Source organism: Anomaloglossus baeobatrachus, chromosome 6 (genome assembly GCF_048569485.1).
Source record: "Anomaloglossus baeobatrachus isolate aAnoBae1 chromosome 6, aAnoBae1.hap1, whole genome shotgun sequence".
NCBI classification, from domain to species: Eukaryota; Metazoa; Chordata; class Amphibia; order Anura; family Aromobatidae; genus Anomaloglossus; species Anomaloglossus baeobatrachus.
Window position 1 is genome coordinate 566,599,094 of NC_134358.1, and position 72,089 is coordinate 566,671,182.

Consider the following 72,089-nt stretch of genomic DNA (forward strand, 5'->3'; position numbering starts at 1 on the left):
TCAGCATCTAACATGTTCTACACCTGGAAATTTACAAGAAGACCAAACTCTTTCCATAATAAACAACAAAGTTTTAGATGGCCAAAATAGACTTTTCCGGTTCCCTTCATCAGAGGTTGAATCAATCAGATATGTTAAATTCGGAAAACACAGCTAGTCCCCTCATCAAAGGACGCTTTTCTGCTTTGACCGCAATCAAGCCTTCGAAAAATGCAGGAGACAGAGAGCGGGAAACAAACAATCCGCAGATATCCTGTGTGTTATTGTAAATATTTGTCACAATGACTTTGGAATAATGCCGAACCAGGGTTCCAAAGCTGTCCCTCAAGCTTGGGGACCTCATGCTATCCCTAACCGTAGGTGTACTCCTAATGGTCGAGAGGCCTGAGTCTTCTTCCTTACCAGTCCTGATCTAATTCCTTCTCCCCCTAGGGAGGGACGGGACAGCAGTGTGTTGAAGTCACAGATAAAGACAGAAAAGGGAAAGCAACAAAACTCTGACACACAGGATAAGACAATATGAGGTTCAGGAGGAAAACAAGAGTAGGAAGGAAATACAAAACATTAGGGGTAAACTCCACCACCACGCCAAGCAAAAAGCACAACTTTCAACAGAGAGAGTCTAGGACATCTCACAGACCAACACAGATTAAACTATAGCTGGCATGGGTAGAAGGATTCCAACACCACAAATAGAAAGGGAGCAGACGTGATAGGTCTCCCCACAACATGCGACCAAAAGAGCAAGCAGACCAACAGCGACTAACCCCCGCTAGCCTGCCTATGAATCAGCACACAGCATGTTAACTTATCAACATAGAATAAACTATAGCTGGCATGGGTAGAAGGGTTCCAACAGCACAAATAGGAGGGGAGCAGACGTGATAGGTCTCCCCACAACATGCGACCAAAAGAGCAAGCAGACCAGCAGCGACTAACCCCCGCTAGCCTGCCTATGAATCAGCACACAGCATATTAACTTATCAACATAGAATAAACTATAGCTGGCATGGGTAGAAGGGTTCCAACAGCACAAATAGGAGGGGAGCAGACGTGATAGGTCTCCCCACAACATGCAACCAAAAGAGCAAGCAGACCAGCAGCGACTAACCCCCGCTAGCCTGCCTATGAATCAGCACACAGCATATTAACTTATCAACATAGAATAAACTATAGCTGGCATGGGTAGAAGGGTTCCAACTGCACAAATAGGAGGGGAGCAGATGTGATAGGTCTCCCCACAACATGCGACCAAAAGAGGAAGCAGACCATCTGAGACTAACCCCCGCTAGCTTGCCTATGAATCAGCACACAGCAGGTCGACTGATCAACACAGAATAAACTATAGCTGGCACGAGAAGAAAATTTCTAACAGTATAAATAGGAGGGGAGCAGATGTGATAGGTCTCCCGACAACATGTGATTAAAGGAGGAAGCAGACTAGTAGAGATTAACACTTGCTAGCCTGCTTATGAATCAGCACACAGCAGGTCAACACCTGAGTCTGCCTGTGTTGATCCCGGATACCACAGAAACCATAGAGCAGAGTGTCAAAATCTGCAATCTGAACAGCATCCAATGTCGCCATGACCATCATGGAAGTTTGTGCAAAACTCCTTGTGATAGTATATGGCAGCGATTCCATTCATGATCGGACTTTTGCTCATTCGGTTTTACAATCATCAATTTGTCTGATACTATAATTTCTTCTATTCAAAAAGTTATAGAAGTTAGTTCCAGAAAGTTTTGAGTAACAGGATGAAGTGAAGATTCTGATATTTCTACACCTCCTTTGACTGAACCTTCTTTTTTCAGATAAATATATCCCTCTCTCAAATGGCTGCCATTACTCTTATGGATTTGAGGAGTGAATCCCACAGTTTTGCAATCCCCTGTTGTTTCCGCTATATATTGTACTTAACTAACCACTAACATGACGTATAATATGTCACAAAAAACAATCTCAGGCCATGTGCGCACTAGAAAGTGACTTTTTTTTTTAAGGAAAATCCGGACCCTCTTAAAGAATCCCGCAGTAAGAAACCGCTGCGAAATCCGCATGCGGTTTTACCGTGGAATTTCCGCAGGTTTGTCCCTGCGGATTTTTACCATATCTACGGCAAAAACCGCACGTACCTACGGAAAAGAAGTGACATGCTCATTAATTCCGCAGCGGAAAATCCGCGGGTATAAAAAAAGGAGTGTGCGCACAGCAGTTTTTAAAACCCATAGGATTTGCTGGGGAATGACTGCAGCAATGTAAGGCTGCTTTCACACATTCGGTTTTAGCAGTGCGGCTAAATCCGGCTCTAAAACCTATACAACGGATGCGGCGAAAAAAACGCAAGTGTAAGTTTTTACATGCGGCCCGTCCGGTTTTTGCTAGTTGCGGCACGCTACTGAGCATGCGCAGTGCAAAAAAACGCATTGGGCGGCCGGATGCGGTTTTTGCCACATCGCGCCGCATCCGGCATCCATAGGCATGCATTGGAAAAAGCACTGCATCGGCCGGATGCGGCGCGATGCGTTTTTTTTTTGCCGAACAAAAAAACGTGCCAGGCAACGATCCATCCGGCCGCCGCATGGGCTAAATCTGCTGCATCCGGCAAAAACCGGACCGAACGCAAGGCCATGCGGCACAATCCGGCACTAATGAAAGTCTATGCGGAAAAAACGCAACCGGCGGCAAAAAAAAAACGGTTGCGTTTTTTCTGCAAAGAGCCAGATTGTGCCGCACAGCAAAAACCGGATGTGTGAAAGCAGCCTTAGGCGGGCTTTGCACGTTGCGACATCGCAAGCCGATGCTGCGATGTCGCACGCGATAGTCCCTGCCCCCGTTGCAGGTACAATATCGTGTGATAGCTGGCGTAGCCAAAATTATCGCTACGCCAGCTTCACATGCACTCACCTGCCCTGCGACCGTCGCTCTGGCCGGCGATCTGCCTCCTTCCTAAGGGGGTGGGTCGTGCGGCGTCATAGCGACGTCACACGGCAGGCGGCCAATATCGGCGGAGGGGCGGAGATGAGCAGGATGTAAACATCCCGCCCACCTCCGTCCTTCCGCATAGGCGGCGGCAGGTAAGATGTTCCTCGCTCCTGCGGCTTCATACACAGCGATGTGTGCTGCCGCAGGAACGAGGAACAACATCGGACCTGTAGCGGCACCGGCATTATGGAAATGTCGGTGAATGCAACGATGATACGATAACGACGTTTTTGCATTCGTTCATCGTATCATATAGCATTTACACAGTACGATGTCGAAAGTGACGCCGGATGTGCGTCACTTTTGATTTGACCCCACCGACATCGCGCGTGCGATGTCGCAACGTGCAAAGCCGCCCTTAGACACATTTTCTGCAACAAATCCACAGCAAATCCGCTGGTAAATCCGCAGCGTGCGCACATAGCCTCAGAATCACTGAAGCTTTCTAGAATTATTTCCACATAAAGTGACACTGGTCAGAATTGAAAAAATTACGGTAGCTTGGTCAGAAATATGAAAACAGGCTGGGGGTGAAGAGGTTAAATCACAACTCTTCACTGGATGATTCATTGTCCTTCACAATTGTACACTCCAGATAGCAGGCGCTAATCTTTCAGAATGTTACATTTTCATTTTGCATTAGACACAGTTCACCATCGCATTGTGTTGCGTCCGATCTTATGCCTGCTTTACACGAGAGGACCGATAATTTGATAATATCCTTCACTCCCTCCAAAACCGCTGTAGAGCCGGGAATGTCCAAAAAATATGTAAGAAGTCTCCCTCACCCACTCCACATCTCCAACATTTAAGATCTACAGCAGGATACATCCTGTGGAGTTTAGAGGGAACCGTGTACTACCAGGATAGGCATTTGTGACTTGTTCTTAAAGCTTCGATCCTCATACTTCTAATGGATTGTTTGGACAAGAAAGTGAACATTGGCCCAGGACACCTCTGAAAAAACCCCATGGATGCAACTAACTGAAAACTACAATGATATTTAGGATATATAAGTGCAAGAGAACATCTTATTGAGGATGCACATTGCGCACACATCTAATCTTCCCTTTATCATTCCCAAGAATTTTTCCTCAGCTAAAGAGCAGTGGACGATCTTCTCTTCTATCATATATGATCAGGCTCCAATCTCCAAACTCGTCCTCCACACAAGGGCATTGAGGGCTCGTGAAAGTGACCATATTTTTATTCTAAATTTTTGAATGACCAATGTTATTTAATGAGGCAGTGCAAATGTTTAAATGTTTCCTCAGACCATGATTTGCCACCAAGAATCAGACCACACGCCCTAATGACATCCGAGTGCAGTACGATTTTCATGGACTGACGAGTGAAGAAGGTGGAGAAACCTTATTTTTTCTCTCCACTTTTGAGAAAAACTGATCCACTTTGCTCAAACTCTGATCAGCATAATGAAACCATTTTTCTCTGATGGAGAACACATGGCATGAACCCAAACTAGTTGTCATTTGGATCACTGCTTTTTCCAATTCTTCCTTTTGTTTTTTTTTTAATGACTCTTATTATAGTTGCCGCCTGCACGCAGGATTTTCTTTGCCGATCCTTCCTTGAGATCCTACTCTCAGAAAATTTTGGAATCAAGAGTTGGGAATCGCGATGCCTTTTTCAGATAGAAAAAAAAACATTCAATATCATCGACAAGTCAATGCTGAGCAGGTGGTAGCGATTCCCAACACAACATGCACAACTCACTCATCAGAAATATCTTGGTGTGGTGCAACAGAGAGGAGAAAAATTCTGCTGGTGAGGATGCGATAAATCTAGTATGAAGTCTTCCCCAAATATGAAGAATTACTGGATCATCTATTCCCCAATAGTGTTACTATTGATACGCTAGGATACTTATATCTTATAGAATTTGTCTGACCATCCGCTGCTGTACAACCCCCACATCTCCCTTATCTTATCGGCAGCAGATGAGGTCCTACTTGACCTACGGCCAACACAAAATTGTGTGTCAGGAGGAGATGACAGTAAAGGCCCAGTCACACACAACGACTTACCAGCGATCCCGAAAACGATGCGACCTGATAGGGATCGCAGGTAAGTCGCTGGGAGGTCGCAGGTGAGATGTCACACAGTCAGACCTTACCAGCGATGCAGGAACGATACAGGTCGCAGTAGTGACCTGTATAACGATCTCAGCAGTCACTGTGACCCTGTCACACAGTGTCAAACACAGCGATGTGTCCTGCCCAGCAGGATATCGCCTTTGAAGAAAATGACCTGGACCATTCGGCAACGACTAGCGACCTCACAGCAGGGGCCTGATCGCTGGTAAGTGTCACACATAACGAGATCGCTAACGGGATCGCTACTGCGTCACGGAAACCGTGACTCAGCTGCGATCTCGCTAGCGATCTCGTTATGTGTGACAGTACCTTAACAGATGAAGCTGGACGGCAGCTCAACACATCTTGAACCCTTTAATTTAATTTTAGTTAGAGAACCTCAAGGTTTCCCATAATGAGGTGAATTGTGTGATCCCATGTACACTGGAGATCAAAATTAGAGAACAACACGCAATTTCCTAAATGTTGCGGTCATTGTGTCGTCCTATGTGATTATATCATAACTTGAGGAAACTCACAGGATTTTCCACTTATTTCATAAATTGATATTTTTCAAAAGCACAAAATAAAAATGTAAATGAGATAAATGTAAAAGACACTGATCAAAATTAGAGAACACTGTCAGATCTCTGCAAGTTATTGGTGTCAATCTGCACCTGGTGCTAATTTCCTTCATTATCTGACAAACCTTATGTAACCGGCAGCCTAACGTTCTAATTTGCATTGACTTTGCCGTTCCAAAGTAACTGAAACCCTCCGGAAGCAGGTTGTCCAGATGAAGGCCAAAGGGGTTATCCTATCAGCCATAGCAAGAGAAGATGGTTGTTCCAAGTCTGTAATTTTGAGAATATTGCATCTTTACAATATCACAAACTCTTTCAAGTCCCCCAAGAAGGCTGGTCGCCCTCAAAAGACAAATGCAAAAGAGGACAGGAGAATCTCCATGTGTAATCGTTTCAACACTGCAGCTGGAATTGCTCCGCAGTTCAGCACTGAACAGGGTAAGGATCTGTCTCGTCATACTGCGTCACGACGTGTAAGAGCATTTGGACTTAAAGCCCACTCTGCAGTGACCAAACCTCTCATTAGCAGGAAGAATCACAAGCCTAGACTCACTTTTTGTGAAGAGCATGTTGTGTGGACAGAGGTGGTGTCCACAGTTTATTATGATGATGAAAGCAAGTTTAATTTATTTGGGTCTGATGGGAAATATTGTTTGTCGGCAAACTAAGAAAAGACTGAACCCAAAGTGTGTTAAAAAGTCAGTGAGCAGTGGTGGAAGTGTCATGGTTTGGGGAATGTTTTCTGCGCAGGAGTTGGACCTCTCATACAGCTACATGGCAGAGTGAATACAAGTGTGGATCAGAACCTTCTTCACAACACGTGGTTCTTTACTTGCGTTCATCACTCAATCAGCAGCAATTTTCATGCAGGACAATGCCCCCTGTCACACAGCAAAACTGGGAAAACAGCTGTTGGAAACAATGAAATTGCCACAGCCCAGAGTTCTGATTTAAATCCAATAGAAACCTCTGGAAAATCCTTGATGACAAAGTTATGGCCAAGAAACCCACAACAGTAAAAGAACTGTGGAAGAGACTGGAAGAAGAGTGGACCAAAATCCCCCCAGTGTGAGAGACCAGTCATGTCTTGTGGCCGCAGATGTGCTGAAGTCATTCCCAGTGATGGCCGGTGCACGTCCTACTGATTGGTGACTGTTGTTACCTGCAGAGAATTTCGTTATCTCTCTGTGGAGTTTTGTGTGTCTTCTCTGTTAGGCTTTACTTTTCTCCCTTTAGGACCCTGCAGAGATCTTTTCCTTTCACCTGCTTAATGACGCACCCCAGGGCTTTGCGGTACTCGGTCCCAGGCTGTATATTACTGGGATAGTTCACTGGGTGGCCGTTGCCCAGTTCCGTAACCCTGGGGGCAGTTTAGGTGTGATGGCTCTCCACAAGTAGAGATAGGCCCCAGGGGAGGATGATAGTGGTTGTGGTCGCTGGTAAATAATGGAAACGAGGCAAGAGCTCTGGTTCAGGTGTTTTACTCACTGTTTAGGAGATTGCCCGAGAGCGTACTGGCTCACTGCTGGTAAGTCTCTGGTTATCCGGTGCAAGATCCAGGTGGTTACCGGTGTCAGTGTAAAATGTCCTGTTTGTCCTCGCTGTCCAGCGATCAGCAGAAGGAACCCTGGGCTGAGCTCCAGCTCACAAGCCCCAGACTCCACAACGGCAAGATGAGCTGTGTATCGTTCCACCAACACTGGTGCTCTCCTGCAACCAGTCTGGTCTCATGGGACGTCTCTCCAGAAAGCTCCCTATGTGTCATGGCTACTAGGGATGGGCGAACCCGAACTGTAAAGTTCGGTGTCCATACCGAACACATGGTGTTCATGCACACGAACATGAGCACGAGCTTTCTGGGACATTCGTCTTACAGTTCGAGTCCAGGAGCTGTTAAAAAAAAGCACGTTATTAAAAAAACATTCTGATCATACTTACAGGTCCCGCGACGCATCCTACAGGCTTCTGCCTCCCAGCGCTTCTGCTAACGCGTCCGTCCGATCATTGCTGTTCCCCCCGGTAAGCAACTCTGGCTAAAAGGACCTGCCATGACCGTGACGTCATACCCATGTAACCAGTCACATGTGAATGTTGTATTACCTCGTTGGCTACAAACTGGTCATGTGAGTATGACGTCATCACAGGTCCTGGCGCGCCGTGATGCGAGTGTCATCGCATCACGGCGCACAATCTCCCGAGCAGTGGGTCAGCTGCATGTATTTCCACAGCGGAGGCGCTGCTGTCGGGAGAGTGGGGTGATGCACTGCGAGACGCAAGTGCAATCATCCCGTCACTGTCAGCCTGCTGCATCCTCTGTCCAGAAGGATGCAGCAGACCTGACATGGCTCTCTGTGCTTCTCAATGTGTATAGACTGTCTGTGCAGTGATGTAGGAGAGTTGACTTTATACACAGTGAGAAGCACAGAGCAAAGTCAACTCTACTTCATCTTGTGCACAGACAGTCTATACACAGTGAGAAGCAAAGCGCAATGTCAACTCTGCTTCATCTTGTGCACAAACAGTCTATACACAGTGAGAAGCACAAGGCAAAGTCCACTCTGCTTCATCGTGTGCACAAACAATCTATACACAGTGAGAAGCACAGAGCAGATTGTTTGTGCACAAGATGAAGCAGAGTGGACTTTGCCTTGTGCTTCTCACTGTGTATAGACTGTTTGTGCACAAGATGAAGTAGAGTTGACTTTGCTCTTCGCTTCTCACTGTGTATAGACTGTGTCTGTGCAGTGATGAAGCTGACTTTGCTGTCCCTGTGGATTACGTCGGACTAAGGATTTTTTTATAATAAAAGGTGGAGTCTCTAAATGTTTTTTGTTTTATTTCTAATAAAAAAAAAATCTGTGTTGTGTTTTTTTTACTGTTTCCTAGAAATTCATGGTGGCCATGTCTATTTTGGCGTGACACCATGAATTTCGGGCTTAGTACCATCTGAGAATACAAATCTGGTATTAACCCCTTTATTACCCAGCAAACCACTGCCATCACGGTCATTGGACAAGCCGGGTAAAGCGCCTGGAAATGGCACTAAGAAACCATGCGCCATTTCCAGGGGCGGCTGCGGGCTTCAGACAATCCCAGCCCCCAGCTGCCTGGCTTTATCTGACTGGCGATCAAAATACGGCGGGAGCCCACGCATTTTTTTTTTAAATTATTTTTTTAAATAAAAAAAAAAATTAACAGGCTTCCCTATGTTTTGATTGCCAGCCAAGGCAACACCAGGCATATGGGGGTGGCAGCCCGTAGCCGTCTGCTTTATCTGCGCTGAGAATCAAAAATACCGCGGAGCGCTACGTTATTTTTTAAAATTATTTATTTTTACAGTACTGTGATGTCAGGTAATCAAAATACAGGGAAGCTCCTTTTTTAAGTTATTTACATAAATAATTAAAAAAAAAATACATGGGCTCCTGCTGCATTTGTTGTATTGCTAGCTAAGGGTAATTCAAGCAGCTACTGGCTGCTAACCCCCACTGCTTGCTGTTACCTTCACTGGCAATGGAAAATCCAAAGAAGCATTTTTTTTTGCGAAAAAAACAAAGAAAAATGACGTGGGCTTCGCCATATTTTTGTATGCTAGCCAGGTACAGCAGGCAGGTACGGGCTGCCCCCAACCCCCCAGCTGCCTATTTGTACCCAGTTGGGAACTAAAAATATAGGGAAACCCTTTTTCTAATTATTTCATGAAATAATTTAAAAAAAAAAAAAAACGACATGGGCTTCGCCCCATTTCAGGCCCCAGTCCAGCCAGGTACAACTAGGCAGCTGGAGATTGGAATCCGCAGAGCAGGTTGGCCCAAGCTTTCTGGGCCCCTCCGCTGAGAATTGCAGTCCACAGCCACCCCAGAAAATGGCGCTTTCATAGAAGCGCCATCTTCTGGCGCTGTATCCAACTCTTCCAGTGGCCCTGGTGACGGGTGGAAAACTGAGTAATGAGGAGATACTAGCTTTGTTTTACTAGCTAGTATAAAGCCAGAGATTCTTAATGTCAGGAAAGTTTGACCCGGTCATTCAGATTCTCCAATAAAGGGTAAAAAAAAAAAACACACCACACAGAGAAAAAATACTTTTTTAGAAATAAATACACAGACACAATTCGAGACTCCATGTTTATTACCCCCTCTCACCCCTCCACGATTCTGGTCTTCTGTCTCCTTCAACCCATTCAGCTCTGCTACATCAGACAACACTGCGAGGGAGGAAGAATGCTGCTGCTCCCTGTGCAGTCTAATCACGCAGTTAGTGAGCAGAGGCTGCGTGTTGGTAAGCGGTGACATCACCGCTGCCACCGTTGCTATAGTAACCTGACAGGCGGGTCACTATAGCAACTGTGATCTCCGATCACCTGATTCCCAGCGCCGCTATTCACCGGCTGTGGCAACCAGTCCCTGCATGTGGGCTGACTCTGTAAAGAGCGCTGACATGCAGGGACGGGGAGCCGGTCTGTAACCAACGAGGTAATACAAAGTGACTGGTCACATGGGTATGACGTCATGGAAGGTCCTATCATCAGTGGTGGTTACCGGGAGGGCACAGCGATGATCGGAAGGAGAAGTCTGCGGGATGCGTCGCGGGACCAGTAAGTATAATGACAATGTTTATTTTTTTTTTTATAAATTTAACTTTTATTAACATTATCAATAACACAGGAAACACCATATTGTACAGAATAAAGTACAATGTCAGAACGACAATGTTTATTATTAACTATTAACTGTATTCTTTATTTTACAGCCCTCCGCCTCATCACATAACTGTAAAGTTCAAGTTCGGTGTTCGGACGCAAGTTCGCGTTATATCAGAACCCAAACGCGAACTTTAGAAAACGTTCGGGCGAGTCTCCCGAACACGAACATCCCTAATGGCTACCTCCTCTTATACCCCATGTGACACCCGCCCCCCAGTGGTTGTCCTCGTGACCAGAAAGTCCCATACTTCTGGATGGCTGACTCTCCGTGTCCACCCCAGTCCACCCTCCTGTGGGGAAAGCACCTACCTGCATGTGAAACATGTCTGGTGTGAGCATTGGCAAACCACCCGTCACTTACCCCAAATAGATACTGCTCCTTAACTCAGTTGCAGTACCCTGTGGCGACCAGAGCCTCAGGGGCGGCACACTTAACATTATCCCTCTGTGTCTTTACATACCTGCATTTCCCCTTGGTAGGTTACTGGTGACAGAGTTAAGTGTCTATAAAGTCCTGATTGCAAGCAGTCGGCTTGTAATAATCTGGAGAAACGTACATTGCTGTTTCTCTGGGAGATAAGTTGTTTGCTTTCCCTTGTTTGTTTGTGTCTTCTTTAGGACCTGGTGGGGTTGACTAGCGCTCATCCCGCCTGTTCATTAGCTAGTACCCAGTTCAGTGTCAGCCAGGGCCAGATATCCTGCTCAGCGCATAGGTTGGTATTTCATCGATATGTCAAGTGGTAGGATATGTTCTGTATCCAGACCTAAATCTATTTACGATAGTATTTCATCAGATTTGGAATAGCAAGAAAAGTGCTGAACCCTTGGATGGCCAGTTAGCCACAGGTCTGATAGTGACAGTTCTGACAATAGTTCACCAAATTTAGAGATGTGAGAAAACTCCGTGGCAAGATCTGGCTTCAACCTATCCCAGTACAGATGGATAATGTTGAAATGTCCCAAAATTAGCACGGGAACACCAGGCGTTGTCAATAAATGTTGCTTTCATCTGCATTATAAGGAGCATAAGCCGCTATCACCCTTACTGATGTTGGCAGCGTGTGCGCGACATAGTGATTCTGTCTTCATTAAAATGGCGCCGGAGTCTGCACATGCACGGACCGCAATCACCAGCTTTATTTTATTGAAGACACTGCGGTGAAGACTATGAGGCTTCGGCACGTATGCAGATTATTTTTCTTACATCTGCGCATGCGTCCCTGCCGTTCAGTTTTCACAGCAGTGTCGTCAATAAAATGATGCCAGAAATCGCAGTTCACACATGCGTGAACGCCAGTGCCATTTTAATGAAGACAGAATCCCTGTGTCAATGCGCACGCGCCATCAACAACAGCAATTGCAGAGCGAGATTCAACTGAAGAGGGTGCATCATAAAGGAAGCCGGAGGAGGACTTTACAGCGAGGACCCGACCCACAAAGGCCCGGCCCCATTGCACCTGTCAGTCAAAGTGCAGTGCATTTCTGCAATTTTGATTAAAGATATTTCTGCAACCAAGCATCGGATCTTTCTACAACACGTATGCCTGGATTCAGCATCTTAGTGCCAGTATGGTACTGCCTTTAGTTCATATAAAAAAATCCTGGTGGTTGGTCCTCTTTAAATCCATCCATCACAGGGCTTCTTTAGGATGCTCAAAAAGAAAGACTCAACCATGGCTGGCTACCACAGAGTTTAGCTGGATAAAGCATGGAATAAGATATTTGCAGACGGCGCTTGACATACAGAAATTGCGCAATCTTTTTTTTTTTTTGAGACTTTAATGGAGTAAAATGGAGATTTTGTGGCCATTTAGAGATCTCCCCTTTGCTACAGGCAACCCTAAGGATAGCATCTGTCCCTGTACGGAGTAACTTGATTAGGACCGGGTGAGGAGGAGCACCTGCTGGCACTGGTCTTGTAGGGAGTCTATGTGCTCTTTCCACAGCGTAGAGGTGACTGGAAGTCCACAAATAGAGCGTGTACCCATTTTTCAAAATATTTGTTGCCCTCTGTTCTTTCCGGAATACCAACAACCCACACATTATTCCTCATCAGGGGCTGTGGTCTGATAATGGGGTTTCTGACAAAGCCAACAAGTTTCGCCATTTGGTTAGCTGGTGTCTCTCTTCCTGCCCTGATCCAGGCACGTCGGCGCCATCTTAATTCTCATTGCCCTGTTCCCCAACGTTTTTTATCCCTTGCCCTCGGCTATGATCGTGTCCTCAGAAGGTGCAGAAGAGCTTCAGGCACCCAGGGAGCTGATTTGTACTAGCATTGGGGCCCAGTGTAAGTGCAGTCAGGTATTCCTGGAGCTCTCACTTCGTGTGGCCACTCACATGCACTGCCAAGCCATACCCCAGATCCCCTGGATGTTTAATGCAAAATTATAGTTTTTTTTTTTTTTTAATTGCCTCAGTGGGAGTGCTACTTTAAATGCAAACCCCTTGCCCCGTGTCTCACCCACTATCTCCGCTTCGTCAATTTGTGACCCGCAGTGTGCTCCAGGTGATTCATTAAACGCACCAGAGGTCACAAATCAATGCATCCCTTTGAGAGCCCCATTTTTGCTCTGATAGACTTGCATTGAGAACTTGTGACGTAACTTTTGACTTCCGGCCAGTCAGAAGATGCCGTAACAAGATGGCGTTGCGGGACTAAGCATCATCGGTAAACATGAAGACGCCGCAAGGGGGCAAATGACTTAAGAGTTAAAGCACCACTCCAGCTCTGGGAAACAAAACAATAAAAACACTAGAGTGGTGCTTCAAGGTCTATGAGCGGTTTGGAAGGTATCAAAAAATCTGATTGTAGTAACTATTTTTTGACAAATTTATGAAAAAAAAAACCCCAAAACGTATTCACTTTTATTTTACCTACAATATAAAAACATATCTATTTGCGCCAGCACAATATGCCTGTAAAGAAGAAGAATACCATTTTATTCTTTAGACAGAAAAAAAATCCTCATTTGTTTATTTAGGAGTGCAGCCTGTGGCTCATGTCTGCCATGCAAGAGGTTGTAAATGACCATGTAAAAAAAAAAAAAACAAGACAAAAAACCAACGACTGAGTCAAAGTATCATAACTACGTCTGAGCAATATGCCGTACGACTGAGATCTCACTCCCCGGGGGGCCCGTGATGCTGACCTGTATGTTTGACCATGTAATAATCACATCAACAGAAATTGGCTTTCGCACCAGGCGGATTGTTGTCATCTCTTCTTGGTTTTGTTTTTCTTTTGTTTAAAATAATGAAGTTAATCTGCAAATTTGTATTACGCTTAGATACAACCCCTGGCAAAAATTATGGAATCACCGAGCTCTGAGGATGTTCATTCAGTTGTTTACTTTTCTTTAAAAAAAAAAAGCAGATCACAGACGGCATAAAACTAAAGTCATTTCAAATGTCAACTTTCTGGCTTTAGGAAACACTAAAAAAAATCATGAAAACATAATGTACAGCCAGTAACTGTTAATTTTCTAGACCAAACAGGGGGAAAAATTATGGAATCACTCAATTATGAGGAAAAAATTATGGAATCACCCTGTAAATTTTCATTCCCAAAACTAACATCTGCATCAAATAAGATCTGCTTGTTAGTCTGCTTCTAAAAAGGAGTGATCACACCTTGGAGAGCTGTTGCACCAAGTGGACTGACATGAATCATGGCTCCAACACGAGAGCTGTCAATTGAAACAAAGGAGAGGATTATCAAACTCTTAAAAGAGGGTAAATCATCACGCAATGTTGCAAAAGATATTGGTTGTTCACAGTCAGCTGTGTCTAAAATCTGGACCAAATACAAACAACATGGGAAGGTTGTTAAAGGCAAACATACTGGTAGACCAAGGAAGACATCAAAGCGTCAAGACAGGAAACTTAAAACAATATGTCTCCAAAACAGGAAATGCACAACAAAACAAATGAGGAATGGGAGGAAACTGGAGTCAATGTCTGTGACTGAACTGTAAGAAACCACCTAAAGGAAATGGGATTTACATACAGAAAAGCTAAACAATAAAAAGATGAGTGCCTGAAGATAACATGTAAATTTCAACAATCATTGATGATATGGGGCTGCATGTCAGGTAAAGTCACTGGGGAGATGGCTGTCATTACATTATCAATAAATGCCCAAGTGTACATTGAAATTTTGGACACTTTTCTTATTTCATCAATTGAAAGCATGTTTGGGGATGATTAAATTATTTATCAAGATGATAATGAATCCTGCCATAGAGCAAAAACTGTGAAAACATTCCTTGAAAGAAGACGCATAAGGTCAATGTCATGGCCTGCAAATAGTCCGGATCTCAATCCAATTGAAAATCTTTGGTGGAAGTTGAAGAAAATGGTCCATGACAAGGCTCCAACCTGCAAAGCTGATCTGGCAACAGCATTCAGAGAAACGTAGAGCCAGATTGATGGCGAGAACTGTTTGTCACTCATTAAGTCCATGCCTCAGAGACTGCAAGCTGTTACAGAAGCCAGAGGTGGTGCAACAAATACTAGTGATGGATTATAGGAGGGTTCTTTGGCTTGTTTTTCATGATTCCATAATTTTTCCTCAAAATTGAGTGATTCCATAATTTTTCCCCGTTTGGTCTTGAAAAGTAACCGTTACTGGATAGCTATGTTTTCATGATTTTTTTTTAGGGTTTCTTAAAGCCAAAAAGTTGCCATTAGAAATGACTTTAGTTTTGTGCCGTCTGTGATCTGAAACAAAAGTAAACAACTGAAAGAACATCCTCAGAGCCGGGGGAGGTCAGAATTTTTGACAGGGGTTGTACATTTGCTTCTTGTTCAGGAGGTTCCGTCCCTTTATCCCCTTTCATAAACCTCGTAAGGAATTGGTACCACCTCATCCAATGCTTCTACAAAGGTCAAACTCCCATGGAAGTGTAAAATAGGTTTTATTAGGTTTTCAAAATGTAGATTCACATTACTGACCTGAACGAAGGAGAAAAAGAAATGTGCATTACATTCCCAGAAATAAAGTGCATTAAAGTGAAACTACGGCCAAATGGTTCCAATGAGGAAAATGCTTCTGCTAGGCTCGTGTCTGGTAACTTTTGTTATGGTCCTTTATATGCAAGTTGCTCTGTGCGCCATCGATCCTTAAAGGGAACCTGTCAGGTGCAATATGCATCCAGAACCACGAGCAGTTCTGGTTCCATATTGCTAATCCCTGCCTAACCGTCCCAGTCTATGGTAGCATAGATAAAGGGGTCTTTAGAAAAAGTACTGTATTTTTCGGATTATAAGATGCACTTTTCCTCCTAAAAATTTGGGAGGAAAATGGGGGGTGCGTCTTAAAATCCGAATATAGCTTTACCAGGGGGTCCTGTCTGTGCGGCGATTGGGCGGGGTACCTGTGCTTGCGTGCGGGTGGCAGCCGGGTACCTGTGGCTGCGTGCGGGGGGCAGCCGGGTGCCTGTGCGGGCGGCAGTCAGGTGCCTGTGCATGCGGGCGGCAGCCGGGTTTCTGTGCGGGCGGGCAACCGGGTTCCTGTGTGCGGGAGGCAGCTGGCGCCAAGGACAGGTACCTGGCTGCTTACACGCAGGGTGGACGGGCAGCCTGCTGGCTGCCACTCTGTGCGTGCGGCTGTGCAGCAGGTTACCAGTTTGTCCGCGGTACCAGTTTCAAATGATGACGCCGGGAGCGGGCGCGTGCGCAGATTTGCGCACGCGCCGCTCCGGGAGTCAGCGCGTGCGCAGATTGAGCCCTTGGATGAGAGCTCCATCTGCGCATGTGCCGCTCCGGAGGTCACCACGTGCGCAGATGGAGCGCTTGGATGAGAGCTCCATCTGCGCATGCGCCGCTCCGGGAGTCAGCACGTGCGCAGATGGAGCCCTTGGATGAGAGATCCATCTGCGCATGCGCCGCTCCAGGCGCCATCATTTGAACCGGGACCACGGACACTGGGACACTCAATGTACCGGCCTGCTGCACAACTCACCCGTCGCCGCCGCTCGTGCCACCACCACGGACCCCGCGGCTCCTGCCACCACGGACGCCACCGCGGCTGCCACCAGACGCCACCGCACCTGCCACCATGGACCCCGCTGCCACTGCCAGCACAACCTCTGCCTCCTGTGACCCCGCTTCACCACCACTGCTGCCCCCCTCCGGTAAGAGAACACCGGAGTATAAGACGGACCCCATTTTTCTTTTTTTTTTTACCCTTTTTTATGTCTAAATTTGGGGTGCATCTTATAATCCGGTGCGTCTTATAAAGCAAAAAATACGGTATTTCTAAAGATCCCATATGATATGCTAATGAGCGCAGGGACTAATCGCAAGGACGTCCGTTCCCTTGGCTAGTCGGCCCCCTTAGCATATAATCATGGCACTGTGGGCTAACTAACATGCTAAGAAATGCGCAGCGTCAGAGGATGGTCGCACTCAGCTCTTTTGCCACCATGCCAGATGCTGGATTTCGGGTTAGTGTGCACAATCCCGGACTTTCAATCATGCGCACTATGAAGCCGGGTGTACGCGTCCTGGCTTCAAACTTGTGTAGTGCCCATGACCGAAAGTCTGGGATCATGCGCACTGAGCCGAAGTCCAGAGATGGCAGCAGAGAGGTGAGCGCAACCATGCCTGATGCTGCGCATTCATTAGCATGTTAGTACGCCCACAGGGCCATGCATACATGTTAAGAGGGCCGACTAGCCAAGGGAAGTAACGCCCTTGCAACTAGGTGCTGGTCTCATTAGCATATCACATGGGATCTTTAGAAATACTTTTTCTAAAGACCCCTGTATCTGCGATACTATAGGCTGGGATTAGTAATTTGCACCCATTGCGCCCGACAGGTTCCCTTTTAAGAGATTATCCATATTTTACTATGGGCTTAGGAACAAACAGGCTTGTAAATGCCAAAAATTACTGCTGCACTTTACTAGGTTGAAGCAGACGTTGGCATAACCATGTCCTCTTCACCTTTTGCTCTGCAGCTACTGGTGGAGGATGCATCTTGGAGACATCGTCTTCTGCCTTCTTTCTTCATTTTATACAAGTAATGCCAAGAGGGGTGCGCTCTCCTGCTCCTAATCATAAATACAAGAGGTGCCACCAGTATTGTGTGTCAGATAGGAAGCCTGCGGGGTGCTGCTTTGGGCAATGATTGTGGCACGGGAAGATACCGCTGTACAGTCCAAAAACACCATGCAGCATTAGTCAACCATTGGTTGTGATCATAAGAGCCTGCAGTTCAGTCTACCACTTGCATGTAACAGGCCAGAGTGAACCCGGGGCGTAACGCGAACCCGGGGCGAAACGCGAACCTGGGGCAAAACGCGAACCCGGGGCGAAACGCGAACCCGGGGCGAAACACAAACCCGGGGCGAAACACAAACCCGGGGCGAAACACAAACCCGGGGCGAAACACAGACCCGGGGCGAAACACAGACCCGGGGCGAAACACAGACCCGGGGCGAAACACAGACCCGGGGCGAAACACAGACCCCGGACGTAACGTGAACCTCCAGCGCCTATTTTACTAATTTTTAAAGTTTGAACAAAGTTGCACTTTAAACATGAATGTGGAGGAGTGTTTGGATTTTTTCCTTCTCTTTGCTTTGCCTCTACAGTAATGCAATCAACTCATTATAACTATTTCATTATATACAAATTAATAATAAGGCACAAGTAAAACTTTCTCGCTCTTCTGCCAACATTTAAACCACTGGAAATTTTTATTATTTCACCACCAGAGTGTATTCCCTAGGTATAGAATACTTACCGCCCGCCGCCTTCTGATCTCAGCGTCGCTCTGGTCGCCTTCTACTTTTGGTGACCTGCGGAATCACTGGAAGTCACTTCTCAGTGTAAATCTATGAGAACCAGAACGAGGCCTTTATAGACTTAACAATGTGACCATTAGAAGTGACGTCCGGTCAGACAGGAGCTGTGGTCACAAGATGGGACCGGAGCGGCGCTGGGAAAACAGAAGACGGTGACGGGTGAGTTTTCTTCTAGGGGCAGGGAACGGACAAGTGATACCACTCCGGCGGTGAAATAAAAAACAACAACCACACCAGAGTGGTGCTTTAAAGGGTTTATCCAACCTTAAATCGGTAACAAATGTGCCAAATTTGACCCTATAATACAAGAAAATGGTCATACTAGAGAGAGTTCACCAGTGTTTTTAGGGTGGGTGCCCACAGGCCACAGTAGTTTGCGCAGGAGCAAAAACTGCTGCCGAAACGCACAAGGAAAAATTGAAAAGTCCGGCGCTGCAGACGCCTAACACTGAAATATCTGCTGTGTGCACCCATCTGTCACAAGACGTAGTTATGTCAAAGTTTTTCCTGTTCTTTGAACCCCCGTATAGCATTTGATTTGCAAACAAGGGGCTCTTTGGCGTTAAGCATTGATGCCACAAAAAGAAAAAAAGAAGACTCAGTTCATGGACTTCCACTGATTGAAAGTTCTACAAAGCTGGAAGTTCGTCTTGATTTTTTCTGCCCACGGCACGTACCGTAATACCGGCATCGGTGGTAAAGACCAGGAGAACCGCCGAGGCTTCGGCGCTCGGGACAGGGGACAGTACAAGCCCATGTTATTTCAGCACAGCAGCTCAATTATTTTCACAGCCGATATAAAACCTTTTAACGCCGGAATACCTCCCATGCGGATCACAGAGGCGTCCCGCCCAACTTCTACAGTAGTTAAGATTTTAATCATCTTTTCTGGCTAATTCTGCTCATGTCCCAGACGCCAATTCATCGTATTGTAACAACCAGGGTATAATAGATCTCAGACCTTCATCTTAAAGGGGCACTCCGCTTTGGAGAATAAAGAACTCGTTTGTTAGACGTGACAGACATGTGGTTTCCAACTTCTGGCTTTACGGCTGGTGAAAAACTACAACTACTTGCATGCCCGCCAAGCCAAGGACCGTAGATTTGCAACATCTGGAGAGCCATAGGTTGGAAATCATGGAGTTAAGATCTAGAAATAAATGTTAAATCCTTCCCTATCCCCAGAAGAAATTTAGTTCTTGGCTGTTGCTTTAATAGGGGAAGTATTGCTATGAGGAGAGAGTGGCTTTATAGAAATGTAGGTGGCTCAAATGCAGATCGGGTAATCTCCACCTTGTATCATCGGTCTATAAAGAACATTTCAGATATGGGAGCACTTATTCAGCCTGTATCGGTCTCTTGTGCCGTTAGGAGCTTAAATAACCTCCTGCCAAAACTCATGTATGAGGACAGGGTAGAGGAAGTAGTGCCCACTTCTTTCGAGCCACCAGGGCAGTAGCTCAGTCGCCAACTCACTTGCTTTTATTCTGTGACTTGTGGATTCGAATATGAGCTATGAGAGTCTCCTCCTTATAATAACTCCTATCGCACTTGGTGCACTGAAAGGGTTTTGCAGGGGCATGCGTTTCCTCGTGGGAAATTAAAAGGTTCTTGAGGTAGAAGCTCTGGTTGCAATGGGAGCACTTGAAGGGCTTAGTGTTCGAGTGCACTCCCTCATGAGTGATGAGCAGGGTCTGGTCGTTGAAGCTCTTCTCGCAGTGCCGGCACTGGTAGGGCTTGGGCTTTTGGTGGGTTTGCTCATGTACCAATAAGCTGTTACGGTTTGGGAACCATTCGTTGCACTTAGTGCACTGGTGAGGTTTCTCTCCGTTGTGTGTCCTCTTGTGAGCTTGGAAGAGAGTCTCGTCTTTAAAGTTTTTATCGCACTGGTCACACTGGTAGGGTTTGCATTCCTTGTGTTTGCCGCTATGAGCAGCAAGCAGCGACGCCTTCGAGAAACTCTCGTCGCAATACTCGCAAGGGAAGGCAAGTTTTCCAGTGTGGATTCGATGATGGGCTTCCAGGATCATTTGGCTGTTAAACCTTTTCTCACAGTAATTACATTTGAGCGGCTTCTCCTGAAGAGCATCAGCATTCGCTATATTGGGGCCGTTCATTGGAGTTGTGGTCGTTTTGGAGGTTATATTGGGGCCGTTCACTGGAGTTGTGGTAGTTTTGGAGGTTATATTGGGGCCGTTCACTGGAGTTGTGGTAGTTTTGGAGGTTATATTGGGGCCGTTCACTGGAGTTGTGGTAGTTTTGGAGGTTTCGGTATTTACCGAGCTCGTTTTCGGAGAAGTTTCACTAGCCTGCTTGTCTGTGGCACTGGCGTTGGTGACAGGCGTTGTCGCCGTTTCTGAGGCCTTGCTACCCGTCAAGCTTGTGTTCGCAGCCACTTCTCCAGCTTGCTTGCTAGTTCCATTGTAATCAGTCTTTGGAGTCGCAACCACTTCAGAAGGATCATCATCATCCATCGAGCTGGTATCCGAGGCACTACTCACCTTCGCTCTTCTCTTTTTTCTTGAGCCTTTTCTTTTGTTTCTCGAGCTTGTTTTAGTTTTTTTGCTTGATTTTGAAGTGGAGCCTCTGGAGGATGGTTTGCTGGTTGTCTTCAGTGGAACCATATTTTCCGCACCCTGCGACTTGCTCACTGTAGTTCGGGAATGTTTCCATCTATGTACAATCAATTCCGATTTATAAGAGAAGGTTTCGTTACAAAGTTCACACTTGTGGGGCTTGACTCCACTGTGGGTCCTGATGTGGGCTTCCAGGGCAGAGTTGTATTTGTAACATTTATCACAATGGGGGCAATACAGCTTCTTAAACCATCTGCCGGTTCTAGAGTTTGGAAGGGAATCCTCTTCTTTTTCATTCAAACCACCGTTTTCGTTTGTCTGGGTTTTGTCTTGTTCAGGCGGTCGGGGCCTTTTGGCGGGCAACTTTTCGGGATTTTCCGGCTCTTTAGGTAACGCAGAATGAGCCTCCTGTAACACAGCAGCTCTGGTCCTCATACGGTGACCAACAGAAGACTTCTTGTCGCTGGTCTCAATCACTGTGACAAAGAAAATAAGTCATTAATAAGTCAGAGCTCTCACATAGGGGTTTTTTTTTTTTTGTTTGTTTTTTTTAAGAATTGTCCTGAAGGTATCATAATTAAGGCAAAAAAACATGGACATTGTAGACACTTACTATCCATCTGCAGAACGGCTTTTACCCCCCTTGATAATGCCGCCACTATGGTCTTTCCTCGAATAGATATTTTTCCCATTGATAATGTGGTATAAGGGCTTGGTTTAGTGCTGAATGACACCATTAATTTTACCATATAATGTACCAAAAAATGGGAAACAAGTTACCAAATGAGCAGAGAACTTTGTTAACTCTGTCCCATATATATCTATATCTATACAGTGCCTTGCGAAAGTATTCCCCTTTGAATTTTTCAACCATTTCCCACATTTCAGGCTTTAAACATAAAGATAAAAAATTTACATTTTATGGTGAATAATCAACAAGTGGACACAATTGTGAAGTTGAACGAAATTTTTTGCTTATTTTGAACTTTTATAAAAAATACTAAACTGAAAATTGGGGCGTGCAATATTATTCATCCCCTGTGTCTTAATTTGTAAACAGCTGGAGCTGAGTGAGGTTGGATGGAGGTGTTTGTGAACAGCAGTTTTCAGCTCTTTCCACAGATTTTCGATTGGGTTCAGGTCTGGACTGTGACTTGGCCATTCTAACACCTGGATACGGTTATTTGTGAACCATTCCATTGTAGATTTTGCTTTATGTTTGGGATCATTGTCTTGTTGGAAGACAAATCTCCGTCCCAGTCTCAGGTCTTTTGCAGACTCCAACAGGTTTTCTTCAAGAATGGTCCTGTATTTGGCTCCATTCATCTTCCCATCAGTTTTAACCATCTTCCCTGTCCCTGCTGAAGAAAAGCAGGCTCAAACCATGATGCTGCCACCACCATGTTTGACAGTGGGGATGCTGTGTTCAGGGTGATGAGCTGTGCTGCTTTTACGTCAAACATATCGTTTGGCATAGTGCCCAAAAAGTTTGATTTTGGTTTCATCTGAGCAGAGCACCTTCTTCCACATGTTTGGTATCTCCCAGGTGGCTTGTGGCAAACTTTAAACAACACTTTTTATGGATATCTTTGAGAAATGGCTTTCTCCTTGCCACTCTTCCATAAAGGCCAGATTTGTGCAGTGTACGACTGATTGTTGTCCTATGGACAGACTCTCCCACCTCAGCTGTAGATCTCTGCAGATCATCCAGAGGGATCATGGGCCTCTTAGCTGCATCTATTCTCTGATCAGTCTTCTCCTTGTGTAAGGTGACAGTTTGGATGGACGGCTGGGTCTTGGTAGATTTGCAGGGGTATGATACTCCTTCCATTTCAATATGATCGCTTGCACAGTGCTCCTTGGGATGTTTCAAGTTGTGGAAATCTTTTTGTAACCAAATCCGGCTTTAAACTTCTCCACAACAGTATCACGGACCTGCCTGTTGTGTTCCTTGGTCTTCATGATGCTCTCTGCGCTTTACACAGAACACTGAGACTATCACAGAGCAGGTGCATTTATACGGAGACTTGATTACACACAGGGGATTATATTTATCATCATCAGTCATTTAGGACGACATTGGATCATTCAGAGATCCTCAATGAACGTCTGGAGTGAGTTTGCTGCACTGAAAGTAAAGGGGATGAATAATATTGCATGCTGCAATTCTCAGTTTATTCTTTTTTACAAAAGTTTACAATAAGAAATAGATTTCGTTCACCTTCACAATTGTGTCACTTGTTGTTGATTCTTCACCAGAACATTAAAATTTGTATCTTTATATTTGAAGCCTGAAATGTGGGAAAAGGTTGAAAAACTCAACCTTTTCCCACATATATATATTGTACATACAGTGCTGGCGAAAAGTATTGGCACCCCTGCAATTCTGTCAGATAATACTCAGTTTCTTCCTGAAAATGATTGCAATCACAAATCCTTTGGTATTATTATCTTCATTTAATTTGTCTTCAATGAAAAAAAAAAAAAATTGTCATAAAGCCAAATTGGATATAATTCCACACCAAACATAAAAAAGGGGGTGGACAAAAGTATTGGCACTGTGTGAAAAATCCTGTGATGCTTCTGTAATTTGTGTAATAACAGCGCCTGTAACTTACCTGTGGCACCTAACAGGTGCTGGCAATAATAAATCACACTTGCAGCCAGTGACAGGGAGTAAAGTTGACTCAGCCTCTGTCCTGTGTCCTTGTGTGCACCACATTCAGCATGGAGAAAAGAAAGAAGACCAAAGAACTGTCTGAGGACTTGAAACTCCAAACTGTGAGGACGCATGAGCAATCTCAAGGCTACAAATCCATCTCCAATGACCTGAAAGTTCCTGTGGCTACGGTGCGCAGTGTCATCAAGAAGTGTAAAGCCCATGGCACTGTGGCTAACCTCCCTAGATGTGGAAGGAAAAGAAAAACTGACGAGAGATTTCAACGCAAGATTGTGCGGATGGTGGATAAAGAACCTCGACTAACATCCAAACAAGTTCAAGCTGCCCTGCAGTCCGAGGGCACAACAGTGTCACCCATTACTATCCATCGGCGTCTGAATGAAAAGGGACTGTATGGTAGGATACCCAGGAAGACCCCACTTCTTACCCCGAGACATAAAAAAGACAGGCTGGAGTTTGCCAAAACTTACCTGAGAAAGCCTAAAACGTTTTGGAAAAATGTTCTCTGGTCAGATGAGACAAAAGTAGAGCTTTTTGGGAAAAGCCATCAACATAGAGTTTCCAGGAAAAAAAAAAGAGGCATTCAAAGAAAAAAAACACGGTCCCTACAGTCAAACATGGCGGAGGTTCCCTGATGTTTTGGGGTTGCTTTGCTGCCTCTGGCACTGGACTGCTTGACCATGTGCATGGCATTATGAAGTCTGAAGACTACCAACAAATTTTGCAGCATAATGTAGGGCCCAGTGTGAGAAAGCTGGGTCTCCCTCAGAGGTCATGGGTCTTCCAGCAGGACAATGACCCAAAACACACTTCAAAAAGCCCTAGACAATGGTGTGAGAGAAAGCACTGGAGACTCCTAAAGTGGCCAGCAATGACTCCAGACCTGAACCCCATAGAACACCTGTGGAGAGATCACAAAATGGCAGTTTGGAGAAGGCACCCTTCAAATCTCAGGACCTGGAGCAGTTTGCCAAAGAAGAATGGTCTAAAATTCCTGCAGAGCATTGTAAGAAGCTCATTGATGGTTACCGGAAGCGGTTGTTCTCAGTTATTTTGGCTAAAGGTTGTGCAACCAAGTATTAGGCTAAGGGTGCCAATACTTTTGTCTGGCCCATTTTTGAAGTTCTGTGTGAAATGATCAATGATTTGATTTTTGTTTCATTCTCTATAGTGTTTTTTCATTGCAAGCAAAATAAATGAAGATAATACCAAAGAATTTGTGATTGCAATCATTTACAGGAAGAAACTGAGTATTCTCTGACAGAATTGCAGGGGTGCCAATACTTTTGGCCAGCACTGTGTATATTTTATATATATATATATATATATATATATATATATATATATATAGAGAGAGAGAGAGAGAGAGAGATATAATATATATATATATATATACATATATATATATACATACACATACACACACACATATATACACACATATATAAACTATTTGGTTTAATGACCCCTTTCTTTGTGAATTATAACTTTTTTGTACTTTTTGATCAACGCTAATTTTTATTTTTTTATGAGCTGTAGTTTTTATTGCTACCATTTTGGGATCCATACGACTTTGTGATGACTATTATTTATTTCTTTTTTTTTTTTTGAAAGGTGAGGTGACCTGAACAAAAAAACCAACCAAATTGTGCAATTTTTATTTTTTGCATTTTGATCGTGCGAGCTAAATAGGTTTCGTATTTTTCTTTTTTCTGATTATAAGATCCACTTTTCCTCCCAAAAATTTGGGAGGAAAATGAGGGGTGCGTCTTATAAGCGAAATGTATCTTACCGGGAGGTGGAGAATGGTCACAGGAGGCTGCGGGCATTGCACTGTGCTGAGGGCGGTACGGCAGGGGCCATCCTGAAAATGTCTGCAGTGTGGGCTTCAAATAATGGCGCCCGGAGTCGGCGCGTGCGCAAATGGAGCTCTTGGCTCAAGATCTCATCTGCGCACGCGCCACCTCCAGCCTATTGATGTCCTAGCAGCCGACTTAAGGAAAATGGTGGCATATCAGGCCCATCATTGAACCAATAGCTCAATCTGCGCACGCGCTGATTCCGGGCACCATTTTCCTTATGTCCACTGCTGGGAGATCAATGGGCTGGAGGCGGCGCATGCGCAGATGAGATCTTAAGCCGAGAGCCACATTTGCGCATGTTCTGACAGTTTCTGTAACACCCGCTGCACCGCCTGCAGCATTTACCTACTCCACCATCACCCCTGCCTCCTCTGACCCTACTCCACCACCACCCCTGCCTCATGGGACCCTACTCCACCACCGCCCCTGCCTCCTGTGACCATAACTCCACCACCGCCCTTGCCTCCTGTGACCCTACTCCACCACCACCCCTGTGACCCTACTCCACCACCTCCCCTACCTCCTGTGACCCTACTCCACCACCACCCCTGCCTCCTGTTACCCTACTCCATCACTACCCCTGGCTCTTGTGACCCTACTCCACCACCACCCCTGCCTCCTGTGACCCTACTCCACCACCTCCCCTGCCTCCTGTGACCCTACTCCACCACCTCCCCTGCCTCCTGTGACCCTACTCCACCACCTCCCCTGCCTCCTGTGACCCTACTCCACCACCTCCCCTGCCTCCTGTGACCCTACTCCACCACCTCCCCTGCCTCCTGTGACCCTACTCCACCACCTCCCCTGCCTCCTGTGACCCTACTCCACCACCTCCCCTGCCTCCTGTGACCCTACTCCACTATTGCTGCTGGGAGTAAGGGCACCACAAAATTATAAGACAGAACCCTTTTTTGTTTTAACCTTTTTTCTCTAAATTCGGGTGCCTCTTATAATCTGGTGCGTCCTATTAAAACAAAAATTACGGTATATATTTATAAGTCCTGACAATGATCGCGATGGCAGATATGCACTAAACCTTTCATATTTGTTGATTTTCTACAAATCTTGTACAAGATGGTAAAATAAAGCAAAAAAAAACAACAAAACAGAATGAAGAAAGGCGACATCTGATAAGTGCATTCCACCTTGTGTAACAGGTACAGAGGGCGATGGCGTGCGGGGGGCTGTTGCTTTGACGGCTGGGGGTTTGCTCTGCATCCATGATAATATAATGGGCACCTTATAACCTGGAATAGAAGAAACAATTGCAAGTAAAAACTTGGTGTAAAAAGTACGACATTTTTCAATCTCATATATAAAAATATCATGGAAACGTCTAATATACTTTTCAGGATCTCTGCTTGCAGTCAGTGACTTTGAGAACTCGTCCTCTTTATAGGCAAAAGCTGAAAGTCTAACTTTTGTAGAAGAAATGTTTCCCATACTTATCGAAATCTGGATTCCAGCAACAAAACAGCTCAATCCAGAAGACCGTAAGGTGAAATAACCCCGGTGAGTGCAAATACGGGGAAACCAAACGTGTACAGTTTGTTTGTATTTTTACTGTTTTAGTGATTTTTTATGTTTTGCGTCGACCATAACTTTATTTCTCCATCGATAAGTTGCAATTTCCTCAATTGGATACAACGAGAAAATCTGGAATCCACTAATTGAGAAAGGCAGAAAGTAAAATGCAGCTTTTATATCCGACTAATCTCTCTCTATATAGGGGACACCAGGGCTGTGGAGTCTGAGTCGGTATAAAATGCACCGAGTCCGACTCCTAAAATATATAATATATTGCGTACAGTAGTTTAATGTATAATGTGCTGAATATTTTTTCATAGGAATTTGGGAAAGTTATGAAATGTCCTATAAATGTCTGTTCTATTCCTGATCTAAGGCTGCATTTACACACAGCTTTTTTGCTGCGTTTTTTGAGGATACGTTTTTCAGCTGCAAAAGCAGATCAGCTTTTTAAAAAACTGCATCACCTGAAAGGTTTTTGAGCTCATACATAATGTTTTCAATAGCAAAAGCAGATTAGAAAAACGACGCACAATCTGACATGCTCATTCTTTGTGAGGATCTGTTTTTGAGGCCTCCAGTTTCTCCAGGCCTTAGTGGAAAAAGTTCTGCAAGATTACGAACTCAAAAAAGAGCAGGTTCTTGCTATTGTAACAGACAATGCTTCAAATATGAGAAGTACAATTAAACTGATGAATGAGTGATGAACAACAGCTAGAAGAACATTTAGGATTCAGTATGTGTGAGATGGAGCCACAGCGCTGTTCATTTAACTGAGGAACAAACAGATATTACAACAGAAGAACAGCAAAATGATACTTTAGAAATAGATGATCTTGTTAAAGCTGCTAGAAAACACTTTCCTATTCATCACATGCGCTGTGTTGTGCACACGCTGCAGCTGGCAATAAGAGATAGTCTGCAGGAGGGACATTCTGGAAATCTGATTGGAAAAGTGAGGAAATTGGTTATTGCCGCCAGAACCCCTAAAATTGATTCCATCTTGAAGAGACATGTTGGGAAAGGGGCAATTGTCGATCAAGCCACTCGGTGGGGCAGCACTTATTTAATGATTGAGCAATTGCTTGAACTAAAACCATTTCTTATAGATATGGTGAACCCTCAAGTAACCGTAAATGAAGGTCAATGGACACAGATGGCTGAATTGAAGGAATTGCTTAATCACCCATTTACCGTGACTAAAAAATTACAAGCTGAGGATTTAACTCCTGTCATTTTCATAAGGAAGTGGTAGAACTTGCTATTTTGCCTGTCCCACAGAGGAGGTTTAATTGCATTTCTGCTTCAGTGAAACAGAGAGACACAGCTATTGGAAAATAAAATTCTTCTGGCAGCTGTTTATGTGGACCCAAGTCATCGTATACTGCTTGATGATCAACAGCTTACTAAAGGAAAAGAAGGTCTGACTGAGGTAGCAGTTAGGATGAGCGGCTACAGGACTGCCAGGCGCAAGAGGACTTGGGTTCTAAAGTTGTATTCCAATAAATAGAACATAAAATATATCTAAATATCTTGATTATTGTATCATAAAAATGATTAAATGTCTGATTTTCACATTGTACTACAATAAACTTTTCACTTAAACATAAGCAATATATGTGGGAGTCTTGAGTCGTGGAGTCGGTGCAAGGGAAATTGAGGAGTCGGAGTCGCAGGTTTGGCTTACCATCTCCACAGCCCGGGTAACGATGGAACTTTGGTGGCCTAACGGAGACCACAATAGGTCCTACAGGGGGCTCCTGCTCAGCTCTCACGTCATCAGGGTCAGACATTGCGGTTATTATCTGCACAAATGGTGACGGGGCCTCCATACACAATAGATGGCCCACCGAGCCATCGGATGACCGCCACCTCGGCCAACTCTCGATCCTGTGTTCTCTACGAGTCTCCTATGACGGCGGGTTACTTTGCCGAGAACAAAAAGATGGACACTGCGAAATTGGAGACGGTCCAGATAATTGTTGGAGGAGATGGGGGCTGCCATACTTATTACTTATTAGACTGTTGGCTGAGCCCACTGATACCGAAGGTGCCATGGCTGACATTAGTCTAATGTGTAAGAGGGGGAATAAAAGGAAGATAGATTGGATAGAAGTGAGCTAGCCATAAAAAAATGGAAGTCCAGCACTAAAGACCCAAGCTTTAAGCCAATCTGACAGCTATAGCGGACAGCTGGGGTTGAGAACGAGGACATACAGGTGTGCCAAACCAGAAAAACAGTCAAAGCTGTTGCTATAAAGAAGAAACGCTAGGCACCCAAATAGGTAAAAACAGGCGTGTAGAAGTGACATTCCGTGAGTGAAACGGCAGCTGTCGTCCCTGCTCCAGCATCCTCCTTTTTTCCTCTTGTCCGGATGCAATAAAGGACTGTTTTTGCCTACTTGGGTGCATGCCTACCATTTTTTTTCTTTCTTCTGATAGCAACCGCTTTGGATATAAGTGAATCTTGGAGCTTCCGAAATATCGAAGAAACCATTGAATGCTGCAATTTTTTTTCTCATGCAGACATTCTGTGCTTGGGGTAAGAAAAAACCCCCCAAACAGCTGTAATGAATAACACTGGTCACAGGCAGCACTTGGGCCAAAAATACGGTCTTGTGAAAGTAGCTTCATGCACTCAAAGAAATCCATTGAGGTTTACTGTTTAGGTTGAAAAGTTTAGTTATTTAGAAACAGCACAATAGATAATTGAAGAGGAGGGGAAAGCATCTACAGTATCAGAGAGGGCAGAGAACAGGCTGCAGATAGGCAGGAAAGTAACTAAAGTTACAACATCCGAGCTGCTGAAGGCCGTGGAACTTACAGCCAACAATACAATGATGAGAAAGAAGGGAATTTTGTTTACTTACCGTAAATTCCTTTTCTTCTAGCTCCAATTGGGAGACCCAGACAATTGGGTGTATAGCTACTGCCTCCGGAGGCCACACAAAGTACTACACTTAAAAGTGTAAGGCCCCTCCCCTTCTGGCTATACACCCCCCCGTGGGATCACGGGCTCCTCAGTTTTAGTGCAAAAGCAAGAAGGAGGAAAGCCAATAACTGTTTTAAATACAAATTCAACCCGAGAAACAACCTCGGAGAACTGAACTGTTCAACATGAACAACATGTGCACCCGAAAAAAAACAAACTTCCTAAGAAAACAGGGCGGGTGCTGGGTCTCCCAATTGGAGCTAGAAGAAAAGGAATTTACGGTAAGTAAACAAAATTCCCTTCTTCTTTGTCGCTCCTAATTGGGAGACCCAGACAATTGGGGCGTCCAAAAGCAGTCCCTGGGTGGGTAAAAGAATACCTCGTGATAGGGCCGTCAAACAGCCCTTTCCTACAGGTGAGCCACCGCCGCCTGAAGGACTTGTCTACCTAGGCCGGCATCCGCCGAAGCGTAGGTATGCACCTGATAATGCTTGGTAAAAGTGTGCAGACTCGACCAGGTAGCCGCCTGGCACACCTGCTGAGCCGTAGCCTGGTGCCGTAATGCCCAGGACGCACCCACGGCTCTGGTAGAATGGGCCTTCAGTCCTGATGGAATCAGAAGCCCAGCAGAACGGTAGGTGTGAAGAATTGGTTCCTTGATCCAACGCGCAAGGGTGGATTTGGAAGCTTGCGACCCTTTACGCTGACCAGCGACAAGGACAAAGAGTGCATCCGAGCGGCGCAGAGGCGCCGTGCGGGAAATGCAGATCCTGAGTGCTCTCACCAGATCCAATAAATGCAAACCTTTTTCAAATTGGTGAACTGGATGCGGACACAAAGACGGTAAAGTGATCTCTTGATTGAGATGAAAGGAAGATACCACCTTGGGAAGAAATTCTGGAATTGGACGCAGAACTACCTTGTCCTGGTGAAACACCAGGAATGGAGATCTGCATGATAACGCCGCCAGCTCGGACACTCTCCGAAGAGACGTGACCGCCACTAGAAAGGCCACTTTCTGTGAAAGACGAGAAAGGGAAACCTCCTTCATAGGCTCGAAAGGCGGCTTTTGGAGAGAAATTAGAACCTTGTTCAGGTCCCAGGGCTCCAACGGCCGCTTGTAAGGGGGGACGATATGACAAACCCCTTGCAGGAACGTGCGTACCTGAGGAAGTCGCGCCAGGCGTTTCTGAAAAAATACGGATAGCGCGGAGACTTGACCCTTAAGGGAGCCAAGCGACAAACCTTTTTCCAACCCAGACTGCAGGAAGGAAAGAAAAGTAGGCAATGCAAAAGGCCAGGGAGAAACTCCCTGAGCAGAGCACCAAGATAGGAATATCCTCCACGTCCTGTGGTAGATCTTGGCGGAGGATGGCTTCCTAGCCTGTCTCATGGTGGCAACCACTTCATGAGATAAACCTGAGGCCGCTAGGATCCAGGACTCAATGGCCACACAGTCAGGTTCAGGGCCGCAGAATTCAGATGGAAAAACGGCCCTTGAGACAGCAAGTCTGGACGGTCTGGTAGTGCCCACGGATGGCCTACCGTGAGGTGCCACAGATCCGGGTACCACGACCTCCTTGGCCAGTCTGGAGCGACGAGAATGGCGCGGCGGCAGTCGGACCTGATTTTGCGGAGCACTCTGGGCAACAATGCCAGAGGTGGGAACACATACGGTAGCCGGAACTGCGACCAATCTTGAACTAAGGCGTCTGCCGCCAGAGCTCGGTGATCGTGAGACCGTGCCATGAAAACCGGGACCTTGTTGTTGTGCCGTGACGCCATCAGGTCGACGTCCGGCATCCCCCAGCGGCGACAGATCTCCTGAAACACGTCCGGGTGAAGAGACCATTTCCCTGCGTCCATGCCCTGGCGACTGAGAAAGTCTGCTTCCCAGTTTTCTACGCCTGGGATGTGAACTGCGGATATGGTGGATGCCGTGTCTTCCACCCACGTCAGAATCCGCCGGACTTCCTGGAAGGCTTGCCGACTGCGTGTTCCCCCTTGGTGGTTGATGTATGCCACCGCTGTGGAGTTGTCCGACTGAATTCGGATCTGCTTGCCTTCCAGCCACTGTTGGAAGGCTTGTAGGGCAAGATAGACTGCTCTGATCTCCAGAACATTGATCTGAAGGGTGGACTCTTTCCGAGTCCACGTACCTTGAGCCCTGTGGTGGAGAAACACTGCTCCCCACCCTGATAGACTCGCATCTGTCGTGACCACCGCCCAGGATGGGGGTAGGAACGACTTTCCTTTTGACAATGAGGTGGGAAGAAGCCACCACCGGAGAGATTCCTTGGCTGCCTGAGAGAGGGAGACCTCCCTGTCGAGGGACGTCGACTTCCCGTCCCATTGGCGGAGAATGTCCCATTGTAGTGGACGCAGATGAAACTGCGCAAAAGGAACTGCTTCCATTGCTGCTACCATCTTCCCTAGGAAGTGCATGAGGCGCCTCAAGGGGTGCGACTGGCCCTGAAGGAGAGATTGCACCCCTATCTGTAGCGAGCACTGTTTGTCCAGTGGAAGTTTCACTATCGCTGAGAGAGTATGAAACTCCATGCCAAGATATGTTAGTGATTGGGTCGGGGTTAGATTTGACTTTGAAAAGTTGATAATCCACCCGAAACTCTGGAGAGTCTTCAGTGCCACGTTCAGGCTGTGTTGGCATGCCTCTTGAGAGGGTGCCTTGATAAGTAGATCGTCCAAATACGGGATCACGGAGTGACCTTGCGAGTGCAGGACTGCTACTACTGCTGCCATGACCTTGGTGAAGACCCGAGGGGCTGTCGCCAGCCCGAAAGGTAGAGCTACGAACTGCAGGTGTTCGCTTCCTATAACGAAGCGTAGAAAACGCTGATGCTCTGGCGCAATTGGCACGTGGAGATAAGCATCCTTGATGTCTATTGATGCTAGGAAATCTCCTTGAGACATTGAGGCGATAACGGAGCGGAGAGATTCCATCCGGAACCTCCTGGTTTTTACGTGTTTGTTGAGCAGCTTTAGATCCAGGACGGGACGGAACGACCCGTCTTTCTTTGGCACCACAAACAAATTGGAGTAAAAACCGTGACCTTGTTCCTGAAGAGGAACAGAAGTCACCACTCCTTCCGCCTTTAGAGCAGACACCGCTTGTAGCAGAGCATCGGCTCGGTCGGGCGGTGGGGAAGTTCTGAAGAAGCGAGTTGGAGGACGAGAGCTGAACTCTATCCTGTACCCGTGAGACAGAATGTCTCTCACCCAACGGTCTTTGACCTGTGACAGCCAAATGTCGCCAAAGCGGGAGAGCCTGCCACCGACCAAGGATGCGGAGAGAGGAGGCTGAGAGTCATGAGGAAGCCGTCTTGGTAACGGTTCTTCCGGCTGGCTTTTTTGGGCGTGATTGAGTCCGCCAAGAATCTGAGCCCCTCTGATCCTTTTGAGTCCTTTTGGACGAGTAGAATTGGGACCTGCCTGAGCCTCGAAAGGACCGAAAACCAGACTGTCCCCTCCTCTGTTGGGGTTTGTTTTGTCTGGGCTGAGGTAAGGATGAATCCTTACCCTTGGAGTGTTTAATGATTTCATCCAAACGCTCACCAAACAATCGGTCACGAGAAAAAGGCAAACTGGTTAAGCACTTCTTGGAAGAAGAATCTGCCTTCCATTCTCTCAACCACAGGGCTCTGCGTAAAACCACAGAGTTGGCTGACGCCACCGCCGTACGGCTCGTAGAGTCTAGGACAGCATTAATCGCGTAAGACGCGAATGCAGACATTTGAGAGGTCAAGGGTGCCACCTGCGGAGCAGATGTACGTGTGACCGTGTCGACCTGTGTAAGGCCAGCTGAAATAGCTTGGAGTGCCCATACGGCTGCGAATGCTGGCGCCAACGACGCTCCAATTGCTTCATAGATGGATTTTAACCAGAGCTCCATCTGTCTGTCAGTGGCATCTTTAAGTGCCGCCCCATCTTCCACTGCAACTAGAGATCTGGCTGCAAGCCTGGAGATTGGAGGGTCCACCTTGGGACACTGTGCCCAGCCCTTGACCACGTCAGGGGGAAAAGGATAGCGTGTATCTTTAAGCCGTTTGGAAAAACGCTTATCTGGATAAGCGTGGTGTTTCTGGATTGCGTCTCTAAAGTCCAGAAAAGTGGTCCAGAAAAGTGCTTAATTTATGCTTGGGATACCTGAAATGGAATTTCTCCTGCTGTGAAGCTGCCTCCTCCGCAAGAGGAGCTGGTGGAGAAATATCTAACATCTTATTGATGGACGCTATAAGATCATTCACTATGGAGTCACCATCCGGGGTATCTAGATTGAGAGCGGCCCCAGCATCAGACTCCTGATCAGTTACATCCGCCTCATCACACAGAGAGTCGTCCCGCTGGGACCCTGACCAGTGTGATGAAGTTGAGGGTCGCTCATAGCGAGCCCGCTTAGGTTGTCTGGGACTGTCGTCCGAGTCAGAGCCGTCACCCTGGGGTGCATGTGACACCCCCGGAGCTAGGAAGTGGTCCAGCTGAGGGGGACAAGGTGGCAATGAATCAACAGTGCCCATGGTCTGAGTTACTGGTCTAGACTGCAATGTTTCAAGAATTTTAGACATAGTCATAGACAATCTGTCAGCAAAAGCTGCAAACTCCGTCCCTGTCACCTGGACAGCATTCACAGGTGGTTCTCCCTGGGTCACCTCTAGCAGCGGCCCCGGCTGAGCAATTGCCACAGGGGCCGAGCACTGCACACAATGGGGGTCAGTGGAACCTGCCGGTAGAGTAGCCCCACATGCGGTACAAGCAGCATATAAAGTCCGTGCCTTGGCACTTTTGCTTTTTGCGGACGACATGCTGTTGTCTCCTTGAGAAATCTAAGGAGGGTATATAGCAGAAAATCACCAGCGACTGTACAGTGCAAAGTATTGCCAGCACAAAATACAAAGTACACTATGGCACAAGTGGGGGAGAGCCCTTGAGGGCTGCTTACCGCCCGCTGAAAAGCGGGTGTGAGGTCGTAGAATCCCTTGTCTGAGTCTCCCCGTCTCCCCTCTGCAGCTCAGCGTGCAGGCAGGAATGGCTGCCGGCGTCCTGTGAAGAGGGGCGGACCGTGGGCGTCACAAACAAAAGTGCGGGAAACTGCGTCCCACTGTGCCTAGTGTGAGGGCTGGAGTATGTAAAACAGACTCCAGCTCTTAGCGCTGCTGGTCTGTACAGCGTCCCGCCCTCCTCCTGACTGGCAGGTCTGGGGGCGGGAACGATACGAACTAGGCCGCAAAAGCCGGGGACTGTAGTAATCTAGCGCGGCCGTCATATATGCACGGCCAGCGCGGAAGTCCCCGGCGCACCACAAATCCCAGCCGCGACGCAGTAAAAACTGACCCCCGCGGCCGGATCGGCCGATCGTACTAAGTCACCTCACTCAGCAGAGCTGTAGTGAGTAACGGCACAAGCGCAGCAGCGCTGTTTACCCCGGCGCACTAACACACCCAGCAATGCTGCAGTGTGCGTGCGATAAGCACGGGGACACGGAGTACCTTGATGGAGCAGGGTCCTGTCCCTGAGGAAACTCCGCTCCGTATCCAGCAGATCCTCCAGGGGCTGTGGATGGAGCACGGCCTCAGTGCCCGGAGACCGGTAAAGTCCCACTTCACCCAGAGCCCTAATGGGGATGGGGAAGGAATCAGCATGTGGGCTCCAGCCTCCGTACCCGCAATGGGTACCTCAACCTTAACAAACACCGCCGACAGAAAGTGGGGTGAGAAGGGAGCATGCTGGGGGCCCTCGTATGGGCCCTCTTTTCTTCCATCCGACATAGTCAGCAGCTGCTGCTGACTAAACAGTGGAGCTATGCGTGGATGTCTGGCCTCCTTCGCACAAAGCATAAAACTGAGGAGCCCGTGATCCCACGGGGGGGTGTATAGCCAGAAGGGGAGGGGCCTTACACTTTTAAGTGTAGTACTTTGTGTGGCCTCCGGAGGCAGTAGCTATACACCCAATTGTCTGGGTCTCCCAATTAGGAGCGACAAAGAAACCCAAAGTAGAAGCGGGCTGCAAACCGAATATCAGGGGTCTGAACATGAATGAATGGATATCACAGACAGAACCAAAATGCAACTTATTTTAAAACTAAACTAATAAATGTATTTATATTCGATTTATGAGCCTCAGTTCCAGTCTCCCAAGTGACCGTGAATCTGACAGTGTCTTCTACGTGGACATGAAGTCTACGTATAATTCATCTCTCAGTGTTCTGACTTTCTTTTTTCTAGAAAGGTTGGTGCAAAGTTTTCGAGTTATTCCCCATCAATAAGATAGGGGATAACTTGATCCCATTTCGAGATCTGACCAGTGGGACCCCCATCGACCCCGAGAGTGGGTCAGAGTCTGAAATAAGCGGAGGACAAACGTGATTCTCCGCTCCGTCTATTCTCTCTGGTACATAGGAAAATAGCGGAATACAGCACTCCGCCATCTCTGTTTGGCAGTTGCTCAACCTCCGCTCTATTCAGACAGTGACCTTCCCAGCCATCGGACCCCCAGTAATCGGAAAGTCATCTCCTATCTTAATTTTATAAGTTCTACGTCTTTCATTTTGAATAAAAAAAAAAGAAGCAGTGTTAGGGACACCCACGGGCAGGAGGAGGGCTCTGGTCTGGCGGCTGAGACTACCCACAAAACTGCTGGACCAAGGTCCTACAAATCTTTTTGCTTAACCTTATACTGCTGAAGCCAGAAACATAGACAGTCTCCCCGACACAATGGACCAAAATGACCTTAGTGCTCCATGGCCCACCATAGCCTTATATTACCTATCCTGTAGACAAAGGATAGATGAGTAATTGTTGTAGAAAAGTGCTCTGGAGTCCGATGATCGAAGTTAGACCACCGCTCGCTGTCTACGAGACTGACAGAGAGAACTGCGAAAATGTAAGAGCATCGCTCCGTGTGAACAGGGTATGGTTGTATACATAAGACGGCGAGGTGCGCCAATCCCTTTTAAGTTCCAAATGCTTCATGGAATAAGAACTTACCGAGAAAGATGAAATGTTCATAGTTTTCCCTCATCACTTCCATGTAGAGCGCCTTCTGCTGGGCATTCAGCATGTCCCATTCTTCCCCAGAAAATATTACGGCAACATCATCAAAGGTGACCTGTTTTTTTTGCAAAAAAAAAAGCGTTAAAAAGAAGAGAAGGTCCAAATGGCCCAAATTACAGACTTAGTCACAGACCTATTTATTATGCTTTGCTTATATAGCGCCATCATATTCCACAGCGCTTTACAGACATCATTGCTACTGTCCCAAATGGGACTCACGATCTACATTCCCTATCAGTATGGAAGGAAACCAGAGAAGCGGAGGAAACCCACAAAAATAACAGACCATACAAACTCCTTGCTGATGTTGTCCTTGGTAGGATTTCAATCCAGGACCCCAGCGCTTCAAGACTGCAGTGCTAACCACTGAGCCATTGTACAGTGGTATTTAAAGGGATCAGATAAGGCTTTAAAGAATGCGGTTAATTTTATTATAATGATTCAATGATTACAGGAAATAGTGTGATATTGCGTACTCTTTTGCATAATATAAATCACAAAAGGTAAAGTAATTACATTGCACACTACATAGGAAAAACTTCATCAGGAGTTACACGCATCATCTGTCCGGAAACATCAGCTGTGAGAAGCAAAAACAGCGAAGACAGAGAAACTCCTGGGATCCACACTGCGGTGTCACGGGCGTTCCCTCAAAAGGTAAAGAGGCTTCTGACTTCGCTGTAATCTTCACCAGTCTATATCTCACTTGAAAACAATTTGCTTGCGTGACCAATTGTTCCGCAAACTCTAACAGGTTCCATTTGTCCAATACAGTATCCCTCTTCCGAGTGGCCAACTCTTCAGATGTCAATCTACACCAGACAAATGCGTCACCGGATGAGACATGCCAAAGGCTCCTGGTTTCAGATGTTTTACCATACTATAAACACATACATTCTCAGTAAACATTGATGAGAAGTTGAACTATGTGATACTATAAACATGTACTTTCTCACTAGAACTATAACACCAGATATATGGGAAAATTACAGAAGAACAAGCTACTGTAATATAAACTAAACTGTTACAGTTTGATATCTTAAAGGGTTTCTTAAAGACAAGACTACTACTATGGATTCCTGATGGCCACTAGCATGTTAGCGCTACAATCGTACAGTGCTCACCACTGAGCTACTTTTCAAGAGCTATGCAAGCACGTGTCTCGACAAGTGCTTGGATGTCATCCGCACCAAGAACATCAAGAAGAAGAAGACGACGCAGACGGCAGCTGCACCGTACAACCCCTTTAAGGTGTCCTCGGCGGAGCCGCTAAGTGCTAGTATACATTTAGCCCGTGCATCACAGCCGAGCTTCTTGTGCCTGTTCGGTAATGTTTACACACTGTGGTTCCGGAAATGCAATTCGTTTGTGCAGCAGGAGTATGGATTTACGCAGTCACCACTCCGAATCCTGGGTCAGCAAAAAAAATTGGGACCCAAATCTATCACGTGTGAACACTGTCATGGCTGTGTCACACGATAGACAGTCCTGTAGTTTCCAGCTGTAGAAGGTTGCAGCGTTTGGTTACATAACCTGCTCTCTGACTTTCCCTTTTTCCCTGCTTGGGGGTTTATCCCTTTCTCTTTAGGACCCTGTGGATTTCGTTACCTTTTCAGCTGTTAATCTTTAGTACTTCCCTTGGTGTCTTCATATACCCTCATTCCCTCTTACTCTGTGCTGGTGATAGGTCTAATACCCTTAACAAGTCTTCAGTGCAAGCAGTCGGCTCGTATTCATCTGTAGAAACTTTTTTTTGCTGTTGCAGTTCCTCTCCCTGAGTCATCTGGAGATAAGGTATTTGCTTACTTTCCCCTGTATGTCTTCCTTGCGTGTTCTTTAGAGCTTAATGGAGTTGACTAAAGGCCACGTCACACTAAGCAACATCGCTAGCAACATCGCTGCTAACGAACAACTTTTGTGACATAGCAGCAATGTTGCTAGCGATGTTGCTGTGTGTGACATTCAGCAACAACCTGGCCCCTGCTGTGAGGTCGTTGGTTGTTGCTGAATGTCCTGGACCATTTTTTAGTTGTTGCTCTCCCGCTGTGAAGCGCACATCGCTGTGTGTGACAGCGAGACAGCAACAACTAAATGTGCAGGCAGCAGGAGCCGGCTTCTGCGGAGGCTGGTAACCACGGTAAACATCGGGTAACCAAGAAGCCCTTACCTTGGTTACCCGATATTTACCTTCGTTACCAGCCTCCGCTGCTCTCAGCTGTCAGTGCCGGCTCCTGCTCTCTGCACACGTAGCCACAGTACACAGCGGGTTAATTACCCAATGTGTACTGTGGCTAGGAGTGCAGGGAACAGGGAGCCGGCACTGGCAGTGTGAGAGCAGCGGACGCTGGTAACGAAGGTAAATATCGGGTAACCAAAGTAATGGCTTCTTGGTTACCCGATGTTTACCGTGGTTACCAGCGTCCGCAGAAGCCGGCTCCTGCTGCCTGCACACGTAGCAGAGTACACATCGGGTAATTAACCCAATGTGTACTGTGGCTAGATGTGCAGGGAAGCCAGCGCTAAGCGGTGTGCGCTGGTAACCAAGGTAAATATCGGGTTTGTTACCCGATATTTACCTTAGTTACTAAGCGCAGCATCGCTTCCACGCGGCGCTGCTGGCTGGGGGCTGGTCACTGGTTGCTAGTGAGCTCACCAGCAACTCGTGTAGCGACGCTCCAGCGATCCCTGCCAGGTCAGGTTGCTGGTGGGATCGCTGGAGTGTCGCTAGTGTGACATCTCACCAGCAACCTCCTAGCAACTTACCAGCGATCCCTATCAGGTTAGATCCTTGTTGGGATCGCTGGTAAGTTGTTTAGTGTGACTGGGCCTTTAGTGCTCATCCCATCCGTTCCTACCTAGGGCCTATTTCAGGGTCAGCCAGGGTTAGGTATCCAGCTCGGCACATAGGTTGAGACTATCTAGTATGGTGAGGAAAGCCAGGGGCCAGCAGTAGGTTTGGTCAGGGGTCACCATCTCTCCCTTTGCTAGACACAGGGTTTCCCTTCACTTCCACTTGTTACCGTTCATAGCGTGACACAAACACACCTTATATTAGAGCCACAACCATCACTCACACTATACAGAGGATCAAAGCTGTACTTTACCAATGATGGATAATGATTAGTGATGAGCAAGCGATAGTGCTTTGCACGGCTCCTTACCTGATCGAGCATCGGGGTGCTCGGGTCCTTGGCTGCGTATCGTGGGTGTTCAGATATTTCGTCTGTGAAACAACAACCACAATGCATAGGTTTTCTTCACTGCATGATGTGTGCCGGCACCAAAGGGGAAGTCAATCACAGTCGCGGGGGATAAAACAATGTTCTCGGACATAGTGTGACCCCCCCCCCTAAAAAAAAGCCCTGGAAATGCTCTGTTTATGGCTGGCTGCATGTGGAGACCCGAAGAGGCCAATCATTGACTTTCTAGAATGCGCGTTACTTGTACCAAGCATCTGACCTGCTCTAATCAAGTAACGAGCATTCGAGCATTTTAGTGCTCGCTCATCGCTAACAATGGATAGATAGGCAACTTGCCCTTCAGAAAAGAAGCCCTTCCATTGCCGAAGAGAAAATAAAAGTTATGGCTCCTGAAAGAAAGTGGGTCGGCAGGAAAAAGGGCTAAACCGAAAATCGAAAAAGTTAATTACCAGCCCACACTCCTGCCCTTTATGTCCCCCTGATTGGCCGCCATAAAAACCTGATGTGACAGTTGTTAGAGGGTCACTTATGATTCTGGAGTGAAGGACGCAGAAATTAGTTGTCCGACCAAATTATATTGATGACCTGTCCTTGGCCATCAATATCAAAACAGTTTTGGCCCAACACCCGTCGGCACATCTGATCAACTCTGGCAGTGGCTTCCTCTCAAGAGCTGCAGTACCGAGAACGACCACTACACCGTATGGCGCTGTGCTGGAAAAAGGCACAAAGCTCACCGTGTTAGAAAAAGAGGAAATAAAAAGACAAACACGAGGCAAAAGTAACGTACAGAATCAGATCCAAGAGGTTTTGGTTTTTTTTTTGCAGAGGACTCGTTGCAGAAATTAGGGCAAATCAACAATCCTAATTGTTCCCCTGGGATCTGACAGTTATTATAAAGGGTCTGGTCCGCAGCCCTCACCCCTTCTCTGGGTCAGAGGAGATGGATAATTGTATGCAAGGAAAGAGAATAATGAGTTAATTTTTCTGATCAGACTCCTCACCATAGAAACTCCCAAAGGATTTTTTTGGTGTTGGTGTTTTTTTTCTTTTCACTTACAGATTAGTGATGGGGGGGCGGCGTGTCTCAGACGCCTGCTATTACTAATCTAAAGCTTAGTGGCAGCTGTGGGCTGCTATTAACCCCTTATTACCTCGATTGCCAACGCACCAGAACAAGCTGGAAGAGCCGAGTAAAGATCTGGGGTTGGCACATCTAATGGATGCAGCAATTTTGGGCGGCTGCAGGCTGCTATATTTTTGGCTGGGGGGCTCCCAATAACCATGAATCTCCCCAGCCTAAGAATACCAGGCTTTATATTGGAGCCACATGCTGTTTATTAAAAACAATTTTATTTAATTAACTGGGGGAAAAAAAAAAAAGCCAGCCGCATGTGGTTCCTCCTATTTTGATACACAGTCAAGATAAGCGCACGGCTGGAGGCTGCAGCCTGTAGCAGTGGGGTTTGTGTGTGCTGGGTATCAGAATATGGGGGGACCCTACACCAGTTTTTTTTTCATTTATTTTTACATCACAATATATAGACCCGCAGACTGGGTCTGTGATTGGAAATTACAGGTTATCACACAGACTGGGGGGGCGCTGTCTGCCTGCAACCAATCCCAGACGCCGGTGGGCGGGGAAAGCAGTGAATATGCAATGAAGACTAATGAGCTGCCAGGGAAGACGAATGAGCGGCCACAAGAGCAGTGTACAGCTGTGCCGGAGCCTCGGTAAATATAGCGCTCTATTGATATTTTTTTTCTTTATTTTTTTTTTTTTTTTTCCCAAGTGCCCAATCCGGATCAATACCCAGAATTCCCTGAGAATTCTGTCTCGAGCCCGGCACTTGAGTGTCTTTAAGCCCGCGGGGGTCAGACAGTCCGGTCCGCCCAGCACTTTTTTGGGTTTTTTTTTAAACGTATAAAACTTGCAGTATATAGTTTCAAGTGGCGGTATATAATCTCTCCACACAGTATATCGGTTCCGCGCACACTGTATATAGGTTCTGCGCACAGTATACAGGTTCCGCACGCACTGTATAGGTTCTGTGCACAGTATACAAGTTTTGCGTACTGTCTGTGTGCCACGCGCACAGTATATAGCACACTGTATATAGGTTCCGCACGCAGTATACAGGTTTCGCGCACTGTGTAAGTTCCGCATGCCCTGTGTTGGGTCTGCGCGCAGTATATAGCACACTGTATATAGGTTCCGCTCGCACTGTGTAGGTACTGCATTCAGTATACAGGTTTCGCGCACTGTTGGGTTCTGCATTCAGTATACAGGTTTCGCACAGTTTACAGGTTCCGCGCGCCCTGTGTAGGCTCCGCGCGCAGTATACAGGTTTCGTGGACTGTGTTGGTTCCGCTCGCACTGTGTAGGTTCTGCATGCAGTATACAGGTTCCTCGTGCACTCTGTAGGTTCTGCATGCAGTATACAGGTTTCGCGCACTGTGTAGGTTCCGCGCGCACTGTGTAGGTACTGCATTCAGTATACAGGTTTCGCGCACTCTGTAGGTTCTGCATACAGTATACAGGTTCCGCGCGCACTCTGTAGGTTCTGCATGCAGTATACAGGTTTCGCGCACTGTGTAGGTACTGCATACAGTATACAGGTTCCGCGCGCACTGTGTAGGTTCTGCATACAGTATACAGGTTTCGCGGACTGTGTTGGTTCCACGCACACTGTACGGGTTCCACGCACACTATATAGGTACCGCGCGCAGTATACAGGTTTCGCGGACTGTGTTGGTTCCGCGCGCAGTATACAGGTTCCACACACACTGTATAGGTTCCGCGCACAGTATATAGCACACTGTATGTAGGTTCCGCTTGCACTCTGTAGGTTCTGCATGCAGTATAAAGGTTTTGCGCAGTGTGTAGGTTCCGCGCGCAGTATACAGGTTTCGTGGACTGTGTTGGTTCCGCTCGCAGTATACAGGTTTCGCGCACTTTGTAGGTTCCGCGCGCAGTATACAGGTTCCGCGCGCCCTGTGTTGGTTCCGCGCGCAGTATACAGGTTCCACACACACTGTATGTAGGTTCCGCGCACAGTATACAGCGCACTGTATGTAGGTTCCGCGCACAGTATACAGCGCACTGTATGTAGGTTCCGCGCACAGTATACAGCGCACTGTATGTAGGTTCCGCGCACAGTATACAGCGCACTGTATGTAGGTTCCGCGCACAGTATACAGCCCACTGTATGTAGGTTCCGCGCACAGTATACAGTACACTGTATATAGGTTCCGCGCACAGTATACAGCACACTGTATGTAGGTTCCGCGCACAGTATATAGTACACTGTATATAGGTTCCGCGCACAGTATACAGCACACTGTATGTAGGTTCCGCGCACAGTATACAGCACACTGTATGTAGGTTCCGCGCACAGTATACAGCACACTGTATACAGGTTCCGCGCGCACTGTATAAGTTCCGCGCACAGTATATAGCACACTGTATATAGGTTCCGCGCACAGTATATAGCACACTGTATATAGGTTCCGCACACAATATATAGCACACTGTATATAGGTTCCGCGCACAGTATATAGCACACTGTATATAGGTTCCGCGCACAGTATACAGCACACTGTATATAGGTTCCGCGCACAGTATACAGCACACTGTATATAGGTTCCGCGCACAGTATATAGCACACTGTATATAGGTTCCGCGCACAGTATATAGCACACTGTATATAGGTTCCGCGCACAGTATATAGCACACTGTATATAGGTTCCGCGCACAGTATATAGCACACTGTATATAGGTTCCGCGCACAGTATATAGCACACTGTATATAGGTTCCGCGCACAGTATATAGCACACTGTATATAGGTTCCGCGCACAGTATATAGCACACTGTATATAGGTTCCGCGCACAGTATACAGCACACTGTATATAGGTTCCGCGCACAGTATACAGCACACTGTATATAGGTTCCGCGCACAGTATATAGCACACTGTATATAGGTTCCGCGCTTAGTATAGTACTGTTCTACATAATGTACACACATACTGAAGATTATACAGATGCAGCCATATTATGCATCAGGTCACTTGCAGCTAATACCCGAGATCCCAGATGGGGGCTCATTAGATTGTAAGCTCTGAGGCTCAAGCCCGTCACTCACCTGCGCACAGGAGGTCCCGGCCATGATTCCGGTGGAGCACTGAAGAAAATGTGAATGAGACGCCCCCCGCCGGCCAACAATGACACCGGGAACGCGCGATCACACCGGAAACAAAGTTTTACAGTGCGCGGCTCGCACTCTCAACGTTGGCCGTAAAGCGCGAAACCGCCGCGAAATGGTCCTAGCCCGCATGAGCGGAGAGTGGAGAGTGGAGACCGTCCGGAACTGACCCCGCCCCCCGAGCAGAGGCGCGCGACTGAAGGGGAGATAAGAGGAGACAGCGGAGAGGAGACAGGAGGGTTTATGGAGGGGAGGACCCCAGAGACAGGAGCGTGTATGGAAGGGAGGACCCCAGAGAGAGAGGCGGGTGTAAATGGAGGAGAGGACACCAGACAGGAGGGTGTATGGAGGAGGAGAGGACCCCAGACAGGCGGGTGTATGCAGGAGGACAGGACCCCAGAGACAGGAGCGTGTATGGAAGGGAGGACCCCAGAGAGAGAGGCGGGTGTAAATGGAGGAGAGGACACCAGATAGGAGGGTGTATGCAGGAGGACAGGACCCCAGAGACAGGAGTGTGTATGGAAGGGAGGACCCCAGAGAGAGGCGGGTGTATATGGAGGAGGAGAGGACCCCCAGAGACAGGAGGGTGTATGGAGGAGGAGAGGACCCCCAGAGACAGGCGGGTGTATGGAGGAGGAGAGGACCCCCAGAGACAGGAGGGTGTATGGAGGAGGAGAGGACCCCCAGAGACAGGAGCGTGTATGGAAGGGAGGACCCCAGAGAGAGGCAGGTGTATATGGAGGAGAGGACACCAGACAGGAGGGTGTATGGAGGAGGAGAGGACCCCCAGAGACAGGAGGGTGTATGGAGGAGGAGAGGACCCCCAGAGACAGGCGGGTGTATGGAGGAGGAGAGGACCCCCAGAGACAGGAGGGTGTATGGAGGAGGAGAGGACCCCCAGAGACAGGCGGGTGTATGGAGGAGGAGAGGACCCCCAGAGACAGGAGGGTGTATGGAGGAGGAGAGGACCCCCAGAGACAGGCGGGTGTATGGAGGAGGAGAGGACCCCCAGAGACAGGCGGGTGTATGGAGGAGGAGAGGACCCCCAGAGACAGGCGGGTGTATGGAGGAGGAGAGGACCCCCAGAGACAGGCGGGTGTATGGAGGAGGGGAGGACCCCCAGAGACAGGAGGGTGTATGGAGGAGGAGAGGACCCCCAGAGACAGGAGGGTGTATGGAGGAGGAGAGGACCCCCAGAGACAGGAGGGTGTATGGAGGAGGAGAGGACCCCCAGAGACAGGAGGGTGTATATGGAGGAGGAGAGGACCCCAGAGACAGGAGGGTGTATATGGAGGAGGAGAGGACCCCAGAGACAGGAGGGTGTATATGGAGGAGGAGAGGACCCCAGAGACAGGAGGGTGTATATGGAGGAGGAGAGGACCCCAGAGACAGGAGGGTGTATATGGAGGAGGAGCGGATCCCAGAGACAGGAGGGTGTATGGAGGAGAGGACCGCAGAGACAGGAGGGTGTATGGAGGAGAGGACCCCAGAGACAGGAGGGTGTATGGAGGAGGAGAGGACCCCCAGAGACAGGAGGGTGTATGGAGGAGGAGAGGACCCCCAGAGACAGGAGGGTGTATGGAGGAGGAGAGGACCCCCAGAGACAGGAGGGTGTATGGAGGAGGAGAGGACCCCCAGAGACAGGAGGGTGTATGGAGGAGGAGAGGACCCCAGAGACAGGAGGGTGTATATGGAGGAGGAGAGGACCCCAGAGACAGGAGGGTGTATATGGAGGAGGAGAGGACCCCAGAGACAGGAGGGTGTATATGGAGGAGGAGAGGACCCCAGAGACAGGAGGGTGTATATGGAGGAGGAGAGGACCCCAGAGACAGGAGGGTGTATATGGAGGAGGAGAGGACCCCAGAGACAGGAGGGTGTATATGGAGGAGGAGAGGACCCCAGAGACAGGAGGGTGTATATGGAGGAGGAGAGGACCCCAGAGACAGGAGGGTGTATATGGAGGAGGAGAGGACCCCAGAGACAGGAGGGTGTATATGGAGGAGGAGAGGACCCCAGAGACAGGAGGGTGTATATGGAGGAGGAGCGGATCCCAGAGACAGGAGGGTGTATGGAGGAGGAGAGGACCACAGAGAGAGAAGGGTGTATGGGGCATGAGAGGACCCCAAAGACAGGAGGGTGTATGGAGGAGAGGACCTCAGAAACAGGAGGGTGTATGGAGGAGGACAGGACCCCAGAGACAGGAGGGTGTATGGAGGAGGACAGGACCCCAGAGACAGGAGGGTGTATGGAGGAGGACAGGACCCCAGAGACAGGAGGGTGTATGGAGGAGGACAGGACCCCAGAGACAGGAGGGTGTATATGGAGGAGGAGCGGATCCCAGAGACAGGAGGGTGTATGGAGGAGGAGAGGACCACAGAGAGAGAAGGGTGTATGGGGCATGAGAGGACCCCAAAGACAGGAGGGTGTATGGAGGAGAGGACCTCAGAAACAGGAGGGTGTATGGAGGAGGACAGGACCCCAGAGACAGGAGGGTGTATGGAGGAGGACAGGACCCCAGAGACAGGAGGGTGTATGGAGGAGGACAGGACCCCAGAGACAGGAGGGTGTATGGAGGAGGACAGGACCCCAGAGACAGGAGGGTGTATGGAGGAGGACAGGACCCCAGAGACAGGAGGGTGTATGGAGGAGGACAGGACCCCAGAGACAGGAGGGTGTATGGAGGAGGACAGGACCCCAGAGACAGGAGGGTGTATGGAGGAGGACAGGACCCCAGAGACAGGAGGGTGTATGGAGGAGGAGAGGACCCCAGAGACAGGAGGGTGTATATGGAGGAGGAGAGGACCCCAGAGACAGGAGGGTGTATATGGAGGAGGAGAGGTCCCCAGAGACAGGAGGGTGTATATGGAGGAGGAGAGGACCCCAGAGACAGGAGGGTGTATATGGAGGAGGAGGCGAGGACCCCAGAGACAGGAGGGTGTAGATGGAGGAGGAGGAGAGGACCCCAGAGACAGGAGGGTGTAGATGGAGGAGGAGAGGACCCCAGAGACAGGAGGGTGTATATGGAGGAGAGGACCCCAGAGACAGGAGGGTGTATGGCGGAGGAGAGGACCACAGAGAGAGGACAGTGTATGGAGTGGAGGACCCCCGAGCTAGTAGGGTGTATGGAGGAAGAGAGGACCCCAAAGCTAGTAGGGTGTATGGAGGGGAGGACCCCAGAGAGAGGAGGGTGTATGGAGGATGAAAAGAGAGGGACTGAAGAGAGAGAAGGGTGTAGGGAGGATGAGAGGGACCTAAAAGAAGGAGCAAATAAAGGATGAGGCACGAAAAACAGAGACCATAAATAGAGAAGCGTAGTTAGAGGATAAGAAGCAAAATCCAGGCAAGAGGGGGACCTGAGAAAGGAGAGTGTTAAGAAAATGAAGAGTTGAGTTATAGCAAAATATACTTTACAAGTTTCTGCCTATAAGTTACAGATGAGCAAGAATGTTGTCTGTGGCCTTGAATTGGTACAAGCTTATCTGCACCCCAGGACTTTTAGGAGATGAGCAGACATAAGGGTGCTTTAAACGCTGCAACATCGCTAGCGATCTCGTTAGCGATGTGAAACGCCAGATCGCACATGCGATCTGCCGAGATCGCACATGTGACCGGCGCTATAAAAACGACCTATGTGCGATCTCGGCAGATCGCATCTGAGATCTGGCGTGTCGCATCGCTAACGAGATCGCTAGCGATGTAGCGTGTAAAGCACCCTATATGCAGCAAGCAAATAAACTAATTGACTCCAACGATCTTGCACCTGCAAATATTTTTGACTAGTGTATAAAGTAGTGATGGGAAATCTAGAGGTCCAGTCACACATAACGAGATAGTTAACGAGATCGTTACTACGTCACAGTTTCCAGATCGTTGGTGAGATGTCACACAGTCATTTTCCCAACGACTTTAGTAACGATGCAGCGACCTGTACAACGATCTCGTTGGTCAGCTATGTAACGATTCCGACCTCGAATAAGGGCGTAGTGTTTGACGCTGTGAGCCACGCACATACGTCGCCTTTTCCACACCCCTCCGCTCCGATTGGTGGCCACTACTGCGTTCTGATTAGGTGGCCGGCCTAGAAGGCAACTTTTGTATCGCTTCATCCTTTGTCCCTTTTTGAGCTTTGCTTTGAGGATAGAACCTACGACTTCAGCTTCGATCCGAAAAGCAAGCAAGTGTGGCGCCCCTGAGGCTTCCGTCGCCACAGAGATATTGCACCTCAGCCAGAGGTGTGATGTCCCATCCTGGGTAAGAATGAGGTCATATGCCGGTCCACAGACTAAAACTTGCACACACCAATTGGTAGGCATAGACTGGGTCAGGGATAGTGGCAGCCACCCTCATAGATGTATTCATGGGGCCATAAGTCCCATTTCTGGTCCCAATAGTGTGGGTCCTAGTCAGTGGGTGTGTGGGAGGAGTCAGAAAGTGTGAGTAGATAAGGGAACCAGGAAGATCAAAGTCAGTCTGTAGGAGGGAGAAGGAGAGGAAGGTAGTTACCTCAAGAGAGTGAAGGAGAGAAAGTGACAGAACGAAGTTCCTGGTGGAGATCCTGGGGTCTAGTTAGGCCCAGGTGACACCTAAAGAAGGAAAAGAAAGGATTCCAGGGCCACGGAAGGGCAGTTTGGCTCGTGGCCTGTTCCACAGGAAAATCGGGTGGAGGGATCTGGCTGCATTCGGGGACGGTCCCCAGACAGGGAAGAAAGACAATTCCTCATAAAGTAACACCGAAGGCCGAGGGTGGTTGCAAGCGCCCCGGGCCACAACCCACCACAGATCCCCGGTGAAGGGAGCAAGATACAATTGCGGTTAGCTCCCTTTGTACAGGCCCTGTGGTGGAGGCTGAGACCAGTTCAACTAATAGAGTCAAGGCTAAGAAGACAGGAGAGAGACACAGGAAGGGTGCACCGGTATTGACCTCTGAACTACCCGGGATCGGCGGAGGTCCCTGACAGTGGATCCCAGCATACCGTCGGGCAACTGGTTTGTCGACACCTGGACTCAGAAGCAGTGAGTAAAAGACCTAAACTGCAAGCCCTGTGTCGTCTGATTCATTCTGCACCTCGTCCACAAACACCATAGACTTTACCAAGCACCAAAGGTTGCCCCGGGGTACCCGCTCTACCTGTGGAGAGCAAGAAACACCTTAGCTGCTTTAACATCAGCCCCGGAGGACCCTTCCAGCAGCTGCGGCTCTATAGCTGCAAATTACCACAGGTGGCGTTACGAATCTTATATAAACTTTAACACTATCATCACCCCCAATACCGCCACATTGACTCCACCAGGGTCACGAAATCGGGCCCTGCCACCGTTGACTACCCCGGACTAGTCCGGCCCGACACAGAGTCACCTGAGGCCCTGGGGTGGGCGAGTCACAAGCAATCGGGAACAAAGTACGAATGAATCCGGGTGTAGTCGCAGGTTCTATCCTCAAAGCAAGGCTCAAAAAGGAGCAAATATTTATGGCCTCTTTTTTGTAGGGAAAAGGAAGAAGCTTCTTATTGTCAAAACAGATCTAATTATGTACGGGGTATATGTGTGTGTAAATGTATGTGTGTGTGTATATATATATATAATATAATATATATATATATATATATATATATATATATATATAGGTCCGCCCATCTTAGGACAGGAAACCACTGAAATAAGAGGGCGGCTCCTCTCTCTCGCCTCAGTTTGGTTTCCTGTCCCAAGATGGGAGACCCTGAACCATATTCCGATTCATGCTTCCCATCAGCGGTTTCTCAGGGTGGCCCTGCCACTCCAGGGGGTGCTGCGACACTTCCAGTTTCAAGCTCTTCCCTTCGGGTTGGCGATGGCCCCGTGGGTCTTTACGAAAGTGGTGGCGGAAGTGATGGCCCACATGCACGAGGAAGGGATTCTCATCATCCCGTACCTGGACGATTTTTTAATCGTCGGGACCTCCGAGTCAGATTGCAGGTCCAAGATTCAGGCTGCGCTCTACATCCTGCGGACTTTGGGGTGGGTTGTGAATCTGGACAAGTCCAGGCTGGACCCTTCCACGAGTCAGCAATTCCTGGGCCTCACCTTGGACTCTCGTTGTCAACTCTGCCTCCTTCCTCGAGAAAAGGTGTTGTCTCTCCGCACTCGGGTCTCCTCGGTACTCTCACGCCCTGTTCTCACTCTCCGGGCTGCCATGTCATTGCTGGGCTCCCTGGTTGCCTGTATCCCGGCGGTTCCCTGGGCACAGTGGCACACCCGGGTGCTGCAGCAGGAAGTGTTGAGGGCACAGCGATTGTTAGGAGGGTGTTTGGACGCGCGTATCACCCTTTCTTCCCACACTCTTCGGTCCCTCCGATGGTGGCTGCTATTTCGGAATCTATCTGCGGGGGTGCCTTGGTCTCTTCCACCTTCGGACGTCATCACTACCGATGCCAGCGCACGGGGGTGGGGGGCCCATCTCCGTGGCCGGGCGGTGCAGGGTGTCTGGAGTCCTCTAGAATGTCAGGGCTCCTCGAACGCCAGGGAACTGCACGCCATCGGGAAGGCCTTACAAACCCTTCTTCCTCACCTGGAGGGTTCTCACGTCAGAATCTTCTCGGACAACAGAGTCGCCTTCTCCAATATCAACCGCCAGGGGGGCACTTGCTCGTCTTCCCTGATGGGGATAGCGGACACCATATTTTCTCTTGCACAAGGTCACCTTTCCTCCCTTACGGCGCTACATATTTGGGGGACGGAGAATGTCACGGCCGACTTCCTGAGCAGGCATCAGGTACGCCAGGGGGAGTGGTGTCTGCACAAAGAGGTCTTTCGCATGATTGTGCGACTGGGGGGGTGCCCAATGGCCGACCTTTTTGTCACCAGGTCCAACCGCCAGCTCCCTCAGTTCTGTTCCCTCAACCTGCTAGACAGACCCTGGGGGGTGGACGCCTTTCAAGTTCCATGGGGAGAGGATCTGCTGTATGCCTTCCCAATCCTGATCTTGCTCACCGCTGTCCTGAAGAGAGTCAGGGAGGACAAGGCCAGATTGCTCCTCATCGCCCCTTTTTGGCCTCGGAGGGTGTGGTTTTACTGGCTCCAGAGGCTGTCGGTCTCGGACCCTTGGGTCCTCCCGGAGAGGCTGGATCTCCTCTGCCAGGGCCCTCTACTTCACTCTCAGGTTTCCGGCCTTCACTTGACAACCTGGAATTTGAGAGGTGATTGTTAGCGGGTCACAGGTTTTCTTCTGGTGTGATTTCCACTCTCTTGCGTAGTCGCAAGCCAGCTACTACCAGGATCTACGCAAGGGTCTGGAACAAGTTTCTCTCCTTCTCCGGTGTCAGTCCAGTGGAGGAGCCCCCGGTGGGGGTGGTTTTAGACTTTCTCCAGAAAGGGGTTGACTTGGGGTTATCTGTTAGTACCCTAAAGGTCCAAGTCTCAGCGTTGGCCGCACTTTATAGTTCTGATCTCGCAGGCAGTAGGTGGGTTCGACGATTCCTTTCCTCATGTCAGAGGGACAGGCCGGTTCCTCGACTTAGTTTCCCTCCCTGGGACCTCAATTTGGTTTTGGATTCCTTGACTGGCCCTCCCTTTGAACCCCTGTCCCAATGTACTGTACGGACTCTGACTCTCAAAGTTGCGTTGCTAGTGGCCCTGACGTCAGCTAGACGGGTTAGTAATCTCCAGGCCCTTTGGGTGTCTCCCCCCCCCCCCCCTATACGCAGTTTTTTGAGAATAGAGTCCGCCTTCGTACCGACCCCGCTTATTTGCCCAAGGTGGCTCGGTCTTTTCATCATTCCCAGGAAATTGTCCTTCCTTCTGCCCAACGCCTATGAACCCCAAGGAGGAGAGGTTACACACTTTGGATGTTCGCAGGGTCCTATGCCACTACATTGAGGTCACCAAACCTTGGCTGCAGTCCCAGGCCTTGTTTCTTTGCTTCCAAGGGCCTAAGAAGGGATTTGCGGCGTCCAAGGGCACAATTGCCAGGTGGGTTAAGGAGGCCTATGTAGCTCAGGATAGACCTGTCCCCACGGATGTTACGGCTCATTCCACCCGGGCTGCGGCGACCTCCTGGGCTGAGCGAGCAGATGTGCCTCTGGATCAGATATGTAAGGCTGCAACCTGGTCCTCTCCTAAGACCTTTTTTCGTCACTATCGTTTGGATTTGTTGGCCACAAGGGATCTGACCTTTGGTAGACGGGTGCTTGAGGCTGTGGTCCCTTCCAAATGTTGTTGTCTTCCGAATCTCTCTGGTGGCGCTGTCGTGGTGAAGGGAAAAATCTTAAATTACTTGTAATGATTTTTTCCAGAAGCCACGACAGCGCCACTGCTTCCCTCCACTTTCAATTTCTGCACCCATCGGTCTCTTGGTGTTCCGTGGCGCGACGTTCTTCTGCTGATGTTTTGTTGTTGTTGTTCTGTTTACCTGTTTTTCTGGTATTCCTCTCTGTGCTCTGTAACTAAACTGAGGCGAGAGACAGGAGCCGCCCTTTTATTTCAGTGGTTTCCTGTCCTAAGATGGGCGGACCTATCTCTCTGGTGGCGCTGTCGTGGCTTCTGGGAAAACATCATTACCAGTAAGTAATTTAAGATTTTTTTTCTCCTGTAGACATACATATATATATATTTTCTCATGGTTCTTAAAGAAATTTTTTATTAAGAGTTTTTTCATTATTCAATTTTAAAATATAATCAAGTTTTATGTATTTATTGTATTTATGTAACTATGGCAGTTCTAGTTTTTAATTGATATGTATGTATATGCATTCATACTTTTTTACATATTTTATATTTTATTATGTTATTTTGTTATAATGGATTGCAGCTGAATGATGGTATAAATAGGTTCTCAGTGAGTAACTGTGCTATCCTTGAGGAAGGGACCGATAACGCCCCCGAAACGCGCGTCGGATCAAGCTCAGTGTACACAATTCTTCATCCACGGCGGAACAGCCGAAGTGTCTGATTTATTCTGTCTTGAAAACCTGCTGAACGGGTGTACGCCCAAGATAATCCTCTGTCTCTGGCAGGATCTTTTACCTCGGTGTCCTGCTGTGTTCTAAGAACTCTGGTGGTATCCTTGCTCCAGGAATTAAGGAGCCTCTACAGGGGAACAACCTGCTATTTCTCCACTGGAAATCTTGCTGGAAACATCGCATTCAGGTACTTGGATAAAAATCCATAGTGCAGAGACTGCTTGTTTTTTGCTATACCCCGCTGAACCTTTGCAGGGGAAAGACTGTCCTGTTTGCTAGTTTGATATATTTTGCTGAGAAATTGTTGGAAAAATCGCATTCAGGTACTTGAAAAAAATCCATAGTGCAGAGACTGTTTGCGTTCTTTCTGCTATACCCCGCTGTACCTTTACAGGGGAAAGACTGTCCTGTCTGTTAATTTGCTTCAATCTGCTGAGAAACTACAGCGCAGAAATTGCACTTGCCTATTAACGTGCTATACTCCTGAAAGTCCTTTAGCGGTAATACGCTAGGAGTACGAATAATATTACACCTGCAAAGAAAAGTGTGAAGCGCATGGTTTATAGCAATAACTGAAGATCTTGCGGCACCGCAGTACAGAAATTTTGCATCTCCAGAACGGAGTATTAATCCCCCTTTTTTTGGACCCTCTGAAAATTTTGGAGTAATTCTCCTTTTTTAATCTAAAAACTTTTCATTTGAGGTGTAATACAGAAATTTAAATGAGGTTGAACTAAGTACAAGTATATTTTCACATATATATATTAACCATTAGTAGCCGCCGGCCGGGGCTCTATATATGTAAGAGGTTATAGTGTTGTATGAATTGTAATTTTTATGTGGTTTATTTTAATCCTTTTGTGAGTGGAAAATAAAATAAAGTAAAATAAAAATACTGTTTTTTCAAAGTATATTATGTTTGGTTCAGCGCATTTTTTCATATATAGAATTCATTTTTCTATGTAGGTTGTTTTTCAAAAAGGAACAAAGCATGAAGCGATACCCAATCAGAACGCAGTACTGTTCTCAGCGCCAACCAATTGGTGCAGAGGGGGCGTAGAAAAGGTGACGCAACTACACGCCTACGTGTCACACTTTAACTTTGACTTCCGGCATACAGCAGTGAGAAGTACTGGGAAGATGACATGGCTTCCGGCATACAGCAGTGAGAAGTACTGGGAAGATGACATGGCTTCCGGCATACAGCAGTGAGAAGTACTGGGAAGATGACATGGCTTCTGGTATACAGCAGTGAGAAGTACTGGGAAGATGACATGGCTTCCGGCATACAGCAGTGAGAAGTACTGGGAAGATGACATGGCTTCCCGCATACAGCAGTGAGAAGTACTGGGAAGATGACATGGCTTCTGGTATACAGCAGTGAGAAGTACTGGGAAGATGACATGGCTTCCGGCATACAGCAGTGAGAAGTACTGGGAAGATGACATGGCTTCCCGCATACAGCAGTGAGAAGTTCTGGGAAGTTTACATGGCTTCCAGCATACAGCAGTGAGAAGTACTGGGAAGATGACATGGTTTCCGGCATACAGCAGTGAGAAGTACTGGGAAGATGACATGGCGTCCGGCATACAGCAGTGAGAAGTACTGGGAAGATGACATGGCTTCCGGCATACAGCAGTGAGAAGTACTGGGAAGTTTACATGGCTTCCAGCATACAGCAGTGAGAAGTACTGGGAAGATGACATGGCTTCCGGCATACAGCAGTGAGAAGTACTGGGAAGATGACATGGCTTCCGGCATACAGCAGTGAGAAGTACTGGGAAGATGACATGGCTTTCGGCATACAGCAGTGAGAAGTACTGGGAAGATGACATGGCTTCCGGCATACAGCAGTGAGAAGTACTGGGAAGATTATATGTCTTCCGGCATACAGCAGTGAGAAGTACTGGGAAGATGACATGGCTTCCCGCATACAGCAGTGAGAAGTACTGGGAAGATGACATGGCTTCCCGCATACAGCAGTGAGAAGTACTGGGAAGATGACATGGCTTCCCGCATACAGCAGTGAGAAGTACTGGGAAGATGACATGGCTTCCGGCATACAGCAGTGAGAAGTACTGGGAAGATGACATGGCTTCCTGCATACAGCAGTGAGAAGTACTGGGAAGATGACATGGCTTCCCGCATACAGCAGTGATAAGTACTGGGAAGATGACATGACTTCCGGCATACAGCAGTGAGCAGTACTGGGAAGATGACATGGCTTCCCGCATACAGCAGTGAGAAGTACTGGGAAGATGACATGGCTTCCGGCATACAGCAGTGAGAAGTACTGGGAGGATGACATGGCTTCCCGCATACAGCAGTGAGAAGTACTGGGAAGATTACATGGCTTCCGGCATACAGCAGTGAGAAGTACTGGGAAGATTACATGGCTTCCCGCATACAGCAGTGAGAAGTACTGGGAAGATTGCATGGCTTCCCGCGTACAGCAGTGAGAAGTACTGGGAAGATGACATGACTTCCGGCATACAGCAGTGAGCAGTACTGGGATCATTACATGGCTTCCGGCATACAGCAGTGAGCAGTACTGGGATGATTACATGGTTTCCGGCATATGTTAATGTTGGCCATAAATTTACTTTGATGCAATCTAGTCATGCATCCCTCTTAAACTGTCTGCAGTCCAAATTATGAGTCACTTGTGGTAGCATGCATACCACTCTCTTTCACACACACCAGAGACATACTCGGATATGAATAGAAAGTAAGACTGGTTTAATCCGGAAGTGAAAATACATTTAAACGGACTTATTGGCTAGCAGCCAATAATACGTAACACGTCTCCTATTGGATAAAGTAGAACAGCTTATTCTGTGATATACAATATACTGTAATGTGCTTGCTTCCTCATTTATATTAAGCAATGTCAGCATGATTCACTCATCACATGAATAGTCCAGACTGTCTGAGTCTTATGTCCAAATGCAGAACTTTGTGCGGTACACAGTCTGAAACAGCATCTTAAATCCTGGTTTTTGGATATCTTCATATATACTCCTAATAGTTCATAATCTTGTCCTTAACAGTCCCCCCTTTGGAGATAGCCAAAAGTCTTTCCTTACTATCCCAAGTCTATTGATCACGAGATAACCCATCCCTTGTGGATGAATCTCCCCACTCAACAGACTATGCATAGGAAGCCAGATCCTGACCGTATTCTCTAGACTGTCCTCATGGCTATGTTCCACTGGCACACGTTATTCAGGAAGGGGGAAAGTGGCAGTAGTCCTTTAATTGGCTAATATTTATCAGGGTTGGTTTCACTCAGAGTCTCATGCTCCTCAGTCCTCAGGCGGTAATGGTGGGACATCATCAAAGGTGGGATGCACAGTCGTCTTCTGGTCCACATGCTTAGATATCATCGTCCTGGCACAAAGTATCGGGTAGAAGAGGGAAGACAGCCATCTCCTGGTCTCAGGCAGGTCCGACATCTCTTTGTAGTGGAATGCATGGATCTTCGTCCGAAAGGAAAAGAGTGAGAGAAGAGAGAGGAAGAGAGAGAAAGATTGAGAAGAGAGGAAGAGAGAGAAAGATTGAGGAAAGAGAGAGGAAAAGAGAGAGGAAAAGAGGAGAGAAAAATGTAGATCTGGTTGGATCTGGAGGAGAAAACTCAAAAATGTATATTAGGCAAATGTTTAAACAAACAACAAGCTTCGTTGAAGTATCGGGGGGTACTTCTAAACAGGATTTCATAGGGTCTCAACCTAGTGGTCCCTGCTGGGGTGTCTCTGACACTGAACAATTCAAGGGGAAGACTCTCATGCCCTTGCCTTCTACACTGCCTCATCTTCCCAACCTTCCCTCTATTCTGTGGCTGGTATGGGGTGTATAGAGTCAGTTCTGTGTCTAAGGCCTGCCATATCTCTTTGGCTGGCAGTAAAAGCAGGTCACTAGCCACTTTCCATGGTCTCCGGGAGCCCACAGCTGCACCCTATCTCAGTCCTCTTCCTCCTCTGAGACTTGCTTTTGTAGGGTCAGGGCAACATTTTCTCAAGACTTTCCATCTTTCCTTTCTTCTTCACATCGGGGTCATTCAAAGAACACAGATTGACTGACTGTTTCTTTGGTAAGTGGTCTTGGGGCTTCTTTGGATGTTCTGTCAGTGCTTACTGCTTCCCTTGACTCCTCCAATGTGGGCCTCAACCCTGCTCACCGCGACTCTGTCTGGCAATAGCAAAGCTTCCATCCGTTCTTCTATGGCCTCATGCCGACGTACAGTTCCATTGGCAGTGATCAAGTCTCTGGTCTTCCATACAGAGTAGATGCTGGCTGCCATCTTGCAGGCTTCAGCGAGAGCACATACATCTGCTTCTTCACATACAGGCGTGCGGGTAGCGACTGCTCTATCAGCACAGCGTCTTCTGCTACCACCACCATACCCATGTGGAACCGTCTTCTTGATGCACATCTTGATCCATCCGCAAAGGGGTTAAGTCAGGGTCCAAAGGTGTATCCATCACTGTATCGAATCCAGAGTTTCCTCAGCTATGCCAGAGTCGACTACCTCTTCCACCAAGGTGTCAGAGGTGGGACACTCCTCCCTTGGAAGAGGGAGAAGTTTAGCAGGATTAAGGACCGCACACCGGGAGATGGTGACTTTGTCAGGGAGCAGTTTGTCACTGGTGCTTTAGGTAGGTGTTCAATCTGGCTGAGTACTAGTATTCAAAGGGCTGCTGTCTTCCTCCATGGCAAACAAGTAGAATGACTTCTGGGCTGGAGATGACGTGATGATACTCTTCAGGTGACTGTTACTCAGGTGACTGTGACTGCAGCACATCTGTATGTGGGGTGATCTTGTAAGCTGCTAGATTCATCTCCATACGTCTTGCCACTTGAAGAAGGGTGTCTTGGTCCTTCACTTCTGTAATGAGGAGTTACCAGCTGTAGTTGTTTGCATATGGGCTTTCAGAGACCTGATACAAAGGACTATACCTAGGTTTGTAAAAAAGAGCAATGAGTGTAACTTGGGGTCAGGAGAACACTGAAATTCTAAAAACTTAAGATCCCCTAAAACCCTGGGGAAAGAGAAAAGAGCACAAGAGGTTTTGGAAACTACCAAGCAGCACCCCCTGACTACATATACACAACTAGGAAAAAGTAGTGGAGCGTATCTACTCTACCTCTCCTGTGCTGACCCTGTAACTGGGGGCCCTGCACTCTCCCTCATCCCGACGGTAGACCTGATGGTGGTCAGGGTCGGGCCTCCAGCGTATCCCTCTCTCCTGTCAGACCCTGCAAACTAAGACACAAAGGATTACTGGGTGCTGCCAACGAAAACCTTAATATATGCCAACTCCTGATGATCAATGTCCCCATTGTCCCCTTGGGACCACATGATCCTCTACCCTCTCTATCAGGGAACTCTTGTGCAAGATACCAGGCAGGATAACATACAACATACTCTAGTATATATTCACTGTCCACCAAGACTAATAGTGAGCAGTCTATATGGTCTACTAAATTGAATACTAGATACAGCAAAAACAAACATGCAAAAGTGAGGGGAAAAGGTTTCCACAGGACTATCAGCAATAACTTCTGCTAAGGTTCATTAGTGGGAACACAATGGGGCACAACTGCATATATGACCAAAAACGGAGTGTGTGTTTCAGGTCCCTATGTCCCCCCTCTGCAGTCTCTGCTACATCTGCAATAAACACAGCAGTGGCTTTGGGTCCTAAGATGGCGGCTGGAAACTGGGTGTCGGCCAGACTGGGTTGTGACATGGGTTGTGCCATCTACATTCAGGAGGTATTCAATCTGTCACTGGGAATATGGATTATATAGGGACCCCTGGGCTGACCCTGTAACTAGGGACCCTGTACTCGCCCTGATCTCAACGGTAGACCTGATGGTGGTCAGGGCCGAGCCTCCAGCGTATCCCTATCTCCTGTCAGACCCTGATAACTATCCCCATACCATACCCCACCCAGGGCTGAGCAAAACACAGAGTGACAGAAAGAAATCTACATTCAGGACAGGAAATAATGGGGTGGGCCTACGTGGACACAGTGCTCCACAGACAGCACACAAGTCCACCCTATATATCAGCTAATAGCATCTTATTTTCACAGACAGGTAAAATACACATAGTGTAGTTACTAGATTCAAAGTTACATCTCTTCAAATCATCTCAACACTTTCACTATATTGACATTCAATATAACATCCTGTACCTTCATTCAATTCTCATCTAATCTCCCCCCTTGGGAGAATTCTCTTTTTCAACATACGTGTGTCACTTACAATTAAACTTCACTGAAGATGAAATAGAAACTAACACTTCTCTTTTTTTTTTCCCCCTATGGTGTTCCACACCAGAAACTGCTTCCTGCAAACATCTTCCAGGAAAACTATATATGAAATATTATGTCAGGGAGAGATTTCACGATATACATACACCTCCATGAGGACGGTCTATCCAATACTCAATAATTCTGATTAAGGCCAAAGTTTAGGGGTCTTCCCCAATGTATTCAATTCTAGGTAACAATACATTGACATCCACTAAAACAAGACCAGTGAGTACGCATACAACATTCAACTCACTGCTTAGCAGGACAACCGTACCAGGTAACAGTCAGGGCTTCTCCATCCTCCTTTTCCATAATACTGCACCTGTACATAGAAAACCCCCCCTTTCAAATCTTCTATCCACAAAGACCAGGTCCAAGGCCTTATCAAACATCAATTATTGATGACACGTCACTCATCGGAGTATATATGTCAGTGTTCCTTCACAAGGACTGCAGCCTCCTGAGGCTTCCATGTCACATATTTAGGGCGTTCTTGTCCGGGACTATAGGAATAATGGTGCGATGCCATCTTTGGGCTGACGTCCTCAAATAAGGACAGCACCTGTGGTTTATCTCTATAGCTGGAGATTGTGGGTTTGGTCTCTGCTAGGGACAGTTTTGGTGGTGGGGTGGATCATTGTTAAATCATTGTCATCTTCCTGCCCCCCCTCGGTGGCTTCTGTTGCTCCAGCCACAAATAGGCCAGTGGCCTTGGGACTTAAGATGGCTGGAAAAGGGAACTAGGTGCGGCCCGACCTGAAATGGAGGCTAGGAAGGGCGTTAGACAACCCTCTGGGGACGACTGATGAGGAGGGGGGCATTGTTTCCTAAAGGGCTTGGCCACTTCCTGAGGTGTCATTTTCTGAGCTGATGCAATATAGAAATATCTACTATTTCCATCCCATTCCTATTTCCACGCCAATTTTCATGCCAATTTTCTAACATCTTTTGACGTTCTATACCATGACTCAGCATCCATAAGGAGATCTTTATCTTTCAAAATCCCTCGCTTATTTAACAAGACATTTTTCCATTCTTGCTCCTCTAATCTCCCTTTCTTTGCAGTGATCCCTGCCACCTTCAGGAGCGACTTCATATTTTTAACATATTTCCTTCCTTCTCGTTCGCTTACTAATTCTTCTGTCGTTAACTTGACAAGTGTAGATTGATTAGACCCCATCTTCAAAAGGGTAAACAACCTAAAACTAACACGTCAATCTGGAGGTCTGGTCTGTGCCGTAATACACTTTCTCTCCTGGACCAGCGACTATACACATCCACAGAATACCTAGACTTCTATCTCAGTCCATAAAACCACAACACAAACGGGTTGTCTTTCCAGGAAGAAGTGTCACGTGGGTGATAAGGAACTAAATTCACCCTTACTATATGTTACTTCAAGTACTAGTAACCTCAGTTCACCTTATATACATCACATTTGAACGGTCCGTCCAGAACATCAATAACACTGATTAAGACCAAAGTCAAGGGATTCTGCCAATGTTCCTCCTACCTAGGATCGCGGAGAACACATTCCACCAGATACAGTCAGGGCTCTTACCATAACTCTGTACTGGCCAAAACCAAAGTCAATCCCCCTTATCGTCTTCTCTCCTTGGGAGACGTACCAGGATACAGTCAGGGCTCTTACCATAACTCTGAACCTGGCCCTCAGCCTTATCAACTACTGACTATCGACCGGACATGTCACACACCAGTGTATCTCGCAGTATACATAAACAGTATACATAAACAGTTAACCTTCTCAAATAAGGCTGCAGTTTTATTTTTCCTTTTCTTCTTTCACTCAAAAGACAGCTCTATACATTATCGTGACACTTCCCCTTTTCCGCCGTAACTGAACAAAACAGAACTTCCCGTTTCTCGTAAGCCAGCAAGTACTCCGCCTGCTGCAAATAAACAGACATTTCAACAGGTAGACACAGGTAAACACAATGACATAACAATAAGGGCACTATATATACCATCCAGGTGGCTGATCTCACCTGCAGATATAACCATATATATCCATATAACCAGCGTATATAACAACTTCCTCATTTTCCTCTGCAGTTAATTCAGAGAAAAATGAAACTTAGAACTTCTGCTTTTTCCCAGAGCAGACAAAAACCCAAAACCACATTACATTTCATGTGATTTAGAATTACATTTATACAGACAGCTTAAGGTGAACCTGACCACCTTGGTGTGGGATCTCTTAGGACGGCTTATCTCATGCGAGATGGCGGTCAATAGGTGTCTAGACTGGGACAGCCCAACCCCCCTTTCGAAATGCAAGTACATGCACGAGGTTTGCAAGGTGAGATTAGACAAATCTTCTCACCTGCATTTGGAGTGCGCATCTCCATTCCCTCTCGCGTAGTTGCCTTTCGAATCAAGGTGTCAGTCAGCATGGCCGTCCGTCATCCAGACTCCGTCCTAAGGTTCGTTGGGCGCCACTGTTAATGTTGGCCATAAATTTACTTTGATGCAATCTAGTCATGCATCCCTCTTAAACTGTCTGCAGTCCAAATTATGAGTCACTTGTGGTAGCATGAATACCACTCTCTTTCACACACACCAGAGACGTACTCGGATATGAATAGAAAGTAAGACTGATTTAATCCGGAAGTGAAAATACATTTAAACGGACTTATTGGCTAGCAGCCAATAATACGTAACACGTCTCCTATTGAATAAAGTAGAACAGCTTATTCTGTGATATACAATATACTGTAATGTGCTTGCTTCCTCATTTATATTAAGCAATGTCAGCATGATTCACTCATCACATAAATAGTCCAGACTGTCTGAGTCTTATGTCCAAATGCATAACTAGGTGCGGTACACAGTCTGAAACAGCATCTTAAATCCTGGTTTTTGGATATCTTCATATATACTCCTAAAAGTTCATAATCTTGTCCTTAACACATACAGCCGTGAGAAGTACTGGGAAGATGACATGGCTGCCCGCATACAGCCGTGAGAAGTACTGGGAAGATGACATGGCTTCCGGCATACAGCAGTGAGCAGTACTGGGAAGATGACATGGCTTCCCGCATACAGCAGCTGACAAGTACTGGGAAGATGACATGGCTTCCCGCATACAGCAGTGAGAAGTACTGGGAAGATGACATGGCTTCCCGCATACAGCAGTGAGGAGTTCTGGGAAGATGACATGGCTTCCCGCATACAGCAGTGAGAAGTACTGGGAAGATGACATGGCTTCCCGCATACAGCAGTGAGAAGTACTGGGAAGATGACATGGTTTCCGGCATACAGCAGTGAGAAGTACTGGGAAGATGACATGGCTTCCGGCATACAGCAGTGAGAAGTACTGGGAAGATGACATGGCTTCCGCATACAGCAGTGAAAAGTACTGGGAAGATGACATGGCTTCCAGCATACAGCAGTGAGAAGTACTGGGAAAATGACATGGCTTCCCGCATACAGCAGTGAAAAGTACTGGGAAGATGACATGGCTTCCCGCATACAGCAGTGAGAAGTTCTGGGAAGTTACTTTTTTTTTTTTCTTAATTTATAACTTTCATCATTCTCCAGTTGATTTGAAAACCTTTTCTTTCAGCCTATTGTCCCCCTCTGATCAGATATTGGTGGCCTATTGGGTGTAGGCCATTAATATGCAGATTTCACATACCAGTTTTAAAGGGGTCAGCCTGGATTTAAAAATTCTATGAATGTTGGTGTGGGTAAAAAATAAACTGAACTTGCTGAGCCCAGTCCCCCATAGCTCCTTTAGTTGCATCCAGGACAGCCGGTCTCAGAAAGACCTGCCTACTGAGCAAAACAATGGCCACTGAGTCTAACCTTCTGGCAAGGCCCTGCTTTGATGTGTTGTCCCAGATAAAGCTAGATGTTAGAAACAGCATGGGACAGCAAGTTGCCAGACTGAGTGCTGAAGGGACCATGGGAAGTGCAATAATTTTTATTTTTTTGCTCCCCTCCCTTCCTACATACATAGATAACATTTTTCAATCTCAAACAACCCCTGTAACTTTACTGGGTACCTGCAAATACCTATTTTGTTACCCTCTACACAATATTACCCTGTTTAACTATATTTATGTCTGAGTGGTGAGCTCTGAGATCCTAAATGTTATCATTTGATCTCAGAGCGCATCAATCTGCCCACAGTACAGTATACACGGATAGATTTATCTACCTGTCTAAGACAGAAACTGTCTAGTTTTGCCCACAGCAACCAATCACAGCTCAGCCGGAGTCTGTTAAGATTTGAAAGCTGAGCTGTGATTGGTTGCCATGGTGAAAACTAGACAGTTTCTGTCTTGGTCAAGCAGGCAAGCATTGTCAGACAGCAGACAGTTACTCAGTTCAAAGCAAGACTTCTCCTTCTCTTTGTTTATGAAAAACACAGCTATATACAGCCTTTTTCACACAAGCGTAAAACAAATTAAAGGGAACCTGTCGCCTAGAATATGCGTTCTGACCTATCAGCAGACGCATGTGTGCCCTAATTACACCTCCCTACCCATCCCTGTTATAAAATTGTATAATATGAAAGTAATAAACGTTTTATTACCTTCATATTTCGTATGTAAACAGCAGGGAATGTGGTCACAGGGGCGGCGCCTTGCCCTATGGACGTCTGCATATTTCCGTGGTATCACGCCCCTCTGGGCGTGATACCATAGAGCGACGTCCCCGTCGCTCATTTTATCCTACGTGCATTGCAGCAGGCTTCTCTTCCGGGTTCTCCTTGTCAGTTTCAGATGCGCACTGCGCATTCGCAGTGCGCGTCTGAAGCCAGCAATTGAACACCCGGAAAAGAAGCCTGCCGCAATGCGCGCAGGATAGAATGAGCGACGGGGACATCGCTCTATGGTATCACGCCCACAGGGCTGATCTAGCTAACATATTAATTTGTCACTATATAGGTAATTTACTACAAGCCACCTAGCAGAAAAACACTAATACCTATGTTAAATATTAAATTTAATATCAAGAATCCCACAGAACAGAAACCTAAAGGTAGAACAAAAGCTATATCCTATATTGCTTCAATAAATATACAGTCATATGAAAATGTTTGGGCACCCCTATTAATGTTAACCTTGATGGACTGAGTAATATTTCTGGATTGAAATGAGTTTTTTTGTACTAACAGAAAATGTGCAATCCACATTTAAACAGAATTTGACTGGTGCAAAAGTATGGGCACCCTTATCAATTTCTTGATTTGAACACTCCTAACTACTTTTTACTGACTTACTAAAGCACTAAATTGGTTTTGTAAACTCATTGAGCTTTGAACTTCATAGGCAGGTGCATCCAATCATGAGAAAAGGTATTTAAGGTGGCCACTTGCAAGTTGTTCTCCTATTTGAATCTCCTATGAAGAGTGGCATCATGGGCTCCTCAAAACAACTCTCAAATTATCGGAAAAAAAGATTATTCAACATAGTTGTTCAGGGGAAGGTACAAAAAGTTGTACAGTTCTTGTTAAGCCCAGAAGTGGCAGGCCAAGAAAAATATCAGAAAGGCAGAGAAGAAGAATGGTGAGAACAGTCAAGGACAATCCACAGACCACCTCCAAAGACCTGCAGTTTCATCTTGCTGCAGATGGTGTCAATGTGCATCGGTCAACAATACAGCGCACGTTGCACAAGGAGAAGCTGAATGGGAGAGTGATGTAAAAGAAGCCGTTTCTGCAAGCACGCTATAAACAGAGTCGCCTGAGGTATGCAAAAGCACATTTGGACAAGCCAGTTACATTTTGGAAGAAGGTCCTGTGGACTGATGAAACAAAGATTGAGTTGTTTGGTCATACAAAAAGGCGTTATGCATGGAGGCAAAAAAACACGGCATTCCAAGAAAAGCACTTGCTACCCACAGTAAAATTTGATGGAGGTTCCATCATGCTTTGGGGCTGTGTGTCCAATGCCGGCACCGGGAATCTTGTTAAAGTTGAGGGTCGCATGGATTCAACTCAGTATCAGCAGATTCTTGACAATAACGTGCAAGAATCAGTGACGAAGTTGAAGTTACGCAGGGGATGTATATTTCAGCAAGACAATGATCCAAAACACCGCTCCAAATCTACTCAGGCATTCATGCAGAGGAACAATTACAATGTTTTGGAATGGCCATCTGTGACGGGGGTGTACAACAGAGCAAAGGATGGACGAGGCCGAGGGACGATCCAACAGGTTTATTAACAGGAATACAGGAACAGCACACGATAAGTCCACGTAAAACAGATTCGGGGGCCCTTCCCGACAATCCTCGGACCGGATAACAAAGCAATCGTCCTTACAGTAGTCCAAAGAGTTCCACACAATCCCACGGGCCGCCACACAGGCCTAGCTCCGTCCGTGTCCACAGCCACCCAGGCTGGGAGCTCCTTCTTCTTCCAAGTTTCAGCTCACTCTGAAGTTACAAAAAGGGAAATGCATTGTCTGTGCTCCTTGACCAGCCCAGCATGTTCAGGGGGTAGGGGTCACACATTCTATCATCAATGGTTTGGTCCATCACAGGGCTCCAATATGTCTGCCAGCCACAGTAGATGAAGGGGTCCCCTGCTGTGCAGAACAATGACTATTCCTTCACTGGCCAATGCAATTACAGACTAGATACACAACTCTGGATAGAAGATGACAGGCTATTTACATAATCACATTAGATGCCAAGACTGCAATTGTATGAGAGAGACACATTGAGACCAGTAGCTCCCCCAAGGAAATACATGAATTACAACTAATACAACCAGGGAAAAGTTACATGACATATTATACAAAATAAATGACAGGGAAATATACATATCATGACATAGTATCACAGCATATACAGTGAGAGGGTAAATTACATCTTCACAATCCCTCCCCCTCCCAACTTGTGTACGTACTAGGGACCTCTACAGGTCACTGGTTAAGTACACACAGGCAGAGCGTTACTTACATGTGGCTTCATGCAGCCACGAATTGGCATCGTAGCTCTCCCACATCATTGCCCAGGAGAACAGCTGCAGGCAGACCACCCATCACCCCAACCACACATCGCCTGACCCCAAAACCAAAGTTCAGATCCACAGTGGCTGTGGGAATAGTCCTCCATTGTCCACCAGCCAGTTCAATGACAATCCCAGGTCCTCTATGGATTGCCTCAGGCCGAACCACTCGGGGATCAGCCAGTGTGAGGAAAGCACCCGAGTCACAAAATCCAACAAGTCTCTGTCCATCCAGCACAACCTCCTGCAAGTGCTTACCTTGATGAGCAGAAGTCGTCATAACTTCGGGTCGCACCCCGTAAACTCCTGGTGGTGCAACATGGGGGGCTGAGTCACTAGGCCAGTCCTCACATAGCGGTGCCACATCTTCCTCCATGGCACTGGGCTGTAAATAATTAACAATCCGATTGGGTGCAGGATCAGTCCTCATTTGAACAGCTGGGCAGGAGACTTGCCGATGCCCTGGCTGTCCACATTGATAGCATCTGAGCTGGGTCTCCCTCCATCCAAGGCGTCCTCTTGGGTAAGGGGTAGGGGAACTTGGAGGCCGGCTCCCACCTGAAGGTGCTGTAGGGGTTTGAGGATGATTCCTCCATGGGCTGGTTGGGCATGAGGCCTGCAAATGCCCGGGATGCCTACAAACATAACACCTGTGCTCTGTTACTTCCTCTCCCCGGCGTATTCCAGAAAGTGCAGTAGAAGCAACTGGAGGCACATTAACACGGGTATCAACATGTGGTGGCTTAGAGGAACGGGGAACAATGGGGACAGAATAACTGGGGGCATCCGGTGTTGTGGAGCTGTTAGGCGTCTCTCCATCCTCCAACAGAACCCTCCACTGAGGCTTGATAGTGAGCACCTCATCAGCTAGAGCAGCAGCTTCCTCCACTGTCGCTGGTTTTCTCTCACGCACCCATTCCCGGATCTCAGCGGGACACTGGGCAAAGAATTGTTCTTTTAGGATGACCTGCAGGAAGGTCTCCCAAGATAAGGCCTCCTCTGCCTCCAGCCAGCGATTACATATTTGTTTGAGTCTATGAGCATATATCTTAAAAGACACTTCCCCATCACAGGCTAAAGCACGGAACTGAGTCCTGTAAGTGTCTGGGGTCACAGCATAATGTTCTAGAATAGTCTGTTTAATCTCCGCATACTCACAGTTCCACCGAGGGTCCATAGCTCTATAGGCTTCAGCAGCTCCCCCCTCTAGGAGCCCAACCAGATGCCGGACACGCTCCCTGTCCGGGACTTCCATTAATCGACACTGATGCTCAAAGTCCTGGAAGAAGCCCTCAATGTTGCCTGCAGCCTCATTAAACGGCTTAAAGTCTTTGCGGGACACCCTGGGAAGTTCCCTCATGATGGGTGCTGGGGTTACAGTCTGTCTGGAACCTCTCGCGGCTTCCAGAGCGAGCTGCTTATCCAGCAGTGCCATCTCCTCCATCCTGCGCTCCTTCTCTTTAGCTCCACGCATGACCTCCATCTTATATTCTATGGTGGTCTCCTCTCCCAGCAAGGCCATCTCCTCCTCGTACCACACAACCCACTGACTTTTTTGGGTATTTAGCTCCGGCTGCCGTCTTTCTTCCGTTTGCTGTGAGGATCCTTCCTCCACGTCATTTTGCGAGCAGACTCCTTCTAGTGCCTCAATCAGCTGCTCCTTGGAGAGTCCTTTGAAACGAACTCCTACTTCACGGGCCTTTGATTGCAGGCTCCCCAAAGTCCAGGTCTTATACTCTGCAGTGCTGGTTCCTGATGTTGAGCCATTGTCCTCCATTCCTTCTGCTCTGATCCCAGCGCTGCCAACCAGTTTGTGACGGGGGTGTACAACAGAGCAAAGGATGGACGAGGCCGAGGGACGATCCAACAGGTTTATTAACAGGTATACAGGAACAGCACACGATAAGTCCACGTAAAACAGATTCGGGGGCCCTTCCCGACAATCCTCGGACCGGATAACAAAGCAATCGTTCTTACAGTAGTCCAAAGAGTTCCACACAATCCCACGGGCCGCCACACAGGCCTAGCTCCGTCCGTGTCCACAGCCACCCAGGCTGGGAGCTCCTTCTTCTTCCAAGTTTCAGCTCACTCTGAAGTTACAAAAAGGGAAATGCATTGTCTGTGCTCCTTGACCAGCCCACCATGTTCAGGGGGTAGGGGTCACACCATCCCAGTCCCCAGACCTGAATATCATTAAACACCTGTGGGATGATGTGAAGCGGCTGTCCATGCTCGAGACCATCATACTTAACTGAACTGGAATTGTTTTGTAAACAGGAATGGTCAAATCTACCTTCATCCAGGATCCAGGAACTCATTAAAAGCTACAGGAAGCGACTAGAGGCTGTGATTTTTGCAAAAGGAGGATCTACAAAATATTAATGTCACTTTTATGTTGAGGTGCCCATACTTTTGCACCAGTCAAATTTTGTTTAAATGCGGATTGCACATTTTCTGTTAGTACAATAAACCTCATTTCAATCCAGAAATATTACTCAGTCCATCAGTTATTAGATATATGAAACTGAAATAGCTGCTGCAAAACCCCAAATTGTTATAAAGAAAAAAGGTTCACATTAATAGGGGTGCATAAACTTTTTCATGACTGTAGGTTCATATTCTGACTCAAGAACAGGATTTGTCCAACTTTGGAAGTTTTGAGTCTGTTTCTTCTCTCAGTGACAACTTGTCCGGCTTTTAAAAATATTCTCTCACAGGGAACAGAGGCGGCCATAATGCACAGTCACTGCTTTGCCAGTTGAAAAAGTCTTGGATAAATGGCTTTTCTTTCATTCCACCAAAGTAGGGGATCTGCCTTCCTCTGTAAAATGGGCTGTTGCATATATTTGTCCAGTTGTATACTTCCTGCTGCCCCTGGATTCTACACTGTAGTGACGTTTCTCACTTCTGTATCGAAATCCTCCCATAAGCTTGAGGTAGATTGTGATGTCTGTGCTTCTTCCACAGATATTGCTGGACTTTCAGCAGCAATTCTCATACCACATACTTTTCGCTTTAGATTTTCATAAGCCAGGTTAAATTTTGCATAGGCAGTAGGCAACTAGTGATCTCTGGTTAAGAGTTCACCTTAACACCCGTACTTTTTAAATCTTGGGTCTAAAAAAAGTGTTGCCTGATTGTTAGGGTAAGTTCACACAGTGCGTTTTTCGCGGCGTTTTTGCTCAGAAAACTGCATGAATTTGCTTCCCCAGCAAAGTCTATGAGTTTTCATTTTTGCTGTCTGCACACAGCGGGTTTTTTTAGCTGCATTTTTGTGGGCACCAAAAAAACGCAGCATGTTAATTATTTTTGCGTTTTTCACTGCGTTTTCCACCCATTGAGTTCAATGAGATGTTCAAAAACGCAATGAAAACCGCAAATTGCAAATATAGCTGCATTTTTAGTGCGTTTTTATGACTAAAAACGCAGCTATAAACGCAAGGGGTGGGTAGTAAAGTGATATGTACAGGAAGAGGATTCCTTCTGTCAGTAAACACAGAAGCGTGAATCCTCCCGGTACTGCCACCGCTGCTTCCATTTTTTTCCGCCCGGTGCCATGTCCGCTCCCGTGCGGGAGGTGGAAGCGGCTGCTAAATCAAAAGTGAACAGTAGAAAAGTCTCATACTCCCCTGTCTGCAGACTCCCGGTGCCATGCTCTCAGCTCCTCTTCTCGGTACCGCCACCCCCGCTCCGGCTGTGTGCTGGCTCCCAGGCACGTACGATAGCTTCAGGACCTGGCGGTGATCACCTGATGCGGTCACCTGACGCATCAGCTGATCGCAAGTCTCGTGGTGACGCCGGATTTTACCGCCCAGCCGGCTATCAGCTTATACCATCAGGAGACTTCATCAGTGATTACCGGCAGCTCCTGCAGCGGTCGGACGGGAGTCAGCACGGACGTGTGTAGTTGTTGGGGGGTTTTTTTGCACTGATGCATCAGCCTAGACTGTCCAGCGAGCGAGCGCCGAGTGACTGATTCCCCGGCGCTTGCAGTCAGTTCATGACAGCTTCAGAGAGGCCGGGGTGATCTCCGGAGTTCAGGTGAGAGCAAACCGATCAGATGATATTGGATCCGGATTGGACGGCGTGGGACCCTTGACCCAGGATTACTGCGGAGGGGAGTTCTTTATTTCAATAAAGATGGAGTCACTAATTGTTGTTTTTTTTATCTTTACTAGAAATTCATTTTCTGGGGCGGCTGCAGACTGCAATTCGCAGCAGGGGTGCCCAGAAAGCTTGGGCACCCTGCATTGAGGATTCCAATCCCCAGCTGCCTAGTTGCACCTAGCTGGACTCAAAAATTGGGCGAAACCCACGTCTTTTTTTTTTAATTATTTCATGAAATTCATGAAATAAAAAAAAAGGGCTTCCCTATATTTTTGGTTCCCAGCCGGGTACACATAGGCAGCTGGGGTTGGGGGCAGCCCGTATCTACCTGCTGTACGCGGCTAGCATACAAAAATATGGCGAAGCCCACGTCATTTTTTTTGGGGGGGGGCAAAGAAATCCTGCATACAGTCCTGGATGGAGGATGCTGAGCCTTGTAGTTCTGCAGCTGCTGTCTGCTCTACTGCATACACTATTGGATGGAGGTAGAAAGAGGTTTTTTGCCCAGCTCACCTGTGTGATGGAAGCCAGTAATCCTGGGCTGTGCACGGAGAAGAGGTTTGGAGAGCCAGTCCATGTGCATTGAAATTGGTTGAAGGATTTCACCAGCACAAAACTCCAGGCATTTTGTTCTTTAAAATAAAACTTCCTTTATTTTCTTATCATTAAAAAGTCCATGCTATGGTGGTCAAGCCCATGTCAGAGAGGACGCGTTTCGAACATCCAGTTCTTATTCAGTCTCTAAACCATCTAGTCACAGAACTGTTTAAAAAGGGCTGAACCCAAACATGTGATCAAATGCAAGGAGAGAGCAAGACAATTACAAAAACATTAACCCCTTGAGTTATATCACTCCATATAATGCTTATAACACTTATATATATACAAAGTATTTTTTTAGCCAGATTAATATGCAAACATCAATTCATTTCTTTTATTTAAACCTTTCGGAAATCTTGTGCCCATTATAAACATCCATTTTATTTCTCTCTGAAAAAGGATATCTTTCAAATTTCCACCCCTTCTAGGTAGTTGAATTTTTTCAATGGCATTGACTTTCATGCCTGTTAAATTACCTGCATGTGCGTCGCGAAAATGTTGAGACGCTCCTGATAATTTTCTCGTGGTGGCATTATTAACATCATAAATGTGTTCAGATATCCTCTTTCTGAGAGAACGACAAGTGCTGCCTATATATTGTAACTGGCAAATAGTACACGATATTAAATAAACCACATGGTCTGAACTGCAGTTTATGAGTGACATTATTTTATACGTTTTTTTATCTGTAAATGAAGAAAATTCCTTCACATTTGACATATAACCGCATAGTCCACACGATCTGTGGCCACATTTGAAAGAGCCTGTGCTGGGTAACCAATTGCCAGTGTTTTTTTCTTTTTTAGTGGAACCGCACTTATTCATATGATCACTAGGTGATAACATGGATCCCAATGTAATGTTCCTTTTTGAAACAAATTTAACTCCATTTTTTAAGATTTTGTGTAATGTGTCATCTG

General features: G+C 47.2%; 1 protein-coding gene across 1 annotated transcript; it reads right to left on the reverse strand.

Annotated features, from left to right (window-relative positions):
• Positions 1–13,798: 13,798 nt before the first annotated feature.
• Positions 13,799–44,384, reverse strand: LOC142243667 (uncharacterized). The gene is made up of 4 exons (XM_075315799.1): positions 44,165–44,384; positions 36,755–36,875; positions 26,440–26,541; positions 13,799–21,228 (listed from the first exon to the last, which is right to left on the reverse strand). Exons 1-4 carry the CDS (start codon positions 44,186–44,188, stop codon positions 19,649–19,651), a joined length of 1,827 nt encoding a protein of 608 aa, XP_075171914.1. The 5' UTR covers positions 44,189–44,384; the 3' UTR covers positions 13,799–19,648.
• Between the last annotated feature and the right edge of the window lie 27,705 nt (positions 44,385–72,089).

Coding starts and splice junctions, on each gene's coding strand:
- LOC142243667 (XM_075315799.1), bottom strand. CDS start 44,188: ATGGCCGGGACCTCCTGTGCGCAG. Junction 26,542..36,754: donor TGAACATTTCATCTTTCTCG/GTAAGTTCTTAT, acceptor CTTCTATTCCAG/GTTATAAGGTGCCCATTATA. Junction 21,229..26,439: donor CTCTGTACCTGTTACACAAG/GTGGAATGCACT, acceptor TCTTTGTCACAG/TGATTGAGACCAGCGACAAG.